Raw genomic sequence first — 72,089 nt, forward strand, 5'->3', positions numbered from 1 at the left:
CTGAGTGAGGACAGGATAAGGAAATTGGCACTGCTTGGCTAGGGTAATCCTACTGTTCTCCTCTTCCCTTCCCCTGTGTTCTGGGAACATGTCATCTTTATTTAGCACACTTGATTTTATGACCCTGTACGAAAATGAATTCTGTCAAATAAACAGCAAAAAGTCTGTCCTGAAAAGCCTACTGTCTGATGGACCTCAGGAAGCAGAAAACAAAACAAACAGAAACTCATGATGATACAGATGGAATGCTCTGTTGAAAAAGACAGAAAAAGTAGTTCATTTGTTTTCATGTGTCATATTTGTGATGTACATCCATAGTCCAGAGGTAAGTGACTTCCCAGAACTGGAGTAGGCACCTAGGATTAGATTTAGCAAATGAATTTAGGCAACTTGAGTCTCAGCTCTGCAGGGCCTAAAAGTTAATTGACTAAAGATCCTTTATGAAAAGATTGGGAGGTGTTTTGAATGAGATTTGCAGCACCTGTAAACTGCTAAAATAAAGCCTGTTAAAAAAACCAGAGAAACGGGGCTCTCTCTTGTTATGTACCTCTGAAAATGTGGTTGAATCTCAAGCATTGTGATTGACTTAGACACATAGTTTACTATCTTAATCTAAAGTAGTGGTTTGCACAATGGCCTAAATAGGTTGTTGTTGCTGCTTTTCCTGCTTCCGGCAGGTTGCTGCTTTATGCAACTGCTTACCAAATGTATGCTCTGAAGCTGACCTCATAACCAGAATGAAAAGTATTACCAGTCTTTCTCACTGAAGCAAGGCCATAACAAATACAGGACTGCAAATTTCAAGGAGAACAAAGGGGAGCAGAAAATAGCACTACTTACCAAGGTAGAAGGATGTGGAAGTTATTTGCTTGATGTAAAATAAATAAGGAACAAGTTGCAGCATTGAAAATTCTGACCAGATATAAGGAAAAAAGTCACAGTGATAGCTCTGCAACAGGCTGGCTGGAGAGCTTATAGAATCACTGCCCTTGCAGATATTCAAAATGCAACTAGACCATGCCCCGAGCATCTTAAAGCTAACATCAAAGTTAGCTTTACTTTGAGAAAGGGGTCAGATTAGGGGACTTCTGGAGGTCTCGTCCACCCTAAATTATTCTGTGACTATGAATAGGCTCTCCAATAGAAGTTTTAAGTTCTGATATACCTGTTCTCTGGATACTAAATGACTTTTAGTAGGAAACAGATGCCTGCTCAGCAATGGCAGCAATTGTGAGTGTCTAGGGAAGCTTCAGACCTCTATATGCTAGGCAGGGTTTTTTTAAGCTGCTCTCCAGAACTGAGGAAACTATATTACGGCTAAATGGCAGCTTGGGTAATGTAAAAGTTTAAGTGTCCAGTCTAGGCGCTTTTCCAGGCTGGTCTTTAATGTCTGCATCCACTAAATAAACCATGGAGTGCATGGAGAAATTGTAGCAGTTTGCAATAGCCATGCCACTGAACAGGTATCCAACTAGCCAACAGCTAGCCAACTGGGGACAGAGAAGAAAAGACATATATACATCCTCCTTCCTTATATATAAGCAACTAATTCTGGGATGCTAAAGGGTGGATATTTCAGCTGAGATTCATTCTCCTCACATAAAAGTAAATAAGTGTTTTAAAAAGAGGACTGAACTCCACACTTTTGAAACACGCCAAAGGAAGACACGGTAGGATAATTTCCAGGGTGTGGGAGATTTGCAGCTAATGTCATTTCTGCTTGGAGGATTCAAATTCTTATTTTTATTTCTTAGAAGATTTCTATGACCTCTTAGCAATGAATTTATGGTTCATTACACCAGAGAGAAAAGAAACATGACTGTAGCTTCATGGATACTCTTCATTTGTTGGAAAAACTGCTTCTGCTGGTAAATTCCCAGATGCTGTAGACATGTGACCTGTGAGGCCCTCTAATATTGGAAAAAAATGTCAGGAAACACAAATTTAAAAGAAGGTTACTGTGGAAAAGCAAATTCTCACCTCAGCTAGGTGAGCTCACTTAGTACTGTTTCCCATGGGTCTGAAAAAAATGGGGTTCACTGTTTTTTTCGTACAAGATATATTAAATATATAAGAGTAAGATGACATCCCTGTATTAAGCAAAAAGAAGTTTTGGCATGATTTAGTCCATTATTAGAAAGAAGTAGAAAATATGTTGGCAATTAACTTGCAAAGCAGCAAAGTGACATTCATGTCTCATCTGTGCATGAAATATTTTCCCAGTCCTCTGGTAACACAGGAGGGTTTTAAATAACATTAGCTAGAAATAAACATTTTGAAATCAGCTGGCCTGGATGTCTTGAAGTCATGTGTCTTAAAATAAGCAGCTTAGGACATCTCTGGCATGCATCTTTATGTAAAGCAACACACAACAAAACACAGTAAAAGCAATAGAGATATCATTTATCATTTCTAGGGTATTTTTGTTATATCATGCAGCTGAATTTCAAATATGTGTGGGAACTATAGGTCTGATCCAAAACTTATTGGTTTTAATGTGAGATCTTCCATCAGCTTCAATGTTCTGTGTATCACACTGCAGTTACTCAAGAGGCTACTAAAAAAACCTGATAGATTAAAAATCCAGCAGCTGTTTATAAATTTATGCCTGCCAAATCTATATTCTGATCTAACTGATATCTGGTACAGGCAAAATCCATTGGGAAGTATATGAAATAAGTAAGAATTGAGAGAACTCTTTTTGAAATCATCTTATCTTAGACCCACAAGCCTTTTTTTTTTTTTTTTTTCCTCATTCTCTTTTCTTTCTGATTCTAAAACATGTGTGGATTTAACTCTGGAAGAACATTTACAGCTTCTTAAAAAAGATCAGTGTTAGAGTCAGCTTTTGATGTTAGCTAATATCAGTCAATATGAATTGTTTCTCAGACTTTTCAAAGTCTGCTAGTCATCTGGAAAAGTCAGTAAAAGCACAAGTAAGAGCAAGTAAAAGCAATAACAGTATCATGACAAGCAGCAGTCTTCACACAGATATGCTAGTCTAAGCTTTCATCTAGTTATTTACAACCAGCATCTTCTTCTGTTGTCAATATTATACTTTCTCGGCCACATTCATTAGCTTGAAAGGAAGATCTGAGCAATGTATATTGAATGTATATTAAAAAAAAGAAAAAAAGTGCCAGAGGATTTGTATATACTACATCTACAGGTTAGCCAGTTCCCTAAGCTCAGCATGCTCCGCATTTCTCTGCCAGACCAGGCAAGATGAACAGGATGGGAGATGCCTGTCTCAATAAAACAAGTGATGGAGTAAAAACAGAAGGGATAGGGAGTACATTGGCTACGCCTCCACATCTCTTTTGTGTACACTGTTTGCATATAGGACATATAAAGCCTTAGAGTCAAGTAGTAGGTAGTGAGAGGTCTGGGTCTACTACAGTAAACCTGTCATTCTTGATAAATATTAGCTAAAATTAATATTGTTTTGTCTTGGGAACAGAGGCAGAATTCTGTATAGTTGCACATCTGACTACAATTCACTGTGCTTTCTTTTGTGAAGTAGGAGTATTGAATGAACTAGAGAAAATAACTGTAAAAAGATTTTATTATTATTATTTTTATTACACAACACCAGCTACATGTGCTTATCTCCCTGACATCTTGCAAATATCAGTCTGCAGCTCCAGTGCTAGACACTTTGAGATTTTTCACAAAACTATGCAGCAAGGAAAAAACTAGTGACTAAAATAGAGTTACTTAGTACAAAATACCTACAGATTGGGAATTTCTCCTTGTTTATCAAGACTGAGAAAAGCTGGTTTAATCCGGGAAGATGAATCACTTAGTATGAACCAAATCATCTGATGTTTTGATTACAAACATAATATACATCCTTATGTTGAGCTAATACATATTCAGAGCAAAATGTGTGGCCTGCAGCCATTTGTTAAGCTTCACCCAAATCATCTGGGTATGTAGGGAATTTTTTCCAAAGACATGCTTTACAATAAAACTTCAAAATTAAAATAGCTCTTTACTTACCACATTTTCATTCTTCTAACTTGAAATTCAAGGAAACCATTTTATTCCCTAATACTAAATTGCTGTTTATTCACATATTTTGTTCTGCAGATTTGGAAATTAATAATACAATTATCTTCTAGATAAACTATGAAAATGGTAACACTCATGCAAAATAAAATATGCATCAGGATAAAATGTGGTCAAAGAGAGTATTTCATTTGTAAAGTGAACTCATTTTTCCTTTAGGAAACTATACTCTCTTCATAACATTTCAGTTTCTAATAATTTAGTTTTAACGATTTTCCATTCTTCTTTGCAGTTTTCCACCCTAAACTATCATTTTTCTTAGTTCTTTCCCTGATATACAGGCATCTTTTATCTCTCCATTTCTCAAAACACTTTACTGCAACAACCTTTTGATGTGTGTCTTTCTATCAAACTCTACTATATCTACTAATGTTGTTTACTATTATACTCGGAAAATATATACACTCAGATACTGCTATAGTTAGTCTTGCAGGTTTTTTCACTTGTTTGTTTGTTTGTTTTTTAATCTGGGGTGCCTTCACTCCACTCAAGCTGCTTCCAGTGAGTTTCTTCCATTTGGATTTCTGATCCTCTTCTCTTCATTCCATTTGAATTTACTTTGGAACTGCATTTTCTACAGTTGGGCATCATGTTTTATGTTAGCTTTTAAAAGTATACCTTCAAGTCCAAACTGTGTACATGTTTTCATGAATTATACTAAGGGAATATATATATATATATTTATATATATTTAATGAGTTTATAGTGTTTTTTTTTTTTTAATAAGCTGTAGCAATAGTGTTTTTCAAAGTAGGAATTTAATATTTGAAAGAAGACATTTCTTCAAGTTGGCTCTCCCCAGGAAAATCTTCCTAATTGTGAATGGGAAAGTCAAACTTCATCTGTTTCAGCCAATTTTTGTTAGAACATCACAAATAGGTTGCTCATGGGGCCATGCAGACTAGGCAGATTCCAGCGTAGAAATGAGCAGCACCTTTCTTTCATTTGCTACATAAAATGCACAAAAAAATGACAACAGGCAATTTGGGTCCTCTGTGCTCTGATAGTATAGAAACAGGCAATTTGGGTCCTCTGTGCTCTGATAGTATAGAAACTGGCTTTCACAGATGGCCTGAGCTGGACACAGGCAGCAGATGAGGTGTGAAGACTGGCAGAGTTGTGGGTCTAGGGCAAAGGGAGAACAGAGCGGGAGAAGCCTGCCCTGCACAACCAGACCCAGAAGCAAGGACTGTGAGCCAAAAGGAGCACTGTTGATGACTGACTGAAGACCTGCTGAAATGGAATGAAAAAAAAAAAAAGTCATAAAAATAAGTTTTATCGCTCTTTCTGCAGTCAGCTCTATTTTTATGTTAATCTCTTTGTCTCTGCTCACCATCTGTGGAATTGGGAAAATAATTGACAATGATGTATAATTACACTGATTACATTTATGAATTAAAATCATGAATCATAAGTCCTTTAACAATGAACAGCAATTTCAAATATGCAGCTTGGTACTGTGAGAATTTACAAAATTATGGGGAAAATTCTTGAAGTCACACACCCTAGCCTACATGCTCGCAGTTTTTCAGTGTGCCAGGAACTCAGAAACAGAAGAGACGTGATGGAGGTCTGACTTTTTGAAGGTCCTTCTATTGCAGTCAATATTGTATAAGCTGTCGCTTTCATCCTTCAGCATCTTTTGGTCTGGCAGACCTCTGCAACAACATAAATTTCCTATCATGTGTGTTCTAGGAAAACATAATAGTAAATTGCATACAACCTGTTGAACAGCACACTGAAGAGTAGAGGCTCTGAAAATGGTTCAGGTGGCATACTGGACAATAAATAGAATGTAAGCACTCACCATAACCCTATGAGAGATTAGCTGATGTGTATCTTGGAGGAATCAGTCCAGGAATAGTGACTATGCAGGAAAAACGAAAAGACTAATGTTCAGCTGTTGCTTAAAGTTTTGCTATCTAAGGCAAAAATATTGAGGACTGAACATAGTGTGTAAACCTGATGATATAATGGATCAAAAACTGGAAAAAAATGCCTTATTATGACCTTAATTAATTTAATAAATAGATTATATTACAATATAAACATCCACCATCCAGAAAAGAGAATTCCTGGTGCAAAATGGATCTTTAGTGTAGGAAAGAAAGGGGTAACAAGATCTAAAAGTTGAGAGCTGTAGCCAGACAAATCGAGTTTAGAAATGTGGCTCAGTTTGAGGGTGATTTAATATGGAAGCAATATTAAAATACTGAAAAAAATACCATTAAATGTGGTGGACTGAGGTCTCTCTTAATGGCACCACATTAAGATGAAATACTTTCTGGAACTTTAGCCTTTCTGTAATAAATTTATTGGTGTCAATGCAGGAATGATGAATTAAATAAAATACTATAAGCTGTGATATTCAGAAAAACAGACTAGATTATATATTGGTCTTTTATACTCTGAAAAATCAATGCATAAGTGAACTCATGTGAATTTCACTTGAATATATGGTTTATATGATACCTTTCATAAAATGACGTTCCATAATAGCACTGACTTTTAACACATGAGACTTTTGTATTTTCTCTTTCTATTTGAATGTGGTTGAGAAATTTCCTGTTCTAATTAGGAAAAAAAAGAGAAGATACAAAAGCCTCATGTTTCACAACTAAAAATTAAAGAGGAAATGAAATTTTATGCAGTAAAACAAGTAGATATTTCTAACCTGAGAGATTTTGATGAGGCTTTAGTTTTTCCAGTAATTTCCTCTGCCATACTTCTCTCCTCCCCTAGTTTTGCTTTAGTTCAATCAAAATATTTTTTTCCTGCAAGTTTTGGCATTATTGAACAAAAAATCCTGGTTTTGCTTGGGTGTATTTCCAAATAATCAGTTTTGCTTTTTATAGTCATCTTATGTATGCACGTCTCATGTATACTCTTTGTAAACTAATATTTTGCCTCACATTAAAAATCAGTATCTTTACATGAAATGAAAGATGTTGCATATACTGTTTTACTTGAGTTTGTTGATCATAACAGTTCTATAGAAAATACATTTATATAGAAAATGGCATACTGCTTGTCTTTGCTAATTGTTATAAACTGAGGCACTGAGTGTAAGGTCAGCAGGTGAAGCTAGGTCTGTTTATGGGTATCTGATATATCTTCTTGCACTATATTTTGTTCCACAGTGTGTGTATTGCACCCCTGAACATATTTTTGAGTAAAGCTACATTCAGAAAAACATCTCATATTGTTTTAAGATACCAAACTGCAAGTACTTTACCTCTTCTAGTAGCTGTTAATTACAGAAGTTAATCAATCTTCTTTAAAATATATATATTCCCTGGACTTCATTTCCACTTGAGATTTTTTGTTGACTCCCAGATATTACTTTTTCTTATACCTTTTTCTGTTGCCTTCTACAGAAATCTGTCTTATTTCTAATAAAATGTACAGATTTAACTGTTGCAATATCTTCTTTGAGGGCTTTTTTTTCCTTTTTCTGCTTATTGAATCATTTGGTATAATTATTCAATTTCCTTTAAAAATGTTCACACTGGAGTGAGCAGTGTCATATTGAAGATAAAAATCTTCTTCCTACCCTTACTCACTGCTACTCTATTCATTCCTCCAGAGATTACATTAGCCTACTTTGCTACAATGTAGCACAGGATGTTGCATTTCCATAAAATCCCTGGAGTCTTTTAGAGTCTTTGCTTTCCAGGATGCAATTAGCCTGTAGTCTGTAGTTATAATTTTAATTTTTTAATCTTAAAAGTTTTTTTGCCTTCTATTCTTCAAATGAGGCCAGTTCATGCTTCCAGATCTTTCTGTACGACTACTCTCTTCTCATTAATTATAATTCTGTCAATCTTTGTGTCATCTGCAAATATAATCGATAGTGACTTGATACTTACTTCCAGAGCACTCATGAAAATGTTAAATAGTGTTGGTCTTAATAGTAATCAGTTTGGAGTCTCCCTGGGAAAACCGCTGTTTAGTCATGATTCCTCACAGACAACTGTGTTTTGAGATATGTCAATCCAGTAATTCTTAATCCAGGTAATGTCACCTAGTTTTCACAAAATCACAGAATCATTGAGGTCAAGGTTGGAAGTGCCTCTGGAGATCATCTAGTCCAACCATGCCCTGATCAAAGCAGGGTCAGCTACAGCAGGTTATCCATGTCCAGGCAGGTTTTGAATATCTCTGAGCATGGAGACTCCACAACTTCCCTGGGCAACCTGTTTCAGTGCTCTGTTATTCTCACAGTAAAAAGTGTTTTCTTATATTCAGTTTCCTGTGTTTCAATTTGTGCCCGTTGTCTCTTGTCCTGTCAGTGGGCACCACTGAGAGGAGTCTGGCTCAATTATTCTTTACACGCTCCCATCAGATATTTAAATACTTTGATAAGATCCTCCTTGAGCCTTCTCCAGGCTTAACAGTCCCAGCTCTCTCAGCCTTTTTTCATATGACAGATGCTTCTATCATCTCTGAGCATCATCTTAATCATCTTTGTGCCTCAGTTTTGTTTAAAACTACTGCTTTTAGCAGTTAAAATGTCACAGGTTTAACACTGAATTGTGAGCCAAGCAATGGTCCAATCATCTGTGACTACCAATCTTATCAAAGAAAGTAGATAGGTTTTTAGGAGTAACATTATTTATGAAGGCATTCTTATTAGTATGAATTATTTTCCTTTACTTTAATTTCATATTTGATTCTTTATCAGCATTTCTATTAATATGCCTAAAATTAGGAATTAGGATAGGAATGCCTATAGAATTAGACTAATTAGGTCTACAATTACTTAAACTTATCTGTCCTTTCTGAATATTGGCATAATTTTATTTCCTTTTGAATCTTCCAGAATTTCCTATGTAGTCAAAAATTTCTGTAAAAGAGGATCAGGAGATCAGAAATCTTCTCAGAGATGTATGTACAACCTTATCTGTCCCTGCTGATTTGAAAATATTTATCTATAGTAATATCCTAGCATAATTCAGGTTGGAAGGGACCTAAGGAGGTCTTTAGTTCTACCTCTTTCTCAAAGCAGGGTAAGCTCATGGACAGCCCACTTTGACTACAGGTCTTTATGTGGTTAGATCCTCAAAATCTTCAAAGACGTAGCCTGCACAACCTCTCTGGGCAACTTGTTTCACTAACTGTCCTCATGAGAGGAATATTTTCCTTATATTCAGTCAGAACCTCTCTTGTTTCAGCTATGCTCTTTTTCTCCCACCAAGCATTGCTATCAAGATGACTTCACCTTCTTTATGACCTCCTGGTAAACACCGGCAGGCTGCTGTTAGGTTCCCCAAAACCATCTCTTCTTTAAACTGTATCAAACCAGCTCCCTCAGCCTTTTCTCACAGGGCAAGTGCTTCTGCCCTCGACCATCTTGGTGGTGCTCCACTGAGCTCACAACAGTTTATCACCATCTTTCTTGTACTGAAGGCCCTAAATTGGATGCAGTATTCTAGATGTGGTCTTATGAGTGTCAAGTAAAGGAGAATAAATCCCTTTCCTTGATCTACTGGCTTTTCTCCTATTAGTACAGCGCAGGATGTTCTCAGCTCTTTTTGCTGTCAGGGCACACTGCTGGCTCTTGTTCTTGCTATCTACCAGGGCTCCCAGATCCTTTTCAGCAGAGCTGCTCCCCAGCTACTACTCATTTCCCAGCTTGCATCACTGCAAATGGTTCTTTCTTTGCACATTCAGGACTTTGTATTTGTCCTTGTCAAAGTTCATGAGGTTGCTCTTGGCTCATTCATCCAGACTGCCTAGGTCCCTCTGGATGGCAGCCCTGCCTTGAGTGTATTACCTGGTCTCCCCACAAGTTTGGCATCATCTGCAAACTTGATGAGGGCAGACTCTGTCACCTCCTCAGGGTCATCATTAATGATGTTAAATGGGACATGTTCTATGATAGACCTCTGTGCTACTGTACATGTTACCAGCCTCCAGGTAGATTAGGGACCATTAACCACTGTCCTGTGAGTCCAACCATCCAGCCAGTTTTTACCCATCTGAATGTCCACCCATCTAGACCATAATATCTTGAGTACAAGAATACTGTTGGAGAGAGTGGTAAAAACCTTGCTAAAGTTGAGATAAATGGTATCAACTGCTCTCCCTTCATCCATGCATCCAGGCATTTTATCACAGAAGGCAATCAGGTTGGTCAAGTGTGATTTACCCTTGGTAAATCCATGCTGATTGTTCCCAATCACCTTCTTCCCGTTCTTGTGCCCAGAAATGGTTTCCAAGAGAACTTGTTCCATGATTTTCCCAGGGACTGAATGGAGACTGATCAGCCTGTAGCTGCCTGGGTCATCTTTTTGACCTCTTTTGAAGAATGGTGTGACATTTCCCTTTCCCCAGTCATCAGGGACCTTTCCCAATCTCCATGACTTTTTGAAGATGATAGACAGCAGCCTTTTAAGCACAGAGACCAGTTCTCTCAGCAGCTTTGAATGAAGCCCATCTTGTCCCAGAGACCTGAGTGGAGTGAATTATCTCAAGTAGTTCCTGACTTGTTCCTCATCCACTGGTGGTAGGTCTTCTCCTTGACCTCTGCACTAATCAAAGAGGTCTGGGAGACATTGCTGGTGAAGGCTGAGGCAAAGAAGACATTGAGTACCTCAGCCTTATCTGTGTCTGTTGACATTAATTCACCCACCCCATTCAGAATGGTCTCCATTTTCCATGTTCAGCCTCTTAATGCAGCGGTAGAAGCTCTTCTTCTTGTCCTTGAAGTCTCTTGCAAGTCTCAATTCCATTTGAGCTTTGGAACCATCCAAATGTTACTAAATTCCTTCTTTGTAGCCTGTTGCTATTTTCTCATTCTGTATACTGTTGTTTTGCACCAGAGCTCTGCCATGGGTTCCCCGCTTAGCCAAGATGATCTCCTGATAGGCCTACTTAAGTTTCCTGAGTGTGGGAATGGACGACAGTTCTTGCACTTAAAGGATACCGTCCTGAAAGGCCTGCCAACTTTCCTGAGCTCTTTAAACTTTTGAGGCTGCTTCCCATTGGGTTTCATTTGTCATGTTCCTGGATAAATCAAAATCTGCTTTCCTGAAGTTCAGGATCTGTACTCCACCACTTCCCTTCTTCACTCCCTCCAAGATATTCAATTCCACTATTTCATGGTTACTACAGCCAAGACTACCATTGATTAGCAAATCTCCAAACAGTTCTTCCTTGTTAGAGAGTAGCAGTTTCAGCTGTGAATTACTCCTGGTTGGCCCATATAGCACCTGTATCAAGAAGTTGTCCCTTACACCTTCCAAAAATTTTGGCTTCTTGTATCCTACCTACTGTGTTGCCTTTCCACCTGATGAAGGTTGAAGTCACCTGTAAGAACCAGGGTCTGTGATCCAGAGGCTTTAGTCTTTAAAGAAGACTTCTTCAGCTTCCTCAGCCTGATTAGTGTAAAATTACTGGCTGGCTCCTCTGATCCTGACCTGTGAGCTCTCAGCCAGCCCATTGTCCATCCCAAATGGAAGCTTCGTATGTGCATGCTTCTCCTTCACACAGAGGGCCACCACCCCCACCCAATCACCCTTGTATGTCTGCGCTGAAGAGTTTGTATCTATCAATCACTGCACCCCAGATGTGTCAGCTGTTCCACCATATCTCAGTTACTCCATCATCATCATCATGCTGCGATCACACATGGGAACAACAGCACCTGAGGTCTCTTCTTCCCATCATACTTTGCTTTGCTTTCCACCTGTATGTACTCTTTCCTCACTTAACTGTGTGTCATAATCTCTCTTGCATCTAGAAGGACATTAGAAGAATTCTCTGTGTTGATGTTCAGAGCCTAATAAAGTCTGACTTTGTAATGGCTTTCATATGCAAGAAAAAGTGAATTCTGCTCTTGGTATATTTCAAGTCTGAAGTGGGCCTAGAGTATATGTAAGATAAGAACTTCACTTTTGGGCAAGAGGAATTATGGGGAAGAAAAATAAACAAAAAAACACCAGTAGTAGTAGTAGCAGCAGCAGCTGGAAGAGCTTCTAGAGGACTATTTCTAAATTGGAGACAAACATTACAGAAAACTTTATCTTAAGAGACCACTAAAACCAGTAATTGGGTCTGAGAGAATGAAAGACTACTATAAAAGATTTTTTCCCCTTTAAAAGAACAAAACAGTCTTCTAAATGTGGTAGCCCACACATGGCTGTGAGCAGCACAAATGTGGATGTGATAGCAGGATCTGATGACACTTTGTTGATAGCAAATATCACTAATAACAATGCTGCTGTATGGTTGGGCTAAAGCTGTACTCATTACCCAAATTTCTGAGTTTTAAAGCTTTTCAGACAGAAATAATAGAAATAGATTTTCCCAGCAATGCAAAATGAATTCTATTTATTTGTTTTAGTGAACAAATGTTCTTATGTCACTATTCCTATTTAACACAAAGAATGGCTGACAAAATTTCCTCTTTGGAAATAGGAAGCAAGTATTAACTTGTATAGCTAAGTATGATATTCCTAAAATTCACTACAGTTTAGGTTAAAGTCCCAGAATGTGAAGATGCCCAAGTAATCTATGGGTTTCTGTAAGTTTGTAGCCAATTTGAGAAATTTTCAGTTCTACTGTCTTAGACTGTGCTCCTGTCAAAGCTAAGAGGAAGCTTTTTTCATTTGTGTTTTGATGAATAGCAGCTATGAAAAATGCAATATGCTTCTGAAGTTGTTGTTAATTAGAGAATCTTGTGGTCTTCAATACCCAAACCAAAACTCCTGCAGTGTTTACATATGCTGTGTGTCTTTCATATCAGAGATGGTATTAAGTCATGGTATAATGAAGAGTCTACTTGTAGAGTTAGTCTTTCACTCATATTATAGGTTCAGTGATTGTACTTAGTCAGTCTGCAGTTTTATTTGGAAATGATGAATTAATAATCTAGAAAACAAAACAATTCAGTCTCTCTCAGTGCTCAGGTATTGGGCAATCCTGTGCAACACTCTCCGTTGTTGTATGTGATCCAAAGACTTGTATCTCCAGAGCAACTGGATGCTTTTTGCTCAGTCTATGAGCTTATGAACTTGAGGTGTTCTGAGATTTCAGGAAACAAAAGCATGTGGAAATAGATTAGAATTGTGTGTTTGAAGATAATAATTAGACATCACTGGTGGAAAGAGGCTTTATATGCTTTCATATGAAAACAGTTCCTATTCCTTTCTTTTGAAAATTAATAATTGTCTCTAATATAATGCTTTACAAAGTGCTAATTCCATCTGAATTAGCATATTGTTGTCATTAGTCTTAAGAACTAACCTTTGCATGTGTTGTTTTAATAAGAATATCAAAGGCACAAATTTGTGTGAGTGAACATAAGACACTTAATTACCTACATTAAGAAAACACTACTTCATCATTGTTAATTAATTTTCCTAATTAACATATGGAATAACTGTTGATGTTGCTGCAGTACAATATACATTGCTAGAAATAAATTTCTTTTTTCATTGTCTTTATTTTTCTCACAAAGGTGGTTCATTCCATAGCTATAAAAATTGACTTTCATTGTATCTGATATGGAAATTTCAGTGTATTATACAGCAATTAATAGGTACTAAAATATTATATTCAAACATTATATAAGCTAAATATTCGTTAAAACAAATATTTTACTTATGACCTTTTAAATCTTCTATTGAATGTAAAACTATTCATATACAATCTCAGTTTTGTTTGAAGTAACACATTTTTGTATTTGAAATAAAAGCAAGTTAGGGAATACTACAGAACACTTTAAAAAAAAAGAGTGCCTGTGAGCCATTTCACTGTGTATTTTAAAGCTTAAATACATAGTTCTTATTTTAGCCATCATCATGTATCAAGGAAATTTGATAATTAAGAATCTCCAAATAATATTTATAAAGGTATGAATACACCCACATACATATATATATGTAGTCATGATGCATATTAATAGTTTCAAATGAATATCCATAATTATTCATTTAAAAGAGCTTCCCTTTAATTATATTGCATATCCCCAATAATACATATTGAAGCAGTTTTGTTATTGAAGATCCCATCCATTCACACCAGAGATATCATCACATAAGATTCAAGTTTTGAATTTATTGAATTAGAAAGCAAAACAATCTGTTCATCAGCATTTCATGTGCTAATTGTTCTAATTAAATTAAGCTTGAATATTAAGTTCCTTATTTGCTCAAATTTGCTATTATGTCATTTGTGTCCACTAAATGTCATCGAATAATTCTTGGCATTTCATGTTTAGCATTAATAATCATTCAGTACTGAAATCAGGATGTAGAATCAGAATCAGTGATTGTGTATCATCTGGAAACTGAATGGTCTTAGTTTCAAGTTGTCATGGATTAAAAAATATTTAACATTATTGTTTTCACACCCTTTCTAGCAACCGTTACCAAGATCTTGATGAACATGAGCACAGGTGGAGTGAACTAATTGCATCCACAAGCTGAGTGAGTATAGCTATATTTTATCATCAGATAAGATTTATATAGCAAATAAAGTATGCTATAATGGATGCTCTGAAATGCCCTGAATTGTCTTACTGTTGTGCATATAGTGCACTCTGCAGCTGAATCACCCATCAGACAGCTGATCTATAGAGTACTCTGCAACTATATAGCACTATGTAGCTAAACAGTAAAGGACATCACTTTGAGGCACCTGCAGGAAAAAACTGTTGTGCCATTTGTGCCGCTGTAATGGAGGAGGAGGAAACTGAACATAAAGTGACTTTCTTGTTATTGTGGTGATACCTATTTTTTCAGTTTGGGGATCTTCTACATTTTTGATCTCAAAATTTATCTCTAGTTAAACATTTTCAAATGGGTTATATTTTCTTACTAAGATTTGCTCTGTAGACCTAGGAGGCTTTGAGGGTCAAGCTGTGAATCATAAAATGCACAAGACACTGCAAGATGATAGACCTCAGTTAGTTAGTAAGTACTAATTTTTTCTGATTGTAGTTCATTCTGCCTAACTTAAAGCATAGGTACTGTGCAAAAAGCAAGGATTGAATGTTTTCTTATGACAAGGTGAACTGGTATTAAAGGCACAGTTTGGAGGAAGTACAGTATGAGTTAGGAACGTGGCCCAGGAATATACTGACAGAGCAAAGACAGTGTAACAGACTGCCTCAACACAGCGAACGTCTGGAGAAAACAGGTTGATCAAGTACCAAGATAAATTGGCTGGACACATCCAAGTGATGCCTTCTAGCATAATAATGACTCAAATCACTATTCTGAAGGGACTTAGTAAATTGTGAAATGACAATATATATAGGCTAATGCTCATGTATTGGATTGTCAGTATAAAGATGACAAATATCTTTGGGGAGGATTTTCCTTTTTCTGTAACATAGACAAAAATATTCATGCTGCAAATATTCCAGTGCAATGCCAACTACTGCATCATACCTCTTTAGATATTAGAAATCCTCCTTAGTCCTTAGAAAAGAACGATTAAACATATCAGTGAAAAAATTATATCATCTACTGAATGCCAGTCACCCTGGAAGAAAGTAAACTTCCCTGATAATGCTCTTTAAATTTGGTATCTTATAAAATATAATTTTTGTGCATTGCTCTTGCATTTTATAGTGATATATATAGTAAATATGGTGTTCTCCAAACATCATGTTCAAACATCATGTTCACCACATGGAACAAAACAAATATTCCCGTGCAGGAGTTGACAAGGGTCAAAATATCCATCTCTTCTAGTTATAAAATTGTATTCAAACCTTTGTAATGAGAGAGTCTAGCATCTGCTTTCTTATCACCTCAGTCTGGTGTTCTGGTCCACAAAGTTGTTCTTACTCCTTTCTTTAAATGACGCGGGGTCATCTAAACCTTTCTCTGCCATCCCATGTCTGTGCTCGAATTGGTTTAGGTTCATTATTTTCTGTATTTACTTGTCTGCTGGATATTTTGGCTAGAATCCTTACACAAGAACCACCCTCATGTCCTGTGGAAGGAAGATAAACCAGATTTTTGCTTTCATGACAAAATATAAGTCGAGGAATAAGGGGAGGCAAAAATATACATGACAATAACAAATGGCACTAATGAAAATAGAATCAACTTGGCTGGGTAAGCAGTAACATAAGTCCCCATGATATATCTATTTTAGTAAGCAGGCATTTAGGCCTGCCAAATGCTAGCTTAGTGGCTTTTTGTAAAGAGTATGGATTAGTGTCTCAATACAATTACGAAGGTTTGTTGTACTAATGGAAACAGAGGCAAATAAAAGCATGGTAACTAGATAAAAAATTAGGAAGTGTGATCTAGCCTGCCCAGCAATTATGATTCCTTTGCTAGCGTAGTTAAAAAAATAAAACAAATACTCTTCCAGAAGATTAACGCAGTTTTGGAAAATCCTGCCTTTTGGCATATTTAAAACATTACTTGTAAAACTAGCTACTTATGACTCTGTATGCCAGTTGAAAAATTAGTGCTGAAACAGAATTGTAAATTTTGCTATTAAAGAGAATTAGGCAATCAGGCAAAAACTCTGATACAAACTAGACTGAGTAGATGAGTAGTGTGATAGCTGAGCTGAAATTTCTGTTGAGAAATTGTAAGGATGGCTGCAATAGCTTTTTTTTTTTTTTAATTTTTGATTATAAGTTGTGCAGATAGAAAAGAATCAAGAGTAGTATTAATCTAATTCAGATACCAAAGCAAAACCACTTAGGCCTGCTCACCTCTTAAGAAATAACTCTAAAAAAATTTACTAACCACTCCCCGAGGAAGCAAAATCTCAGAGAGTATTTGCAAAAAAATGTAAAGAAACAAAGTCTTGTGCACAAGCCTCCTCGACTGTAGTGATAGGAACATGGTAGAAGTATTATGACCAATTATTCAGAATCTCACACTGGAAAGTAACAAAGAAATGAATGATGCAGGCTACAAAGGCAATGTTGCTGAACACTGAATTCATGTTGTGGACCATTGTGTTGAGCTCTCAAGTTCATTCTAACATCCTGAATCTGGTTTTACAATAATGCCTCATGCAGGCAACCATTCCAGAATATGACTATTAAAATAAATAATCAAGATAAAATGGCAGTTGGAGACTATTTTTTTTGTAAACAAAAAGCATGACGTGACCTTCCAGAACAAAAGTACAACCAGGGAATGGTCTAGGATAGAACCTGTGGAGAAAAAAAAATACACATTTTTTTCTGTATCATGTACTACGTGTGTACTTATACATAGGGTTAGTTAAACAAAATGCATGTTATTTACCTTCTCTAGACTAAATGTAAAAAGATTTTAGTTTAGTACAATGCAGTATTAGTAAGTAAATAGAAAATAAAGTTCAACCTTTTATAGAAGTGAGAAGAAAGCTATACTTCTCTGTTAAAATTGTTAATGAAGAAAACTGCTTCCACTTGTATCTATTCCAGATAGCTGTTCTCCTAACTGGTGCAGTTAGGAGAAAAACGGGGTACCTAAAAAAGGAATGGGAAATGGCTAGTGACTGATAACAATACTATCTTTTGTTTGTGATACCTACTGTCAGAATTGCATGTATTTATACCTGACTTTGAATGGATAGAGAAGTTGTACCTCTGAGCAGTGCATGTAAATTTTAGTTCATCCATCTTCCCTAAGTGTTCTGTGCTTATAATATGATCCTAAAGTGCACACCAGTTATGAAACCAGAGTGTGCTGTGAGTGTACTGAGTGTCCTCAAGTACTGAATGGACTGAGTGTGTCTCAAATTATCTTTTTACAACTCATTAAATCATAGTGGGTTAGATGCTGTGTAAATAGTCACAGTTTTTTTTAAATTCTCTTTTAGTGACAGCTTAAGCATAACCAAAGATAGTCTTTATTACTATTATTATTATTACTTACTTTATGGAATATGTTCTTGGCAGAACAAACAAGATCTATATAAACTTAAACCAAGAAAAAAAAATTAAGGACATCTTCCATATAAAAATTATTTGCTTTTGGTCCAACCCATGGTTAAATTTGAGGCTTCTTGCTTGGACATATTGATCTCAACTGATGTTAAGCATACAAAGATAGGATCTTTACATTAATTCAAATCCCAATCCAGTGAATGAGATGTCAGGAAAGATTGTGGGGGGATGTTATAAAATATTCCCACCTAGATAATTCTGTGGAAATGTAGGCTGCCATTTTTGCATCAGTCAGTGGCAATATCTTGGTAGCCTCTGGAGAATGTGCATACAGAACACCATCAGAATAAAAGGTTTTTTTTTTTTTCTTTTTCTAGTTTTGAGGTAATCAGAATCATGTATGTTTTTACTACTATATAGTATATTGAGTAATCTTGGATATGCATTTTATGGTTTTGAAATATTTCAGTGAATCAGAAACTGATATCACACAGAGATGTTTTTCACTGTTAAGCATTCATGTTGTAGGAAAACGGAATAGCTAAAGGTATCTCTCATCCTTCTCAGCATCTTTTTCTTTTATTACAAATAATTTGCCTGAAAACCTTTTTTCAAGTAATGGTTGAAATACTTAATTAGTGCAGCACTGCCGTTCACTATTTTTTTTTCTGAAATAATTGGCAGACTGTGGGTGTGTAGAAAATTTTTTCTAAGTACATTATTTATTTCTGAAGAGCAGAAAACTTTGCAAATTTGTAGGCGACCTAACATATAGCAGCTACTGTGGGGGAGGAAGCTCCTAATAAAATGTATTTTATATATTCAGGCTCAGAGTCTAACTTATCCACAGTGTAAAGTGGTCTGTAATGAAAAATGACCTTTGGTGACAACACTGAAGAGGAGAAAAGGTTGACAAACCTCACAAATATCACATTTAACATAGGAATAAAATCCATATTCTTTCCTTCTTCCTTAGTATACTTAGATGCATTGCAAATAAAAATACTCTTGTTTGCATTAATGAACATTGGATTTAATAAAGTATATATATTTCTTTTCTGATGACACATACAATAAGATAAGCCCCATGTGAAGAAGTATCTTGCATCATGCCCTGGAAGTTAGCAAGCACAGGTAATTTTCTACCACGTTTTCAGAAAGGGAAGTTTTGAATCAGGCTATAGGAAAAAGTACTCAGAGACAAATAAATTAAAACCAAGATGTTCAAGAGTGATGAGTAAAGAAAGTGCAGCCCTTCTCAGAAAAGCAGCCCCTTTTTAATGTGTTCAAGAAAGACTCATACAGATCGAGATGCCCAAGAATCCTAGTATTCTACTTGTTATTAGTTATTCTAATATGTTATTCAAAGATGTTGGTCTAAGAACCTAAGTAGACATTTGGGGAAAGGCTGATGTGTAAAAATCACTTAGTATGCATAACATTGTCTCAGAGCTGACATATTATGGCAACTCAGAGCTGACATATTATGGCAATTTCATGTAATAGACTTGAGGTTTATTGGGGCTTTTTTTTTAATTTTAGGAAAAAAGCTAGAATAAATGTTTTATGTTTTGAGTATGCACCCATAGTATGAAGACTGAAGCAAGTGGCTTGGCAAAGTGAGTCTGTTTGCATTTATCTTTATTTTTAGTTTGCAATTATAAAACCAGACCGTCCTATGCAGGCCAATTATCATATCTGTAGCTAAAGGCATTTTATCAGATAGACAACATTAGCATGAAAAATAGGCCTCTTTGACTTCCACTAATAATATAAGTTAAATTAACCATGAAAATATCTATGCTTTACAGGAATTAAAAAAAAGCAAATCATACGAATTACTAAATTTATGCCTCATTGAGTGTTAGTTGCTTTCATAAATGTATCAGTTTTACTTTATTGTCCATGTGTACAGCAACCTTAGTATGTATTCGTCTCATTGCCAAATGTTAACATTATAATTTATCAGGCATTCAGAATGAACAATTTATGCCCTGTCTAAGACACTTTTAATTAAGTTATTATAATATTCAGTATAATAATAACAAGTATTTATACGGAATTGATTTCATCTTAGATGAATTTTGTAAGCATTAAGACGACCTCAGCCTTTACACTCTCCAGGTTCCACAGTTTTCTATGCAGAAACAACACAGCCAGCCAGCCACATCTAGGCAGCATCTGGAATAGTTGTCATGACCTTCACCTCTCAAAACATAGACATCTCACCTAGTGAGATAAGGGAACAGCTTCACTAACTCAGCTAATGGAGTGCACTGATGTGCGTATGAGTTGGTCAGACATTCTGCTCAACAGAGGATAAAAACGACTGTATGCATTTGCATTGATTCATCAGAACAGTTGCTATTTTCAGGGCCAGTACATATGCAGATATTACTTCAAGTAGAGGCCATACAGAATAACTGAGCTGTTATCAAAGGGAGGAGGGAGAATAAGTCATTACTTATGAGACAGCAAAGTCAAAAAATGAGAAAACGTTATGAAAAAACTGTTCTTTAGTAAGCACAAGGCTTAAAGAATCACAGAATCACAGGATGACTGAGGTTGGAAGGGACCTCTGGAGATATCTAGTCCAACCCCACTGCTCAAGCAGGGTCACCTAGCGAACATTGCACAGGATCGTGTCCAGGCGGCTTTTGAATATATCCAAGGATGTAGACTCCACAACCTCCCGGGCAACCTGTTCCAGTGCTCAACCACCATCACAGTAAAGGAGTTTTTCCTCATGTTCAGATGAAATTTCCTGTGTTTCCATTTGTGCCTGTTGCCTCTTGTCCTGTCGCTGGGCACCACTGAAAATAGTCTGGCCCCATCCTCTTTACACCCTCCCTTAAGATATTGGTATACATTGATAAGATCCCATCCCAGTCTTCTCTTCTCCAGGCTAAACAGGCCCAGCTCTCTCAGCCTTTCCTCATAGGACAGTTGCTCCAATCATCTTCGCAGCCCTCCATTGGACTCTCTCCAGTAGTACCATGTCTCTCTTCTATTGGGGAGCTCAGAATTGGACACAGTACTCCAGATGTGGCCTCATCAGAGCTGAGTAGAGGGGGAGTATCGCCTCCCTCAACCTGCTGGCAACACTCTTCCTAATGGACCCCCAGATACCATTGGCCTTCTTGGCCACGAAGGCATGTTGCTGGCTCATGCTAAACTTGTTGTCCACCAGGACTCCCAGGTCCTTCTCTGTAGAGCTGCTTTCCAGAAGGTCAGCCTCCAACCTGTGCTGGTGCAGGGGGGTTATTCCTCCCTAGGTGCAGGACCCTGCACTCGCCTTTGTTGAACTTCATGAGGTTCCTCTCCACCCAACTCTCCAGCCTGCCTGAGGTCTCTCTGAATGGCAGCACAGTCCTCTGGTGTAGCAGCCACTCCTCCCAGTTTTGTATCATCAGCAAACTTGCTGAGGGTGCACTCTGTCCCTTCATCCAGGTTGTTGGTGAATAAGCTGAACAATACTGGACCCAGTACTGACCCCTGGGACACAACGCTAGCTACAGGCCTCCAACTAGACTCTGTGCCACTGATCACAATCCTCTGAGCTCTGCAATTCAGCCAGTTTTCAATCCACTTCACTGTCCACTCATCTAACCCACACTTCCTGAGCTTGCCTATGAGGATGTTATGGGAGACAGAGTTGAAAGCCTTGCTGCAGTCAAGGTAGACAACATCTGCTGCTCTCCCTTCATCTATCCAGACAGCCATTCCATCAGAGAAGGCTATCAGATTGGTTAAGCACAATTTAAAGGTTTCATTAGAATACTAAAATGTGGAGAAGAACAGGCAGAACAACACATATTTAACATATGTGGAATCTGTGAAGCTTGAATGACTGTAGCCCACCAACAAAGATTTTTCTTTTTTTAAAAGAGATTAGCCAGCATGGTCTCTGGAATGATGAAAATAGTAACTCAGAGACTGCAAGTGAACTGCAAGTGAATAGATTCCCCCCCCCCCCCCAGAAGCTCTTCTTAGGGTACTTATAAAACTGGTGTATCCCACTGGCTGAATAAGCACGAAGTGAGTTGGCATTGCAGATTTTGAGATTTTGATATGAAATCTCAGAAGAAAACAGAAATAACACTGGATGTTCCTCATATTGTGCATTACCTAAGGTATCATGATGTTGATCAGTGGTATGCAAAAGAAAGCACTCTTATTCCAAGAAGTGACAGTTTTAAATGTGCTTAGTTAAACAAAGGCAGAGAGGAAGAGGAAAAAAAATTACTTGAATTTGCAAAATATCTCAGTAGAAGCATTCAGAAAAGAATCTAGATCTATTGGACCTAGCTGCTGCCTTGTAGTCCATTCAGAATTCTTTCAGCTCCATTATGTTATTCCAGTGGCTTTTTCCAGATAATTGTATCCCATATTTCCCAATAAAGTATGCTATAAAACTATTTGATTCTCTCTGTGAAAATACTTATTACACATTGGAATTTAACATTTAATATTTTTAAAATACAATGTAAATTTATTCTGAATATTGTAAAACATGGTGAATAAAAATAATAAAACGAAAAGAACATAATTGATACTATATTCCCATATCTCCAACTTCAATTTTGTGCTTATGTACAATTTTCTTCCCTCAAAAATCTTCCTGTCAAGATATCAGAGCTTAGCAAAAACCTGTTTAGAAAGCACCAAATTTCTGAAAGGCTCCAGAGTTAAGTAGTGCTCCATATGCTCTTATGGGCAGGAAAATGGTATTTCTCTTTCTAATTTTTCATTACAGACAGGTTATATAAATTTGTTACATAGCTAAAGACATGTTTGAAATACCATACCTGCATGAACAAATTTGTCTCACAGCACCTGTACTGTCCCTTTCTAGATCTATTTAAATTCAATTAGGAGATAGAGATTAAAATATTAAATTATAAAGTCATTAAAGGTATGGAATTTTCTTCTTGACTGAGATTTTAAGCAGTGGCCTCACTAGTGTCTAATTAGCATCAGCTCACCAAGCTTAGCTTAATTAATAACATAGCAAAGGTATTTTGAAATGGAAAGAAAATGATTGTAGGCAGAATCATGCAGACTGCTGAGTGCAGGGGAAAAGCATACTTTCAGCAAAATCTCCAGACCTCAAGACTACTGCGAAAAATCTCCTAAAAAGTTTGTGTCTCATCAGCTGTTCATAAGAATTGCACATTTTCCAATAAACTACAGCTTTAACTGGAAATAGTGTATTTGTTCATAAATTTAACAAACTTGAAAATGTTTCATCCTATTCAAGTTACTTTTTTTAAATGTAAATAATTAGTAACTTCAAATATTTTTTCTTGCAAGAGTGAACAGATTTTACAACCTTCTCATCACAATTGATCCCAAAGTATTTCCAAAACATTGAAAAAAATAGAATATATATTAAATATATTTTTCTTTGGAAAATACAAATATGGTGGCCTTTATGGCAACAAGGAAAACTGGTTTTATCAATACAGTTCAGGAAGTTTCTCATAACAATTATGGTGCTCTGCATTATTTATAAGGCCATCATGATTAAATAGTTCTGGGCAATATGGTCATTCCAGAAACATTTGATTTAGCAAGACTGCTGTAAGCCTAAATCTATCAAAAGTAGATATTATACGTGTATACTACCTTCAGGGACTATTATAGAGTTCTAGTGATGCTGTGGGAGGTTAGATCAAACTTCACTGTTCTTCAAACTGTATAGCACAGTAAATATGTAACCATTCACCACAGCAGAGTTTCGTCAATGCCTAGGACGACTCTGACTTCTCATATATCCTAAGAGAAGTATTTTTGACATTGAATGTGTTATGCATAATAAAGTATTATATCTGTAAATATATATGCTGATTCAAGCTCAGCTTTTGAAAAAAATCTCATAATTGAACTTCTGATAACAGGATATAACTAAATTCGGTTGGCTCTGATATCAGTTGTGTAGCTAGCTACACTCATTACTAGCATTTCTTTTTCCTTCTTATAATGCTGACCCTTATAACATACATATATTTTACTTATATATATGCAAAGAACAAGTTTCAATTAAATATTAAGGTTACTTACTTAAGCATTCATAACTTAGGACATTTAAACATTTTCCCTGTGATGATAGGTGCATCTGCTAAGTATACATATATATTTTTGCACTTAAACTTTGGTTGTGTAACTGAACCCTAAGTTTTATAGTTCCTGAAATCTGAGTTTTTAATTGAGTAGCCTTTATGTTCTAAAACAAACAGTTGGTTCTTGATCTCTCTTTTCTCATTTTTTTCTGTTCTTTTTAAAATTGGGAATTGCAAAAGGAAAAAGAGTGACTTTCCTGCTATACGAATCAGAGGTACAAAGCAACTAAAACAGTTGTTACAATAGTTGTAAAATACGCTCCTTGTTAATTTAAGATGCACCAGTTAGGTAGCACTGATGAGTAAGGATGGGCTTCTATATCTAGTCTAAATTTTCTGTAAAGCTAAATGTCAAAACCCACTATGAGATCTGTCCCCATCATACTCTCTTTTGTTCACAGTTTTAAAGACCTGGCCAGGATTTTATATTTTATGGACTTATCACAATTAGGAGTGAATTTGTAAATCTGCCATGGAATTGTGTTGATGTAGAATCAAGCCCTATAGCTCCCCCTAAGACATTATAACTGCATTTTTTCAAAGTTGGTTTAGAAAGAACAATGTTGTCTACTGAATGTTTTATTTCTACAATGGTTTCTATTTACATATTAAACTCTAGTATAGTAAGAGCAGTATTAAATTTAGCAGTTTATATCTTCTTATCAAAAATAAATTTTAACATTTTCCCATTCTGAGTACAGTAAAACTCTCTGCATTATGGTTGGGCATTTTAGGAGGTAAATAACTAAAGGTTTTCTGTTTAACCCCAGAGGTCAATTATGTAAATTCTCTTTTCCTGACTGAGACACCTTAGTGATTCTACTATTTCTTTTCGGAATGAATAATGACACATACAGATTAAACTCCATAACATTTTTTGTGGAGATATCCCACTAGATGTATAATATACATGAAAAAAGGGAAAGCAAATTATTAATCTACTGCTTGTGAAGCAATCTGAATATTCTGAAGTTGTTACACTCAAAACAGATGAAAAAGTTAATAGGACTACCACCCCAGTTCAAAATGCCTGGAGGCATCTGCTTACTTAATTGTAAGATTTCATTATATAAGACAAAAGAGCTGTACCTTGCTATGATACATTTTAAATGTTGGGGGGTTTTCTTCCTTTTCTTTTTAACCTTTGGTCCCAGGATAATGATTTTTCAGTTGAGGAGAAGGCTTATGTGTAAATAGGTTCTTCCTTTAGGAAAATAAGAAATGACTAATAAACAAGCTTGGCATTTTCAAAGGCAATTAGTACAGCTTGAAATTAGATATGTAAATTAGCAATGCTCCAATAAATTGATGGTTGGTGCACAGATTTCCTCTTTAGAAACACAAGAACCACAGGCCAGGCCACAAAAAGAACAAATTCATACTCCCATTTTACTTTTGTACTAGCATAGAGATTTTAGCATTCTACTCATGGTAAATGACAGAGTTTATTATGATAATTTGAAGGTGTTTCTTGTTTACGACGTACTAGCCATATTCTAGCACAATAAATGTCAAGGTCAAAGATGTTTATTAGTCTCTATACAACTTTTACTGAGCCAAGGAGTACTCCCAAATTGCTATCACACTATAATGCTGGTAATTATATACATTATTATTATTATTATTATTGACATATCTAAAAATTACAATTTTTAGACAAGTCATAACTGGTTTAAGAATAATAACATCTCTAAACAGGAGAGAAAGAAAACTCAGGGACCCTTGCTGTTGCATTCTGATAGCAAAGAGCTGGGGTGATGAGGTCACATGTCTGATTCCACATGTGTAGTAGTGGGTCAGAATATAGGAACTTTTATACAAGACTACTACTGAAAATGAGAGGTAGCGAAAAGTGTGTTTCCTCCTCCATCCCTAGAACTTAAAATAGCATCACAAAGATTACATTCTCAACAAAGTTATAAAACTGTTAACTGGGCAACTTTGACCTGTATCATTTTAGTCTGAAAGCAACACCTAAATTTTGTATTAATTGGTTCGTTTTAGCAAGGAACTACTAACGATCATTAGATACACTACATGAATTAGATACAATACATGAATAACTAGAAGGCTTCTTTGGTGGAAAGAAGGGACAGCTGTTTTGCTGGAACATGGAGAGGGACAAAAAACTTTGTGGCAAACATGCTTACAACAACTGGAGAATTTAAATAACTGTAAATAAGCATTGATATATTTTCAAGTGTTCAGCCAAGATACTTCAGCATTTTCTGGAAAAATTACTTAAGTATAGTTTAAAATAATTTCATTCATAGCAGTTACTCTGAAAGTTCTATTATGATCGTATAATCTAGTCTTATGCATAACATAGGCCAAAAATTCACATCAAGTAGTTTCTTCATCATATGTATTCCAGAAGAACATTCCATACACTCGGAAAGGCTTAAAGCTCGTAAGAGCTAGAAAACGCACCAAGTTTTCAGAGCTGTTCAACAGATAATGGCTTAGTCTTCAAACTTGTAGTATTTGTCCAGCCTTAATACATACATTATTTTTCATTAGAAATTAAAAAAAAAAAAAAAACCTGAGCATCGCATTTCAGAATTATCAGAGAAATTCAGGACTACTTTAATCTATGTTCATTTGTTTCAGCTATTGTCGCGGCCCGAAAGGAGTCGTTCAGGACGACCTCCCTCCCCTTGGGACCAACGACCAAGTTCGTGATGCCCTTGGACTGAATTAAGGTGAAACGACACCAGCCAACCAGTTTTAGGATTTATTAATACAAAGATAAGGCATGTGGTCAAATAGGATAACCAACTAGCTAGAGAAGTCCCGTGCCACACGTTTCAAACAGGTTCAACAAAGGAGAGGGAAAAAGAGAGGAGAGAGAGAGAAGATATCACCACCCGTGGATCCAGCAGTGTCCCGTTGGTCCTCTTCCTTTGGGAGTCTCAGCGGTGGGGGGGGGCTCCCATCTGGTGGTAGGTGGGTCCTCTTCACATGGCTCGAGTTGGGTACCTCCAAAGAGGGACCCTGAACAAAGAGATCCCTGGGCAATTATAGCTTTTTTCAAATAAAGTTTCCCACCCCCACGTGGTAGTTCAGACCAATAATAATTTTCTGGGTCTGGGGTCTCCTGCTCCTTATTGGATCTCATCGTTGTTCCTAGGCAGGCTGTTTCTTTTCTCCCTTATCTTTTCTGTTTCAGTTTCTGCCGACAGGTGTGTCTTCCTTCCTCGGGTCCCACCATCATCTCTCAAGGTCTTGACAAAGAGGTGGTAACTCCAGCAATTAGCACTGTTTCAGATGCAAATTGCTGGTAACTCCCTTATCTTTCCCCGCCTGCACCAGCTCTGGGGCCCTTTCTCACTGAACTAGGGAGTGCGGCCTAAGGCTTCAGCAAATTTAGCCACTCATGCCAAGCAGGTTTTATAGAAGTTGTGCTAAAAACGGACAATAATTTACAGTCCAGATCCCAAAGTCTCTGCCTGATCATGGTCTGGTTCAGTGCAGGCTCGGTGTGTCCCAGGTGGTCACAGGGAGATCATTTCGGGGGTCACAGCAGCCCAGTCCTGTTTCCACCAGGGACAGATGGCTTGTTTGGGGTTATGGCCTGCCTGCACCCCATGCACCAAGAAATGTTTAAGGCAAAAAATTCATTCATCTGTCCACCACAGCTGTCATGAGTGAGTTTCTCCTAATATTAATAAGAAAAAGTGGCTATACTGTTAAAGGCATCTAGCACAAAGGAGAAGGCTTTTGTCTCCTCTGGAAATGAGTGACACTCTTTCTAAAACACTATTATTTTCCTTTGAAGATTTTTCTTCATTCAGTGCTTCTAGTGTAATGTGAAGGCAGAGTAACATATACTGCAGTGGGGTTTTTGGTAGCATGACACCAAGGTCAGGACACTCCACGGCACCTGGAGATGTTTCAGGGCCTAAGATATGTTGGAATAGTGTTAGAGGACAGCATAGGATAGAGACCGGCAAATTTAATGCTGTCTCATGCATGTTGCCTATTGGTCGTAGGAATGAACCAAATGTCACCCCTATATCCAAGAAAGGCAAGGAAAAAGATCTGGAGAACCATGGGCTGATCAGCCTCATCTTGGTCCCTGAGAAGGTAATGGAGTAAATGATCATAGAAACCACTGCCAAACATATTAAGGACAAGAAGGTGATTGAGAATAGTCAGCATGGATTTACAAAAAAAAAATCATCCCTAATCAACCCGATAGCCTTCTATGAGCCCTCTAGAATGAGGTGACTGGCTTGGTAGGTGAGGTGAGAGCAGAAGATGCTGTTTACATTGACTTTAGTACAGCTTTTGATGCTGTCTCCCATAACATCTTCATTGACAAACTGATGAAGTATAGGCTGGAGCTGCTCTAGTTGACCCTGCTTTGAGCAGGGAGGTTGGACTAGAGACCTCCAGAAGTGCCTTCCAACCTCAACTATTCTATAACCATTCCCATAAATACACCAAAGTTTCACGGAAACCAGGTGTTTCACTCCAAAAGAGATACGGGAGTGAATTAAAATTAATAGAGAGAGGAATTTAAAGCAGCAGGACCTATCTAATAGACAGCAGAGAAGCTCAGAAATTTGCCGGTGTAGACTTCCACAATATTATCCTGGTATATATGTTATTAAACAATATTCTGATACATGGACTTTGTTTTGTTTTGTTTTGTTTTAAGACAAGAACATAAATCTGTAAAAAATATGTTCTTAGAGATTATCATAAGAAATTGTCCTGAGTTATATATAGATTATCATGACAAAATCAGGATAAAAAATAGTCATTTTTACAATGATGTTACGATTCATAGACAAAATTGGAAAGCTACTACAAACTGAAAAGATTATGCTGTGGATTACAAATTTAAATTAAAAATACAGAAATGTCAATACTGTACTGTTTCTGGTGCAGCTGTAGAAGACTAGAACAAAAGGAACAAAAGGAATTCCTGGAGGAATTCCTCTCCTTAGAAGTACATGAATACATGAACATGTAGCTTCCTCTTTAGGTGATGCCACTGATAATTTCAGAGTAGTAGCTGGTATTGAAATCTTTTCAGATTAAGTAGGTTTATCTTAATCCTAGTTTTTATGTGATCTTATTTTTTTAGATTAAGTAGCTAGTATTTAAAACTTTGCTACTTAAATTCCCTACACAGTTAGCTCACTTGCTTAGATACCTCACTGTAAATTGACAAAAAATACAAGAATTCTCTAACAAATGCTGCTGTATGCAGGGTAAGCCCCAAATAAATTCAAGATCCTGAAGTCTTCAAAGTGTAACTTCAAAATATACTTTCCTTGTCTTATCTCATCAGCAGGGTCTGACACTCTACCTGCATTCCAAGATATCTGGGGAATTTCTGCACCAAATTCTGTGCATTTCTTCCTCCAGAATATCCTATTAATTAAAAAAAAAATCACCTAAATCTGGGAGTTCTTGTTCTCCAAAATGACTGGAATTTGATCTCGTGTCTCCACATCATAGTATATGGCCATAGTTATCAAGGTTTTTCTCCCAATTTTTTTGCATATGCCACTTTGGCACATAATTCCAAGACATACAAGCCGATGTAACCAGAGAGATAGGAGGATAGAAATCCCATGCTAGAAATCCCCTAATACGGCTCCCAGAATGTTGAAACACAAGAAGCCCAGAAGACGATAGTGATCAGCAAAGCTGAGCCTACTGATCTGGCAATATTTTTAAATAATGAAAGCAAAAGATGGACAACAGCAGATGAGCTGTTTTACCTGCAAATATGTTCAGTCCTAATAACTTATTGTGACTGTGAAATGTCAGTGTTGAGCTTTGCTTCAAAAACAACTGAAATTCCTGCAATCAAACTACTTATACGTTAACCACATATGCTAAACACACAAACAAGTTACACGCTTAGCTCTGCCACCTACTGTGTAGCTGCTGAAAATGATCCTCTATTTAATTATCACATATATTTGGCAATATGACAAAGCACAGTATCAATATTTATTTAGTGAATGTGAGTTATTTCAGAGATACAGAAAAAAGATCCTTTTCATATTTCTGTCAATAAAGTTTTCCCCAGCATATGCTGTAGTGCTTTACTTTGAGTCTAGCCTTATGTACTTAATTGACTGGATTTTACTGCTTGAGACATTTTCCTCAGACATACAGCCTACTAACAGGAACTATTTTGGCATCAAGGTTCAATTTTCCATTTTTTAAATGCATCTCATTGCTTCTTTTCAGAATTACAGAATAGTTGGGGCTGGGACATCTGGAGATCACCTGGTCCAGCCCCCTGCACAAACAGGGTCGCTTAGAGCAGGTTGCTCAGGGTGACGTCCAGCTGGGTTATGAATATCTCCAAGGATGGAGACTCCACAGTCTTTCTGGGCAACCTGTTCCAGTGTTCTACCACCCTCACAGTGAAGGGTTTTTTTGTGTTCAAGTAGAATTTCTTGTGTTTCAGTTTGTGCCTGTTGCCTCTTGTCCTATCACTGGGTACCACTGGGAAGAGTCCTGTTCCTTCGTCTTCACTCCATCAGGTATTTATGTATTGGTAAGATCCTTCTTTTCTCCAAGCTGAACAGCTTCAGCTGTCAGCCTTTCCTCATATGAGAGATACTTCAGTCCCTTAATCATCTCTGTGGCCCTTCGCTGGACTTGTTCCCATAAATTTTTGTCTGTCATATACTGGGGACCGCAGCACTGGACACAGCACTCCAGGTGTGGCCTCACCTTTCCTTTCATAAGCAGCATGGAATGAACAGCAGTTCATTCCTTGCCTTCCTTGATTGATAAAAATATTCTCCATATTTCCAACAAATAATTCACAGAGAATATTTTTCATTTTAATAATAATTGGCTTAGCTTTCAGTTCTAATCTTCAGACTGTGAGCATTAAAATCAAGCATTTACCACTTATAAATTTAACATAATAAAAGATTAACATTTGTAAGTCAATTAAGCTCTTATATCAGAAATATCATTAGGCTTAGTTAATTTAGTTAAAATCCAGGGATTAATTGGGCACATCTCATTTTCTAATGTTTTTGTTATTTTATTAGCATTTAGCTTTACTCATTCAGTGTCATAGGGGAAAAGCTTTCCTTAACTTATAACATTTCTTGGTAACGTGTGGATATGAATCATGAGAGGCTTATGCTATTCAGAAAAAACATCTGAAGTGCTGGGGGTTTGATGCTGGTAAAGAATCTTGTGCTGATTATGGAGAAGGGAGGGCAATTTTTGCTCAAAATATTGCAGAATAAATACAGCTTTTTTGCTGGAAATTGCTAGGTGTAAACTTATATCCTTTATGTATACCAGATAAAAAGAGGGAAATAGCAATGAAAAAGTTCCCTTCCTATTGAAAGAAACTGGTGAGCATCATGTTAGCATAGGGCAGCTGAAAAGAGGTTTTATGCCCACTCATAGTAGATCACCAGAATATCAATAGCTTCAAGGTTAAGGAAACAATCAGAAGGCCTTATCATCTTCTAATGTGAGAATACCAAGATACTGAGATTTGCACGACTGGATTATCCTCACTATTGGCACACCTTTGCACATTTCAATCTTTGCTTTGCTGCTCTGATGCACTTTACAGCTTTGATTCCTGATTCTTTAGCTATGTTGTTTTAAATGAAAAAAGGTTGTTCCTGTGTAAACTTGAATGAAAGATTTAGGCTTAGCAGAAATAACAGCAAAAGGACACCATCACTGGGACAGAATAAAGGAGTGTAAAGTGTTCATACAGTCATGAACTTGTGATGATGCAAAATGGTCATTTTTTTAAAAAAAATGCAGCTATATGTTGATGGGTTATAGAGTATTTTTGTGTGGGTGTATGTTTTCATTGGCAGTTCTAGAACTGGTTTAATGAGTTAACTACAAATTACGTGTTTTGAAATATGATCGGAAACCTGTGAGGATGGATATGACCTGTTTATCTGCTTCTTTGTGTGATCACTTTCTCACCTGGCCACACAGAAATGTTATGGCCAGGGCTACTTGTTGTTACATATGCATTTATAGCTGAATTCCTGTCCAGGTCAAAATGAATAATGCATTCTCTCATTAACCACCTACCTGCCCAGGCCAAAGAAACAGCATCCTGCCCAAGACATAAATTCTTGTACTATTTTCATGGAATGTTTTGAGCGTAGCAATATTTTGAGCTGTCTTCTCAAACAGACTGCTTTCTTTCATTTTGTTTGGAGATTTTTTGTTAAATTTATTTTACTTAATAGCTTGGGGGAAAAAGAGCCATTAGAGCACTAATTAGGTTAAAGCTTGTCAGGATTTCAAGCATCTTTTGAGACAAAGGCCAGATATGATTTATTCTAACAATGTGGGAGCTAAAACACATATACGAGTAAATTGCTTTAAGGGATTTTGTCTGAATAAATGTTTATGATCTCAATAATTTAAATCACACTCCCTGACAACCAACAACTGAAAGAAGCCATCATGGCAATGACCCATAACTGGACACATCTCACTTATAATGTGTTGAAGAACCTTTCATCTCTGATTCAGAGATGTCCCCTTGAAGAACATAGCGTGTTGCAATTTGCACAGATAACGTATATTTGCATTTTAAGGCACAGTAATATTCGTGAGGATACCACCACATCAAATATGATATTGTAAACTTAAATAAAAGTGAGCACTGTAACATTACATAATCTCCTACCTACATTTGATGAAGTACTTTGAAGAAAAATGTCATTTTGAGATATACAGATGCAAAAGAAATATTCTGAGTGTTGAGAATTTTTCTTTACATGGTTAACCTAACACAGCTTTCACTAAATACAAAATTTAGGAGAAAACACTCCCATTAAGTTTGCTACTTGTAGACAAGATGCAGCCTTGAGAGCTTTTGAAAACCGCAGCTTTTGTCATAATATCATATGTCTAGCAATGTTATAACTAGGTCTGTTTCTCTTTCTGTCTTATTAGCACCTGATCTGGCAGTTATGTTTGTTCCCTATCCTGATAGAAGAGCCCATCAATCACTTTCAGCCTATTCCATCTCTTTCCTTCTTGCCTTATTCCCCTCTTGTCTTCCTCATTCTTCTTTTCCCCCTTATTATTTAATTCTTTTAATGTCATATATGTAACTCAGTGTGCAGATTTTCATTCTCCTATTCATGCAAACTTCCAATATTTGCAAGAAGTAGACTCTCCCAACAGCTTTGGAGAATGCAACAATTTCAAGCTTTACTTTATTCTCCAGAACCTATTGTTGGTACTCTTACAGTATTTTTTACAGTGTAAAGTCAGTCTCTACAAGACATCACCACATTTAATCATAGGGAAGAAAACTTAGAGAGTGCAGTTATTAGTGACTATTTCTCTCCTGTGCCTCTTCATTGGTATTAGTCACTGAAGTGGATTCTTCAGTTATGAAAGTATATGATATATACATATATTAGCACTAAATAAATTAATCTGAACATTATCAGTAAAGGCAAATCCTTTTGAAACCAAATTTGAATAAATTCTCTGCCTCTAAACTGTTTGTTTTATTCTCTATCCCATTGAACAAGTTGAGAAGTCATGTCACTGTTTATAAATCAGCTATTTCACTGGGAAGTTAGATTTGCTTAAGCCTACACATCCCAAGAGTTTCAAACAGATGCTTGTGATTGAGATTATGAGACCTAGCTATTGCTACCAACAGCAGTATTTAGATTGACTGAAAAGATAGGGAAATTGATATATTATATGAAAAATATGGACAAGCAAAACCATCATTTATAGGATGATCCTTATTTTCTGAAACTGTATTGCAAGTTATTGAAACAGATTCTCAGTTACTTTAGTTCCAGTAACAGCGAAGCCTAGAAAAGGATGAGGCAAAGCAGATAGGATGAGGATGAAGAGTGGGGACTGAGAGTTACAAGAAGTTTGTGTTTGAAACAGTAAGTGGTGGCAGAGGCAGAAGACAGAGTCAAAGATGAAGACAAGAGAAAGACAAAGATTAATCTACAAAGATTTACTTATTTAACCGTTAAATCAGTCCGATTTGCATTTGATTTAATTAAACTGATGCAAATTCTTTCATGGATCTACATTTTGGAACTGAAAAGTTATGTTTTTTAAGTTAAATTATGCTCTAAATCACTGTGCTAATTTATATAAGCTTAGTTAAAACACAAATAGGAGGTTTGCTTCAATTCTGTTAAATCGGCTTAAAATCGCATCACTATCAAACTTCTGCAGCTTTCAGGAAAGGTCTTGTATAGAGAGGTTCTTCATTTCTTCTCTTGCCTGTTCACTCTTGGTTCATTTAACGAAACACAAAGTTGCTTTTGTTTATGCTTTGTGTACAATAACTGACCACCGTCAAAATATCAAAGGTAGATAACCAAGAGCCCAGTTTATAGTACTAGAGAAAAATAAAATAAAATAAATAAAAAAAAACAAGACTGAGGATCATTTAAAAACCAATGATGGTGAAATGCTGTCCCCACTAAAATCAGTGGAAAACCCTTGCCAACTGACTTGCAAGAATTTACTTGGAGACAATATAAAAGAAATGCAAGGAGAAGATCTGTGTCAGAACAGCTTTACATGAATTAGGTTGGCCAAATGCCTCACAGTCTTTTATCAAAACAAGAATTTATAAATCCTTTTGTTTATACTCTGCAGAAAACAAAACTGCTTTTTTGCAATCAGCTACTTAACATCTCTTTGCAGATTAGTAGAGTATTTCGGGAGGCTAATGTAAGAGTGCTACTTAAGCATAAATACATGTGTTACAGCATAAGATGTACAAGAATTCAGTCTGATTTTGCAAGTTAGTTAACAAATTCTTTGTTAGACTGAAGCAGATGTTTCTCCCTGTGCACTGAATTTAAACTCTGTCTTCAGGAAATAAACTAGATCACCCACTTCATTAATAGAGTATTTAGCTTACAAGCTTTTGTTATATGATCATCACTATGTACAGTCCTTTCTCTCTTGAACAATTACCAAAAAGGAAAAGATATCAGGAATCTTTCGGCTACTCTGATATTCCAATAATTATGCAATACCTTTAAATCGGATCTTTATCAACCAGCTGGCAGGATTTTTTTTTTTTTTTTTTTTAAGAAGTCATGACATAACCAACCCTCACTGACAGAAGATTATTCCTTCCCCTTTAGTAGCCATTTGGCTTCCAGATTTCTGTTTTCACCTTTTGGAATTTTTCGACAGCAAAAAACATCTCAACACATCCTATGACAGTCTTATGCAGCATTGCTATCTAAAACCAGCCTGAAACTGATTCTACTATGATGAATACTTTCAAATTAACCATGGTAGACTACCAGGGAGACCATAGGGTCTGGGGTCAATTGGGAGACCCTTCTGTGCCTGTGTGTGTGTCTCTAAGGGCAAGACCACAGGGGAACTGGCTACTGGAGGGACCAAGGGAGCCCTTGACGACTGCTGGAGGGATCGTGGGGGGCAAGGGGGAAGTTTGTATTTGTGCTTAGGTGTCTCTAACGGTGAGACCACAGGGGAGTTGGCTGCCATGGGGACCAGGGGAGTCGCAGCTGACTGCCAGGGAGACTATGAGGTCTGGACTTTGACCGAGACCCCTTTGTGTATGAGTCTGGTGTGTGTGTGTGTCTCTAGGGGTGAAGCACCTGGAAGAGCAAGGATCCAGGACAGCTGGATCAGGTGGACTAGGTATCCAAGCACAGCTACTGGATGGATCCACAGTGTGTTTGTGTGTGTGTGCGTGCGTGTGCGTGTGTGTGTGTAGTCTGAGTAGCAGCAACTGGAGAGGGGCTGCAGGCCTTTAGGGCTTGTATGTCCAGGTGCCAGCAACTGCTGAGAGCAGGGACCCAGGGCCAGCTGCTGGAGGGATCCACCTTGTACATATGTATATGCATGTGCCACTGATGGACTTTCCTCCTGACTGGCAAGAGAGGGGAACAGGATGAGGCTGTTGATGCTGTTTGTGTCTGCCAGCATTGATCTGTGTGGCCAGCTGTGTATATGCATGCATATATATATATGTTGTGTACGTGTGTTTCTGTGGGGGCATGCTGGGAATACATTCTCAGCCTTGCTACTGGCTGGACCTGGGGACATGGAGCTGCAGCAGCCTTGTCCCATCAGGCAACTGGGTTCGGCCTCCTCACCTGGCAGCTCATGCCTGTGTGAGTGCTGCTGGTGGTTGGGTGGGTGCTGGGAAGGGCGCTGCTCTCTGTCTGCACTGACCTGTGTCTGGCCATTTGCATATTGTCCCTGTGTGTGTGTGTATCTGCATTTTTGGAATGTGTGCTCAGCCTCGCTACTGCTTGCACCTGCAAACGGGAACAGCAGCAAAAAGACTGGAGAGGACAATTCCTCAATTTCCTTGAAGTCCACTGGATTTGGCCTGACCATAACAATATTATTAAGTATTGATACATTAATTATAAAACAATTACCTCTTCCTTAATTTAAATAAGAATTGTGCTCTAAGAGGTGTCAAGAAATTGCCATCGTTCTGTCTGAAAATACATTAAATATTTGTGGAATAAGATTTTATATTTCTGAAAAAGTAAGCCACTGTAAACCTGCTTTTGGGAGTTAGTCACAATTATGAGTCAATACCATACTACTTATTGCACAGTAAGATCTGGTAAACAAATTGACTCATAACTTAACTGGTTGTCCTTGGTTTTGACTGTGACATTCCTAACACCATATATCTTTATACAAGATACATTTTTATCCACTAACGCCTTTGGAACAAAGGACAATGAAGCATTAGAGCTTGAAGTGGAGAGGATTTGCACCAGAATAGCTAATACTGAAGTACTGAGGCAGATAGAAGAAATGCAGACCTTTTGATGAAGCACATTTTTTTGAGGTTCTGTTACATTTCATATTATTGGTCTTTGAACGCCAGTTACAGCAAATAGTAAATAATATCCATGTCTGTCTTCAGATAGTTTTACCTTTCTTTTCTTGTCAAAAGCAGAATGTCAAGAGGGTTTAAGAGAGAGAGAAAATACCTAGATATAGGATATTGCAGAAACAGAACTAATACATATGAAATCTTGGGAATGGCAAAAACAAACAAACAAGCAAACAAACAGAAAGCCACAACTGACTGTAGAGGTGCCAAGATATTATCCCAGGCTGAGGATATCCAAGATAGAGTATTTTATAGTCCCACTCCCTATGATTTCTATTATGTTTTTAAGTCACTAGATTTATTATGACATTACTGAGGTAATGTTATTTATAGGAAATAATCCAGTGCTTTCTTAGCCTTTGTTTTGTTCTGCTAATGTCCTCTTACAAGACAGGTTTTCTATTTTCTAGTCGCCCTGCCTGTTTTTCCTCCACTTGTTCCAGCTGAATTCCTCTTCCTTGATCACAGAGAACCAGACCCGTACACAGAAATTCAAATGAGCTCTTGGTGGTCCCTTTACAAACATGCAGCCCTTCTCACTTCCTCATGAAAGTATCTTTCTTGGAGGATGCTAGCTGTATGACATTCTTTTGTCAACAAGCACACCCATATCCTTTTCCTACTCAATTATTTCCAATTAATGCATTTTTAATAGACCCTGAGACTGTAAATTTGCATTTCTTATAATTGAATTTTATCGTCTGTTTCTCCAGTTGTCCCTCCTCTGTGATATCCTGTTTCTCCTCTGTTTTGATAAAGTGTCTCAACTTCATGCCATCAGGAGATTTCATAACCACATTGCTAATTTTGTACCATGGTTACTAATTGAAATATTAACGCCAAGCTAGATGGATCCTCGTAGAAATTGCCAGTATTCTCATTCTAAGGTGATCCTTTCCATGTTATTGCTACCTGTTAAGCCATCTCCTCGTATTTCATCTATGGGTCTTCTCTAGTTTTATTAATAGTTTTACCCACTGTTCTGTAGCACATGGCTTCACTGACATACAGACAGATAAGTTCCAAAATATTTCAATTGTCTAGAAAAAAAATTTCTTTTTGGTCTCCTATGTCTCAAGTCACTTTTTCTTTAAAAATCTGTTTTTAAACTTGACATCCTATTAGGCCATATTTATAATTTGGAGTTGTCCAGATCACCTTCCCTGTCTCTGGAAATATATTTACTGCTATACATTTCTAGGCTATTAAGCAGACTTGACCAATTTATGAACAGTTTCCAGCAGGGCACAAAATTCTTTCAGTTCTGAATGGAGATTGTCCTTAATGTCCTTAATGACTAAGTTTTTTTAGTTCTTTTTAACTGAACAGAAATATTTGTTTAGCTTTAGTAACACTCGGAAAGTATCCTCAGTTTCGAATTGATCTTCTCATCCCCAGTTCTTCTCTGCTAGATGCACACCTAGTTACACGACTTCTGTTAATATGTTTTCAAGATTTAACATCTGCAGTTCTCACTTTATGCTACCTCTGGACCTCTAAGACATAACTTTCTTTACTGAAAGACTTTTTTTTCCCGTCTCTATAAACTCTGATTATTCCTAGTAATTTTCTTGCAGCAGCTCTTTATTTAGGTACATAATGTATACATTACTCACTTGTTATTTTTCCTCTGTGCTTGGAATACAGATACCAGACAGTACTTTGACTAGATGAAGTTCTAGGCCTCTCTCCATTTTCAAGTCCCTGAAAACTGCCATTTTAATGGCTTCAGGTCAGCACATCTGTTTAGAATTATTAAACTTGCAAAATTGAGATGATGGAAAACAAAGTAGACTACTGCAGAACTGGGAAAAGCTAAGTACATCTAAGCACAACGTAACATGATTTGAGGAGCAAACTGAAATCTATACTGTTTTCACCCCAAAACAGGGAATACAACAGTTTGTGACTTTAGGTAATACACAACTTCAGAATTGTCTGTAATATTCTCCTGTGTGAGTCTTCTTCTTCTGACAAAACATATTCTTGTATTCTAAACTGATTATTGCCATACTTTTTTGTTTAGTCTTATTACAGCCTATGAAGTTTTAGGTTATATTTGGAAATTTCTCCTGAAGAAAAGAGAACAAAAAAACATTTTGAGCTGCAGGAATAGGTATGGATGGATGGTTGCCCTGAGCTTACAACACTTTTCACTCTCAGTCAAAAGGTCAAAAAGCATCAAAAGCATCTCTTTCTGTTTTCCAACAACACAGCAAACACGTGCATGGAATGTACAAACCAAGTTTAAAAGAGATAGGGCAATAGTTAAGGGAAAGAAAGCTACCATATAGTGCATTTGTGCAGGGAAGTATGTTTTGCAGGCAAGTTTCTAATGCAAGTATATTGTGCATCAGCTGTGCTTTTTTATTAAAATGCCTGAATCTCTGATTCTTTTCTAAGTATAGATGAATCATAATACTTACATCTGGAAATATAAGTTGATATTGCATTTGTAAATGCTATTTATATTACAGTATTAATATACTTCTGAGATAAATCTGCAAGATAAAGTAGCCAAGTCTACGGTAACACAAATTAGGAAAAACTGTGTGGAATGGTGTTATATGTCAGTTATTCTTACAGTACTCATAGTAAGAGTGAGATGGTTTGGATCATTCCTTCCTTGAATCAAGATCTATAATTATCCATATACCAATTTAGATTAAAAAAAATACAATTTGCATTTGAAACTAATAGGAGGATTTAAAAATAAAACATAAGACTAAGAAGTCTGAGACTACAGATATCATCTTTTTCACTCTTTGCTTATAAAGTAGAAGGCCAGTAATGGAAGCTAATCATCTTCAGCTGAGGCCTCTTTTTCAAAAGTGCAAGCCCTATGTTTATTAGATAAAGAACATTTGCTGCCAAGATCATCCTAAAAACAAAACCCTGAAAACACATTTGCATGTTCAAAATAAAGCTGCTTACAATGAAGTTAAGCAAGCTGGAATTATGCAAGAAAATTGCAAAAAGCTCAGAAGATATCCAACAGAAAAGAGAAAAACTGCTAACACAGAGATGGAAAAAGTGTTAAAATTAACATTACACTAAATTTTTTGCTATTGTCAACCAGTTGCATGGCTGATTAACGTTTAATGCTTGTTCTTACAGCCTGCATTATAGTTCAGCTTGTTTCAAAAGAAATGTAATCACACTGTATATAATTAGTTACAAGCCATAGGGGTACAGCTGTTAGGAAGATTATGTATTAGGAAGCTAGTAGTAATAGGGACGAGTAATGTCAATACATTTCTTATTCTAAACTATGCTGCTAATGCACTCTTATTCTGCAAGTGTTCAGAATATTGATACTTCTCAATTGTCTTAATATGCCGTGCTGAATAGTGCTACACAGGTATAGAAGCAGTATTTTAGTATTTTATATAATGCTATAGTTAACTGTACCATCTTCCCCTCTTCATATAGCTAGATGCTATATATATACTTAATCTTGTAAATGTAAATGTAAAATCTACATGTGGGTTTGTGGGGTTTTTTATAAGTGGATGGAGAAAATCTAGAAATAAGACCTTTCTTTCTGTACTTGCACGCCTTTTTCACTTTCCCACAGCTTCTTTCAACATGACGCCAAGGAACAGCACGGGCAGGCTGCTCTGACAGCACTGGTGAGCCAGGGGGAGCGAGTCTCAGCAGGGCAGCGCCGGACCCAGGGGGGCACAGTTCTGCAGCCCTAGGACAGCCACCAGCCTCCAGCAAGAGTTGGTCCTCCACAAAATCGGCGTTCACCCTGCCAGCCTGCAGTGCAAGGCAAGCCCAAGGCAGAAGGTCCAGGCTGTGGGTTGGGTTGTGGGCAGGATCAGGGAGGTACAAGAGCAGGCACAGGCAGAGCTGCAGTGTGGGTCAGGCAGAGACACAGGGCGAGCTCCGGAGCAGCTCCCAAGCAAAGGAGAGGCTGAAGTCCGCGGAGGCTGCTCAAGGACTGGCACTTGCACCGTGTCTGAGCTGGCACTGAGCCCAGGCCACCGATCCTCCATGGGGAGGGGAATGCAGTCATGGCCCTGACACACAATCGGTTTTCTTTCAGAAGACTCTTCAAAAACAGTGATCCATATTATAACAAATTAAATCCTTTTGGAAAGCTGATGTGTTACTCTAATCTCCTGAGAATCCTTGACACATTTTAATGGATTGCTAAATACAATTGATTAGAACAAAGAGCTGCATCAGAAAAACGCCTGCATGAGGTACACAGTTATAATACTGTGGCTTATACATTATCAGTGATTTAAAAAAAAAAAACAAAAAAACAAAAAAATAAAAAAACAGTCCTTCTTGGTAACTCATAATTCAATCAATGCAATTAAAATTCTCCTGTTACAAGCCCACACAAGAACAAAACATGCCACAAGTTACATCAAAATATATATCTTTCTAAAGACTCAGTCTTGAGTGCTCATCCAGCTTAAATAGCAATTCTAGAAGTGGTGAGAAAACAGATTAGTTTTTTATTTTTGATTGTTTAGCCAGCAGGAGTCAATTCACTGAAAATTAAGTTTAGACAGGAGCTGATATGCCAGTTTTGAAAAGGGTTCTGAACCTTAGCTATGTCTTTTGGAAAGCCACGGCATTGCCCTACGGTGATTAGGGAAGTCATGAGATAAATGGGAAATCCAAGTTTGTGCTCCGAATCCAGGTTCTTGTACTTGTTCTGTTGCAAATGGAATGGCCATAATTTATTCCGAAACATTCGATATCGATAGTTAGCGTGTTTCTGTAGGATGCTAAACACTGAAATGCAAACCTCTGGTTTATATCAGAGAAAACACAGCTTTTGAGCTTGATACCAAACTTCCGTACTAAACGTCTTCAGCATGAAGTATGCTGCACTGAATTGACCTCTGGGCTATTTTTTATCCAGCTGATGTGTTTGTGTGTGTGCGTGTGTGCATGTGTGTGTGATGCAGAATAAGAAATTTTTACAATCTCAGAAAACTTACTTAAGGAAGATGGAAAAAAAAATTTCCAGCTCAGCTCCTTTTGGTGACAATGAAAACATACGTATATGATAGCATTTCAGAATAAGCATGAGAAAGACACTGAGAAAGACATATGATAGATAGAAATAAAAGTCTACAATATAATGTAAATTGGAAAAAAACCCTAGTACTTACAAAAAGTACTTGAAAAGGAAGAAAGGGGAAAAATACCTTTAGTTTTCAGAGCTTCTGTTACTGCATATAACATATTCATCCAGTTTTCTTTAACAAGCCAATCCGACTTCACTGAACCTTCAAAAACAAAATTAAAGACAATGAACCATTTTAAATGGATGCTATCATGCTCAATATACTGAATCTTAGAAAATAATTACTTGTCTTGCTGAGAAGACAGCTGCAGGCAATGCAACACTTCAGTGTTGGAAGATACTGTCTTCCACAGACTACATAACCATGTAAAAGCCAGTTTCCTTGCTCTGTAGTAGATAATATCCAGTTTGACATCATAACTTCTTGCTTTAAATTATATACTAGTGTCAATGAAAATGACATGTACAACATCATTTTACTGTTTAGAGACCATTCTCATGATCACATCTATTCAGTGTTACTAGGAAAACAAAATGAGATAAAATACATACAAATGCATAGTTAGATCCCAACTAGCCCTATCACAACACAGTTCTTTCATTTACATGAATGTGAAGCTTATTGCAGAATATGAATAATCTTATATCTGGCCTTTTATCAATATAGATAAAGTTTTCATTTACTGACTATTAGGAGAGTTGCCTATGAGTGTAGTTTCTAGATATACTAACAAAAATCTTTTTAAAATTTGTGAAATTTCATAAACTAAGTTCATTTGAACATACATCTAAAAAGGCCTCAAACATAACATTTATAAATGAAACACATATCACAGTAAAACCATATGATAGTGTTTTTTGCTGTGAGTATGCATTTATTGTCCTTGCTTAATAAAGAGAGATAGAATAAGTACTATCATATTATTAATTTGTGTGATGATCATAACAAAGTCACTACTTCTGGAAAATGATGTTTAGGGTAATAGATACACCAGCTGTATCATATTCAGCATAGATCACCAGCTATGGAATACTCCATAAGTCTATTAATATCCTCTTGCTCTTAAAATCATTTTCATGATTCTTGTTTTGCCTTTTTTAGTTATTCTGGTATTTCCTGTATAGTTTCTATATAAAATTACTATCACTTTTTATCATTTAATTATACCGTATAGCACCGACTCCCCAAATGAAAGGCATAGTTCCTTTAGCAAGATTGTCATAACTGTGTAGTACTCTGTTTTGATATGGGGCAGTTTTACAAGCAGAATTGTAGGATAGGGACTAATTTACTATGCAGTCAATTGCTGCCCTCCAACAGTGGTATTTAATTAAAGATATTAGACTATACATTTATCAATTATAAACTCATCATTAACTTTATTTAGAAGATTTATGAGGCATTACTTTGTATTCCTTTTGTATTCAGCTGAAAGAGATCAGGAATAAATACCCCCCCCCCCAAAAAAAAAAAAAAAAAGTTAGTCACTGCAGTTTTTCCTAAAATGTTATTTGCAGCTCTCTTGGGATTTGCAGGCATGTGATGGTGTTCTCTTGAGAGATACCTTGTCTCCAGTACCTAAATAAAATTAGGAAAAGATATAAGGTCATTAAAACTTTCCAAATATTATGTTGCTATGTATACATTTCAGTTAGCATTGAGAAGGCAGAGAGAGGATGGCTGTGGGTCATAAGAGACTCGAACACTGGGGACAAGAAGATAATTTCCTTATTAAGATACAGTCAGTACTATGAAATTGGTGGAAAGCCCCATTTTCTGAATTATTCGCTATGAAAGCTTCTAATTAGAATGCCAGCAATTAATCAAGAACTATATAACCATTCTATTTAAAACTTACAAGTTAAGCTTTTTCAGAGTTTTACTAATTAAGTGAAAATTATAGGTAGAGTTCAAACACTTTGAACATTCTTTTTTGCACAAATATTGCTCAGAATGCATTTTTTACATTCCAATAGACTAAAAATATGTAAATTCAGTTTTTGTCATAACTTTCCTCATATTCTGTCTAGTCTTGCTACAGAGAAAAAAATGGTTTAGAAGGGTTGAAAGTATGATGAGACTAATAGGGGATGTTCTAGCACTTAATTTTAGGCACATAATTTATTCTGGCTACTGACTCCTTGAACACACAGAAACACTTTAAAATACAGAAGTGCCACTGGTTATCCATATAGGATGCCTAATATACCCGAGAGGATCTTAAATTTGAGGGATTAGATATTGTATATGGGTCTATTCCTGTGCTGAATTTGTGAACAGACCAGTTGTCAGTCTTTGTGTTTATCAGAAGATGTAGAGGAAATAGCAAATTGACTATATCTCCCAGACATATCTATTGCATAAAGCCCAGGTTAATGCATGGCTCTCCACGGTCTGACTGTTTCATTCACCACTGCGGAATATCTGCTATACAAGGTGTGACCACAAGGTGGGCAAGAGAGGGTCAGACACCAGTGGAGAGAGACACTCAAAGTTTGTGAGGGGTTAAAAAGGACAGATTTAATAAAGGACTGACACTCCAAGCTGCGTGGTGAGCCCCCTGCGAACCACAGGGAGGAGTTGCCAGTGGGATGCTGCTGGACGCACGTGCTGGACGCAAGGGGTGGATGCCCAGGTGAGATTCCCCCTGTGTATCCCAAGGGCCCCCTTTTTTCTACTAGAATGATTTCCTTATTTCAGCTGTGCTAACCTTGAGTAGCTACTGTCCGGGAAGCAGCTAGATGTTGTTGACAAACCAGAATATGCTTGCCTGGCCCCAAAGGCAATTTGGTCAGTGTGCAGTTTCACATGCTGGGGCTGCTACCACATACTCTGCCCATCACTGACTCCTCACCAGCTATTCCGTAGGTGTTCTCACTACACTAGGTTTTTGTAGTTCTTTGGAGCCACACGTCCCTGAATTTACCTTGTGTATTTCCTTTCAAGAGCCCATGAAATATCACTGTTATATGCTCAGTCACGTTTGTAGGCCTTTTTTGTCCTTAAGATACCAAAAGCATTGAACCTCACCTTCCTGAAAATGCACAATGTTAGAGGAAATTGATGCTTTACAAAAGGACGCACAACCAGCACAAATTATATTATAAAGGATCATGAGGAACCTTCCCAATGGAGAAGGGAGCAATAGAGAGGCAATAAAATTCTTTCCTGTATGTTTGGCTCCAGAGAGCTCCAAAGAGCTCTAGAAAGTTACTCAGGGTCGTGGGAAGGTGAACTATGTCATCCGAAGGAGACATTCATGTCTGACCAGGGCACATAATGGGCAATTAATAGACATAATAAAATGATGTGATCATTATAAGTCAGAAGGGAGACCTTGGGACTCTAATAGATAGTTTCATGTAAACATCAACTCAGTTTTCAGTAGTAATCAATAAGGCAAATAATAAGAGTAATTTGGAATGGAACAGAGAAGATCTTTATTATAAAGCATAGTTTACTTCAAACTGAGTACATTCTGTAGCACTGCAAAAATTTTGGGCAAGACTAACAAAAATGATTAAAATGATTATGGCATCAAAAGTATCATAGCTCACTCTGGTTTGAGCAGTAGGTTGGATTATAGACATCCTGGTGTCCCTTCCAACTTGAATTATCCTGTGATACTATGAATTGTAGTTTTTCAAATATCAACCATAGGACAGGCCAGAGTTTTTAGCAGATATAAGCAGAAATATGACACAAGCATGGGAATCTATTAACTAACAATTAATTATTAACTGACAATTTCCTTTTTGTGAGGAAAGCATTGCTGGCATCTTTAAGACACACAATCTGATGACAAACAAGACCCAGTAAGAGATCTATGATAGAATAAGTCACAACAAAATCTAGGGAAGGAGATCATGAGGCCAAGGTCCTGGTAACCAACAGCATAAATAAATAACTTTAGAAGCTGCAAGGGAGACAGATCAATCATTAAGGAGACATTCACTGAGACCGAAGTTAGACTGAAGCTCTATTACTTGGGGAACCCTGGATGAGTCAATGTTCGTAGGAAACTGATAAGGCTACACTAAATAGGGCCTGTAGGCAAATGTTTTGTCTGTCAAGATGTTTATAATCAGGTCTACAGTCTAGATTTCATAATGTGATTGCAGGGCACAGAGACTATAATTTATCAAATGTATATGTCCCATGCTAGATGATGATCGAAGCAAATACTTTTATGTGTTTAGACTTTCCATCTTGCGCAATGAGGAACAGAGGAATGGAGACTGAAAGGAATAACAGAACCGCTAAAATTACTGTCACTGAAAAGCACAATGAAGTAATGGGTTTTCAAGAAGTTTGGATCTTTGAGTTAGTTATAGTATGGCTACAGGAAAAAAAAAAAAAAAAAAAGAGCAACAAAAACTCCAGAGATCTACTAGTATCCACATATTCATCTCATAAAAAGGCATTAGGGTTAAACCATCTCGAAGCTGTCTCTTCAATTATTTTAAAAGGCTAAAAGCAGGATGATCTTTTTCTAAGGCCTTGTTATACTGTATAGTCCCTGCAGGTGAAAAAAGATAATCAGACTGACAAAATTCGGTGAATGGACAGTTAGTGCTCTGTGCTGCACAAGCCAACAGCCTGGAGACAAGGGAGGAATGTCAAGTCCCGGATCATTATTGCTTCAGTGGGTTTTTTAACTTGCTTTTTTCAGTTGCATAACACTGATGATATTTTGGATGTCACTTGAATCTATTCTCGTATGCTCAACTTCTCTTGAATGCCTGCTTTAAGCACTGGAGAAAACTGTGATCTCAGATACAACTGTAAATCAAGAGTAACTCCAGTGCAGGCACTGGAGTGACATAGAGTAAGACCAACCTCAGTCCAGGAAGGAGCTTACTGAAGATATATATGCTGTGATTTTGTTTAAAAGTCTTTTCTGGCACAGAGATACATGTGGAATTACCTCTAAAGAGTCTTTGTGTAGCTATGCAGTATCTCTGCAGCACATGTTGGTTCTTCCTCCCTGTAATCAATGGAGCTATTCTTTCCTGTGTTACTGACTCATCCCGTCTTTCTCCCACTCCTAGATCTTCTACTACGCTGGTGTGCCTTTTAAAGAACAGAGAAGCTGAGAAAGGTCTCTAAAAATATCCCTGAGAACTTTCATGCCAGAATAAGACAGGCTTATGCATCTCAGTTCCATAGTTTTTTACACTGATAGTCTTGTTTATGGGCAAAGAGGAAGCACACTTTATATTTATAAAGCAAAGATTTTATTGTTAGTATTATTGCTATTTTTATTGCTATTGTTAGTATAATTGAAATCTAGTTATTATGAGTCCAGATCTAATTATTATAAGAAAAAAAGAATACTAATACAGTTAAAATTATTATACCCACGTCTCAGTTTCTACCCCTTTTCGTGGTGTTATGCTGACCCTTTCCCTGCTACTGTGTCCTGAGGTTGGTAGTTTCATTCTGACGGAGGTGATGGTGGTGGTAGTGGTGATGTGTTACAGTGAGTTGTCAGCAGCTGGAGTCCTTTGCAAGGAGTTGTTCACATTGATGGCTGCTTCTTCCTCGCTCTAGGAGCCACTTGGGGTCATTTTCATATGTTCACTAACATGCTTTTACACCTTTGCTTTTTCTTCATTGGTCTGCAGCTCCATGTTACATCCAAATTAATTATGTATTGTGCCTTTTACGTGTGTTAGATTCTAGTTTTTGTCCTCTTTGCTGCCACTGCAACCAGTTTTCTCCAGCTCCATGTCTGAATTTTTTAACTGGTCATGAGTGAGTTTTTTATAGCTGTGGGGTCTCCAGTGCTGAGCCTGTGCCCCATCTCTTATCATCCCGTGCCTGCACTCCTCTATGTTGCACCCTGTGTCTGCACTGCTCAAGGCCTCTGCTGTCACCCCAGGCCTGCATGTCTCTACACTATATCGTTATGTTAGAGTCCTATAACCGTGGTAGTACAACACAAAGCTAAACAAAAATAAAACAAATTAGCCATATACACTGGGTCAGTTAGTAAAATTTTTGTTACATCTGCACCAAGTAAAACAAAGCTGCATGCAAGTCAGGCAAAGTTCAGCCAAAGCAGGCCTGACACTCCTCAGTCCTGAGGCCTCACAAACTCAGCACAATGCTGATGGCCTGTTACAACCGATGGAAATACCCTATGACAAGGCTATAGTGTAATAGGTACAGTCTTTGCTTCCTGCACTAGTTTATACTCTGTGTTTTTTGGAAGGCCTACAGCAGCTGATTTAACGAGATATGTCTGTGTCTCCTAAGAAAGTAGGTTATAACTTTTTCTTTCTTATTCATTTTTAATTAAGCATTTGTATTTTTCTACTGTAAAGGGATCATGTAGTATTACTGTTCCTCGGATAGGAAGAGAAGTGTGGAATCTGCCTGTCATTGCCTGCATCTGTTCTCATACAAAAATCATGAAACATAGATAGATAGATAGGTAGAGATAGAGATACAAAAGGCAAGATTATTGACCCTAGCCCAAAATAAGCGATAGTTGTTTCTCCCATCAAAGGAAAGAAAATTAGAGGAAGAGAAGAGCTGTAACCTTTTGGAAGAACTGCCAAATGTCACTCTCTAAAATGTTTACAGCTATTGAAAATTCTTTATAAAAGAGCTAAGTTGTGACTTGTGCTTTCCTGCTTTACTCTGCTCTTGTAATTGATGCCATTTCCCCATACCCTGTTCTTTGCTGTCTGCCTGGTGCATCATGAAAAAATCTTAGCTGGGACAAAGTAAGTTAAAATTCACTGTGGAAGGTCAGGTAACTGATTTGGATTCCAAAACTGGTCACAGTATAAATTTCAGGGATAACAACAAAGTTTCATTATTTTTTGACATGAAGGGAGCTGCATAAAGTCATGTTACTAAATGCACACTTTTTCACAAAAATTATCAGAATTATTAGCATTCTTGATCATATCGTTGCTTATTTGTGTTGGTAATTTCCAATACTTTCTCTAAACAAAGACTTAGAAAGATCTAAAAAAAGGAAAATAAAATAAAAAAACTGCAATTCTAATCGCATCATTTCTTTAGCAGTCTTTCCTCCTAGGAGATGTGGATTCCTGGACCTCTTAGTGGTCTCCTAAACCCAGAATTTGGTAGTTATAACATGTAAAAATCTATGGGGGGAACATTAAATACATCACAGTGCTATCCATTCACCTCTGTATTTTTATTTATATTCCTGAACCTTCTCCTGATGATATACTCCTAAACCATGCCTTGAAATAATTACATGGCTATCCTTCTTTTTCTTCAGGGTACAGCTAGATGATGTTTACACAGCAATTAGATCTCAACAACTATTCTTTGGCTGTTGACTTTAAAAGGCTTTGAATCAGGTCTCTTGATGACTTAAGCTATCATTATTAATATGAATCATGTATTCTCAGCAAAATGTTTCTTCCACATCTTAATATAAAAAGTTTACTGCATGAAAAAAACCTCACAATAATGTAGCTAATCAGTTGCATTTGCACTGATTGTGCCCATGTTCATTTCTGTCTAAAGTCAAATTAATTTACTAGTGTTTGCAATAAAAAACATTGAAAAATGTAATGGTTTGCTATGAAGCAGACTTCCTCAAAATAGTTTTATTATTATAGAAAAACAATTTTTTTCTAGGTTTTGGAGGATGAAAAAATCTGAAGAGATGAAACTTCTTGTTGTTTACATTTGAACGTATATTTTCTAATGTCAGCCAGACTGCAGGTGACTTGCAGTTAAAAATTGGGTTAAGAGTCGTTCATATAGGTAGTCTGACATAAAGCAGAGGTTTTGAGGTATGGATTCTTTTTCAACCAGGCTGTGCCAGGAGACATTCCAGGGACTGTTGCCAGTACACAGGTTGGAAATGAACATCTTATTTTGGAGGGAAAAGAGTTCAGAACAGGCAGTAGTTGAACTTTTGAAGCAGAACCATGGTTTGTTAGCAGTGTAGATGCAGCCATTGAGTCTGTTCATGCAGATAGAAATGTTAACAAACAACTAAGAAGTTCCTAAACACAAATTAGTTAATAATGAATTCAAAAAGTTATGGTAATTTTAATATATATAGGAAATCATGAGTTACTGTATGCTCAAGATGCTTTGCAGATATCGGATACAGTCCCTAATAGGAAAAGACTCAGAATATAACGGAGGAAAGTTAATTTAAATAGAGAGAGGAAGAGAAGGAAAAAAAAGAGATAGGTATTGAAAATTATTTGCATGTTTATAGCTGTTATAACTGTTATTTAAAACCTCTCAGATTCAGTAGTGCAGAGGACAGTAAAGGATTTTTAAAGCCATTCTCCCTTAGTTGCAGCATTGGCTGCCAGAGCGCAGTGTCTCTTACCAGGTGACAATCGAATAGCTGGTCAGTTGCAGTTGTGCACTCCCCACACCTACATAATTCCCCCTGTTCAAAATGTAGTAGTCTATAAACATTTCAGGCACACTATGCTCTTTGGTAGTAATTGTTACATAACACATGCTGGATATGTAAGAATATACAGTCTTTCACTTAGAGCAATGTGAAAATATGAGATATTTACACATGTATGTTTGTGCACACTTTGCTCAAATGCTATTGCAATAAATAGACCTGCTAACCAGGTATTCTGAATACTTTGCTGATTTATTGTTTTTAATATTCTCCCAGTCAAGTACAATACCAGCAATGGAGAGCCCCTGGGATGGCTGCTAGGAGGGAGCAACTGAGTAAATAAATAGAGAGGAGTACATAAAATTCAAAACGGTCAATATTCCTTCATGTTTGGACCAACTTTTAAAAGTTCTGTTGCTAGATATATATGAAGAATTATAAATACAGTCTCCAGAGTATGTGTTCTACAGATGTTTACCAGCAGAAATAAATGAGAATATGCTTATTGAAGCGAACTTGACACACTCTACTGGGTTTGACCAAACGAGTTCAGTGCAGATCCAATTGCACTGTACATCCCAGTTCAATCAACATGCCTAAATTTGCTTTCAGATCTTTATTGTAGCTGACAGAAAAAAATAGTCTGAAAAAGACTTATGTGAAGACTACACTTCTCAGCTTGCTGGCCCAATGAAAAGAAAAATGAAAGTGCCTCCTAATTTCAAACCAAACAAAATAAAACCCAGACAAAAAGATTTGTGGGTTTTAATGTCGCTGAAGAAAATCTGCACCCCAATGTTATTTTGAAAGAACAAAATTTGAATTTCTTCAACTTTTTAGGTTTGCTTTTGTTTTTCTGCTGAAACATCACCATGTTCAGCGAGAACAGCTTGTAAACCTGAAACAGTTACATTTTTTGCAAATTACGTTTCGTATCTCATAAAATTTTTCCAACCATCGTCTCTACTAATGTATCAGTCTAGGACTTTGGGCTCAGTTCCTGACTCTTCCACATTTCATTGAGCTGTGCAGTCTTTGCCCATCTCCACAAGCTACTGGAAAGAATTCACAATACATCTGCTTTACCTCTCAGAAGCTTGTTTGGGTATATGTATATCTGAATGTATATGAGGTAATCCAGTACAGGGTGAAGAAGAGGACCGAGCTATTACAAATGTGAGCTTCCTACATTTGTTGAAGTAGATGTAAAATTTCTGACACAAAAGACAAAACATGAAAGCTCAGGTTTACTGTAGTAGTTACACTAAAGTGCTCTTGAAAGCATGTGTCCAATCTATAGAATCTCTACATTCCCTTTCTGAATCCTATAAACAACATGAAAGAAAATTTTCATGTCATTTAACGGCACCTAAATTTGATGATTATCAAACCAAAAATGGACAAGCATTCTAGAAGGAAGCATCTGGTCTCTGGAGTAAACTAGCTAGCGTGTTGAGTACACAGCCACAGCAAATTGCGAGAAGTGAAAGTGCTGGAGACTGTTATCAGAATCCATTCACTCCTTATAAGTTCCTGGAATAATTCTAATTTGCATATTGCTGGCCTTCTTTTTGTACAACACATCACCTTTTGTCTATGAAAGTCTCTGTCTTCACTCCGGCTAACTCTTATAAATGAGGATAGAACATTACATTTGCAGATATACATAACTTGATACGAATGCTTGTGGTACATCAAAGATATATGTATGCTGATGAGAAGATGTAATTGCAGAAGGCATAAAAATTTCTTTGTTTTACCTTGAACATCACAAATAGCTTTGCTAGTGAAGATGTGAGACTGGATTTTGGCAAAGCAATTACAGCTCAGTCTTTGGTTTATACTTTCCCCAAACAGGCCCAAGACGCAACAATATTAAGAATTTCTAACAACACCTCAGTCTACTTAGTGTTAGGAAACAATAACAATTTCAGATATCCTTCCATGTTGCAGTGCCAACTTCAGTTGTGATGTAGACATAGTTTAAGATAATTTTCATGTTTATATTCATGAAAGTATAAAACGTATACCTATGGAACTTATGGTCACTTGCCTAATTCAGTTTCATATTACTCAGTGATAAAATTCCTGCAATCTTCAGCTTTCCTTTCTGAACCAAATTATAGCTCTTTCTGAAGACTTGTTTAAAATAAGTAAGCTTTTAACTTTGAAAAAAATCCTAGAGTAAAAAGACAAATAAATATATTTTGTAAAATTTATGGGTTTTTTTCTCTCTCTTTCTGCCTACTTCTATTAACCTATTTTGTTTTTTGGACATAGCTTAGAAAAACAAAAGAGAAAGAGATGAATATTCAGTTTAATGTTAATGGGCAGTTATAGTACATGTTTCCAGAAATTCAAGTTTTGAAAGATATAGGAGCTGAAGATATATATAATACAGCCTAACTTCTTTGAGAATGTAAAAGGAATTTAAGCCTAGACAACATCAAAACTTAGGCTGTACAACAACAGCAACATTTAAGCTTGAGGCACCCAGCATTAGGACCTCTGTACATTTCATAGAAAATAGTACATGTGTGAGAAAGACAGCAGACTGTAAGATGGAGATACATAATGTAACCAATAAAAATGTCAAAAATGGTAGGGCCTATGCAAGGTGCAGCAAGTCCAAGATAAAAGTTGAGACAATTACTGTCAATATATTTTTATGCTTGACATTGTCACAAATTGAAGCTGCAACCTATTCCGGATCATAAGCATCCAAGGTCATATTTCACCAATGAAAGTTTAAATAAATTATAATAAATAATATTTTAAATAGTTTTTCCATCTTGATTCATCTTTAAATTATTTCTCTAACCCAGGAAGTGGTATTAATTCCCTGGAAACTTGAATTATTTCATCAGGAGACACTCAGACAGCTCCACAGCAGACAGTCCTATATCTGATGGGATAAGTAATTACATAAGAGGTATGGATATGGATTCAGACCTTTCAGGTGGAGTTGGGCCTGAACAGATGTCTCCCACATCCACAGAGAGCTGCAGGTCCATAGTTCGTAGGCTTTGCAATGAGTAATTTTATACTATGTAATATAGTAAGAAATATTAAATGATTTAAGATTACATGTTAAAAGGTCTGTTTTCAGAGATTACTTACGTTCTTAAGTTCATACTTTCAAACTTACTTGGAAGCCTCAGAAGACTGATACCTGTCTGAATTTACTTATTTACCGTGCACCACCATTTTTTGGAATTTCACCACTGTGTTCCATTCAAGATCCTGCTGAAGTATTTATGCAAAACTTAGGAAGAACTTGTAGTCTACTAAAACTTCCCAGTTCAAGTGAATGTCCTGGAGGATTCAAAGGACGATTTAGAAATCAGATAGAATCCAGTGAGGCTAATCCTGGTAGGCTTGCTGAAACGAAAAATAACTGGGAAAGAAAGGCTATGAATATGAATAATGAAGCCAATGGATAATAGCTGTGTCACAAAGTTACCAGACTGTTTTGAAGCAGACATCTGGAGTTGCATCCCTAGACACATATTTGATGCTTTTGATCCTTTGTTGATGCTGTTGTGTATATAGATTTGACCCTCTGCCACTGAAGGAACACCAGAGCATCTCTGAAATGTGAGTAGCTGAGCAAGGTGTGAAGTGAAAAGCAGATATCTCTTGATAAACTTAGCTTCACTTTATTGTGGGGAAAATTGTCACATTGTAAATAAACATTTAATGACTTGGAGATAAATTGGGTTCTCTCATTGCTTTTTTCTGGGTATAATTTTAACTATTCAATGGTGAATAATGAATAGGAAAAACTGATAGATGTTCATCAGTGAATATCAGTGACTATGCATACAATGACAGTTAAACACAGTTTTGAGAGTGTTAGTGACACTGAAATGGTGATTTTTATGTCTCAGGAATGGCAGAAAAGTGTATGAAGACTTGAGACTAAGCTTCATAAAAAGTAGCTATGTCTAGTGAGATTTATGTTTGTGCCTTGATATTAAAATCAATGAATCTTTAAAAGGGGAATTCACTGCGAATATCTACATCTGGACTAGTCTCCTGAACTGTCAAGTCAATGGAGAGAAATAGGCATGATGAATAGGTCATCTAGGATATTTAAAATGGACCAGATGAATCACAAATCAAAATACCTATTTGTCTGCACTGTCCATAAACAGAGTTTAGAGCAACTGGCTCAGATCTAGACATCTGAATTTAAAGGATATTAATAGTCTTTGCACTAATGTTCTATTGACTTGAAAATCCTACTCCAATCGTAACTTTGAAGGAACTTAAGGAGAAAATTTTTCCATTGATTTCAACAGGAACTAAGGGTGTAAATGGCTTCAACAACTGAGTAATATGCATAACTGTTCATTTTTTAATGACCGAAGAGATTTAAAAAACCTCCCAGCCTATTTCCAAAATAGCAAAGGAGTTAGGTCTTCAAAACGTTACTTTTTTCCAGTCTACTATATTTTAGAGCTCAGGTATATTTGAGCTATTGCAGATTTAGAATTTTGCTGAACTCTCCACATACATTCTCTTAGTCCAGTTTGATGTTACTTCAAAATTTTTGACTGCTGACCAAGATAAGAGGCTGTGGATTTTTCATATTTCTTGTGAATAAGAGACAGGCAGTTCTGCAAAACAGTTGATGCATGACAATTTATTGTCTTAACTTTATAGTTAAAAATTTGATCATATGTCTGAGCACCTGTCTTCTTATCAAACACTCACTACTATACTATCTGTTCATCCTCATTCAAAATGACTATAAACATCATCTCAAGCTCCAGAAGCTGCTTAAGTCACTCATTATGCAAAATGGATGGCATTGTGGCTATTAAAAAAAAAGGACAATTGACATAATTCTGATTTTGATATACTGAGAAATTTTAAAAAGCAAAGAAATGTAGAACAGGAAGTATAACTTTTGTTAGTGAAGTAAGTGAATGCATTGTGACCACATAAAATAAATGTATCTGGAGGGAGGATGAATTAAAATACAGAGAGTATGCAGGAGAATACAGGAGAATGCAAAGGTAACTGTATTAGATGTCTTGGGTTTCCTGAACAGAAAGAACAAGAAATATTTTATGCATATGCGAAAGACCTTTAAAAGGGCTTGGAACGTGAGTCATTAGAGATTTCCATTACTGTGACTTTGATTGCTCTGGAAGGATATGTATTCATGGAAGTATTATATGTTTCATCGATTCCTGAGATGCATTCAAAACTAGAAGCTATTAGTGACAGGACTTTAAGAAATGAAATAAACTGCAAGAATAAGTAGAAGTTGATCAATTTATTAATTGTTCTGATATAACTATAAACTCTTAAGAATATTCCTGACAGTAAGAATTTCTTGAAAGATTACGCAAAGGCACGTTTCAGGAACACAGAAGTATTTAAAATGAATATTGGCCTGAAAACAGTGACCTGTTTGTTGCATATTCAGCTACCTCAGTGATTAGTCTAGTAAAGCCTATCTAGATAATACATTTAGGAGAAAACAATGCAGTTATGGAAAGGTAGTCAAACCAATATCATATTTAAATAAAGTAAGCACTCAAAAAGGAGAAAGGTCTAACAGAAAAGATGAAAAGGTGCAGAATGGAACCGGAAATAACAGTTAAGCATAATTAAAAGATAAAGGATTAATGAATGTTGAAACGCAGACCTGTTATACTGTCCAGGGCAAGGTTTGTTTAGGTTCACATACCATTGATCTTTTTGTAGGATAAGCTGATACTCAGAATGAAGAAGGCAACCTGCCTCTTATACATATTTCGAGAATAATTTATGCATTGAACAAAAAAATGGTCAAATATTGTGCAAGTTTTGTCACTCCTTTTTTATACGTAGCTTAGTCCTTGCCTTACATGGAGTCATTAATAAATTGCCATGGATCTGAATAAACAGGCGTATTCTTCAGCAATAAAACTTTGAAGTTTTCTTATTCTTATATTTGTTAGTTCAACATCACCTGCATTACTTGACCTGTATAAAGAATATTAATTTTGCCACAGAAGACTGAAAAAAAAGAAGCCAACAGAAAAAATATATGAAAACTGATGCTAAGAAATTTTCTTTCAAAAGCTTGAGTTGGACCTTTACTGATTCTTCTTTGGTGAAGAAGCAGAATCAATATATAGATAAATATTTATTTAGTACCTGAGAGATGAAACCTCTGTAATAGTTTAGCCTGATCATAATCTTGATAATAGTCTCTCTGCTTGGCTACAGTATTTATATTTTACGCATTTTCAAGAAGTCATAGACCCCCAATTAATTTCAGATGCTTAAATTTGGCTAATTTTTCTTTTTCTTTTTTTTTTTTTTTTTTTTTTTTTTTTTTTTTTTTGCTCATAGACTTTGCATCTGGGATATATGGTTGCTGTCTCCCATTGCAGTAAGGTTTCAGCATTGAACATGACTTTTAGGATGACAATGAGTAAATTTGCAGCAATTTCCATAGGGATTCATAGACTGGTCAGGTGTGAATTCAAGGCTGGACACAGGAGGGTAAAGGATCTACATGAGATTAGAAAGGCAGAAGCCAGACAAAGGCAGAAAACAAAAGTAGCACAAGAAGTAGGTGCTCAGAAATTTTTAGTACTAGAGCCTATTTTTAATTCTTTTAACTTTCAGACTTTCCACAATATAACTTGCTCCAAATGGGGGTCCCAAGTTTAAAGAGAAAACTCAGTGCTACACTTGCACTAAATTCTGATGCATATTTTACATATTTTTAGTACCTTCATGATTTGAAATATTGTAGGGGAGTAAGCCTGTCATCAGTAATGCTCCTGCCTTCTCTTGTAAAAAAAAATTCTTAATTTGATTTGCTTATGATACCCTCAAAATCTCAAATACCTCACATACGGCTGAGATTGCATCACAGGGCTAGTAGTGTGACTGAGCTGACTGAAATGGTTTAACAACCCGTATCTCCAGCTAGATGAAGAAACAGAACAGCAGAAGCTGAAAGATCTAGTATTGCTGAGTTTTTCTGGGATCTAGCTGCCTGTTCAAGTCATCACAATCCTGGAGTAGAGTGGCTGGACCTAAGAAAAGCCATGGACACTCCTCCTTGCAAATTCAGCGATTCTTTGGCATTTGAAGATATGCACATCAGAGCCCAGGATTCTGAAGATTTGAGTTTCTGGCACATTGCTTCCAGAGGGCTTACCAAGACAATCCTGAGAGACATAGCAGTGGATCTGACATTGACAGCGGTCACCTGTTTAAAGACTCTTTCTGGATGAGTGCTGTCAAAGCTACAGAAAATAAAAGCAACTGCTCCACTCCCTTTTTGCTCTCCTCAAAATATTCTGCTACATTGCATTGCCTAGGAGGAGGCTGATGCTGGTGTTCTAAGATGAACATCCAGCTATGTCTTTCTTCCCTCCTTATTTTTCTGCCTCATCTATTGTCTCTTTACACACATTTGGATTGCAGGCTTTTGGGCGAAAACTCATTTTCTGATTCTGTCTTTGTAGAGCACAGTACTTAACATGTTTGTGGGGAAGGCTCCAAGGTACTAAAAATGCAAATAATAAATTATAATTTATTGGTACAGTAAAATCTGAAACGACATGCTGTAAGCAGTTTAGCTTAAAAATACACTGCAATAGCAAAAATAACTTATGTTCTTGTTTTCCATTCTTTAATGAACAGATTTAATTTTCATTTATGATTGCCAACTTAGAAAAAATGCTGTGAAGTACTACAGAATTATTGTATATTTTTTAGATGAAATGTTTGAAAAACAAATGCAAAAACTATTATCCAAGCAGTTCCTTTCAGCAAGAGAGCAGATTAGATAGTCAGTTTTTTATTCAGATGTATATGTGCAATATGCTTTATGTCAGTATTTAGGAGTGCGCATTTTGCTATCAAAGTGCACGAAGTGATCAAATGCATGAAGTTATTAAGATTAAAAGTATCCTTTATTTTATGATCTGAAGAGTTGAAGATCCAGTTTTAGGGGAGAGTTTTTTGTATTTTTCTTTCATGGTCAGTGGCATTGGTCTTTAAGTTCAAAAAGTTTTTTGGAAGTCTTTTTTTTAAAAAATAAAGAGGTGAGGGGTCTTACATGCTGTATCAATAATAGTAAATTAAATACACCTTGGGACAATCTTTACTATCAGGAGCATCCCTTTTCCAAAACTACTCTATCTTCTTACTCTCAAAAGGATTTCACCACATCTAAGCTGCCTATTAGGAATGCTGTCTGTCTAGCCCATACCAGCTTCTAAGCCACCTTGGGATTTCTTTGGGAAATTTTTAGTGAGTCAAAATCAAAGCTGAGCTGTGAGTTTTAAGTCCATATTCTAACTTGGCAACTCCCAACAATCAAGTTCCAGTGCCTGAGAATATTCCCTGACACCATTTAACTTACTAATAGAGATGTAGACTGCTCACCAGGGGTAGCTACGAGTACAGCAGTTTGACAGATACCTCAGCTGTGTGACAGATACCTCAGCTGTGTTCCCTTTGATAGCTATTCAGGTAATTAGACACAGGACATTAACAAACGTGAATGAAAAGTTTGTTACAACTGCTCTGTCCAGTATTTTGTGCAAACTGTGCAGAAAATGCAAGCTTAGCACACAATTCAGATGACTAACTATAAAAGACAATTTATCTTCCTGTAATCTTCTGGCTCTAACTATATGTCTTTCAGCTTCCATAACATAGGAGGAAACATAGTTCTGCCAGATAACAGGTATTCTATATAGCCAAGATTCATACGCAGAACAATTCTATTTCTGCACAGAATGAAGCAGAGATCCTGCAGAAAATATGAGCTGTACAGTCTCATAAAGACAGTATTGTAAAAAATATATGTAAAGAAATTAAAGAGTTAAAGAATAAAGGGGTGAAATGAAGGCTGTACATGAATCATTTCTCACATTCTAACTTTTGAGGGTCTCATTTGTGAACTTAAGAATTTTAAGAATAGAATTTTGGAGTGTAATTTAAAGTCATCATAGTTACGTGCACATGTACATATATATGCATGAATGCATATTGCCTGATGTTACAGTTTCAGATTTCTAAAGTGTACATTAATTTTTGATCGAGGGAAATTTGTGCATACTCAGATGAGCAATTGAGGTTCCTCATCATGTCCAAATGTCAAGGTATGTAGTAAATACATTCTGGTTTAATACAGTAACCTCTGATAAAGATTCTCATCATGAAATGTCAGGAACTAGAAAATGAGGTCAGACAATGATAATCAAACCAATTCATGTACTGTGACTAGTGGGGAAAAGGAAGAACTTCCATGCTGGATGGATGAAAGTGTGACCTGTTGTAAAGCTGCTTACAGGGCCATTTGCAGAACATGTTGATTTGCAGCTTTTATCATGTGCCTTATGTATATTCTGAATCCAGTGTTTGATAGAACCTGAAGTTTATTTTACATTCTGTTTGACATTTCCTTTATTTATAACAGTTTGTTAAGCTACCTTGATGAGGAATTAGGACACAGGCTTTATCCACATGATACATTTGCTCTTTAGGAAAAGGATAGTTACACAAATGTATTAGCTGAAAAAAATATAATTAATAGTTGCCCCCCACCCCCCCAAAAAAAAGAGAGAGAGAAAGTTCTGTCAATTGTTATATCCTAGGAGTTTTTTTATTCAGAAAAGTGCCATTCCATATTGATGTTAATAATAAAAAAAAAATAATGCATTATAGATGAATCAGTACCTGTGAATGGCAGCACTTCATTTTGTTTTCTTTTATGACCAATTCTTGAAAATGCATGAAAAATGTCTAATCTTAGGTTATACAGTGAGAACTTCAGAGGATGTCTTGTATGCTTGTGTCAAAAGCTCCTTGGGGGCAAAGCATTAAGTCAGGAATGATGTTTTAAAATAGCTTTAAGAGCTTCAGTTTTAACTTCAAAATCAAAAGAATTATACTTAAGGCAGGGAAAAGTTCTCATGTCTCTTTGACTTTTCCATTTAAATTAACAGTTCTGGTGACTTCTGAACAATGAAATACATTAATGCCATCAGTGGAATCATGCAAAACAACTTTGACTTTTATCATGAGTTGAAGCATTGCCTCAGAATGTAGGCTTACTTCTGATTTTTCATGCTTTAGCTGCTTGAAATCAGATTATATTTTATTTCAAAGGTGCATGAAAATATTTTATTCATAAACTAGTTTTTCACACTCAGAGTATTTAACACTAAGTAGACTTTTGGAAAATAATCTAAAACTGGCTCTAGCTCTTTCTAAGCTTTTCAGCATCTAAAAGAGGCACAGGATGACATTGTACCTGCCCATTCAATCCAGATTCTAAGATGTGAAAAAGTGAATGAGCATGTCAAGAAATTTTAGAAAATTAGGAAAATGAGGAAAAAGGTAGAGCAAAAGGTATGTGTGCATATGTCTATATGAGACAGAAAGAAAGAGATGCAGAGAGATAAGAAACATTCAGTCAACAGCATTCTATACCTTTTACTTTTAGGAAAGTTAAGCAAGCCTGAAGAAGAAAACCATCATCATAAAAGTGAGAGGAAAGACAGTCTTGAATAAGGAGATGCAATACAGTAGAAGTGAAGTTATGGCAATTTGGTTGAGCTGGTGACAGACCTATTTGCAATTACTGATGTGAGAGCAGAAGGAAATGTCAGATCAGCGTTCATATCAAATAATGTTTGAAGGACAGAAGATAATTACAGTTTTTCTTATTACAATTAATGTGATCATGTTAACAAAAGTTTAAGGATAAGTACAAAGAAAAGAAGTTCACCAGAAATACTGAAGGTGGAGATGTTCATTACTGGACCTTACACAAGGACCTTGAAGGCTTCATAAATGACCAGTAATTGTGTTGTATGTCAAGACCAAATATGCTTCTGGAATATAAACTACAGAGGGTGATAGAGCTGCTGAAAATTTCTGGAAGATTCTTGAGAGGAAAATAAACATAGTACTATACAGCAGGGGTTCACTAACGAACCTGGAAGGGGAGGGAGATATGGCTTTGTTTGAGAAATGAGCAGAATCATATAAAGCATTGGAAATATTGGTGTTGGGAGACTTTAACTACCCACAAAGATACTGAGAAAGACAGAATGGCAGGATACTTAAGGTAGGATTTTGTGTCTCCTAATTCTGGATAGCTATAGAAGTGCTTATCATCTAAACTACCTGTGTGTGTGTGGGGGGGGGGGGGGGGGACAGGAAGTTTCAGAGGGTTATTCTTCTCATTCCGCGGTAACCCCATAGCTTATACCAGATCACTCATACTCTAGGAGTGCCTTTTTGTTTCTTTATTGACTGTAAAGAAAATCAAGATGACTGGGGAAGATGTAGTACATACAATGGTACATAAAATGGTGTAATATTACATGAGATGAATCCCAGTGAATGTTTTTAAGGCATAGTGATATTTTCTGATACACAAATGTAGAAAACATCTAGCAAAGAGTCTCCTACATTTCAATCTAAAACTAGGAAGGCAGAGAATGTGAAGAAGGAAGGTAGTTTGGGCCAAAGTGATCATAGAATGAGTATTCATGATTCTTATGTTAGGGAACAAAAATAACATCAAAATACAGTGCATGAAGGAATGAAATCTTTTACCTTACATTACATTATTTTAGTAGAAATATAGAAATAGAAATATTTTATATTATATCACATTAGAATAGACTGAAATAATAAACTTGAAGAATAAAAAAGGAATCCTAAGAAGTAAGTCAAAAGAGGTAAAGAAGTCTCGAAAACTATTTTTAATGAGCAATATTGAAGATACATATACAAAATGTACTACTGGAGAAAAGATTGGACATGTTTTGAAAGATCATCTTGGCTAAATCAGGATAGCTCTCAAGCACAAGCCAGAAGCACAGAAAAAGTGAAACCTAGGACAGGGTGCTAAGAATAATTTCACATGGGCAAAATCAGAAAAGCCAATGCACAAATGAAATGCATCAACAAAAGAAGATACACAAGCAATTATTCTTTAAATACATTAGTTTCAAGAGGAAGACTATGAAATTGGTAAGTGATCCCGACAAAAATGAAGTATGTAACAACTTACTAAATTGATGAACAGAGATCAGGTGGCAATTACAACAGTGAAAAAGATACAATCCTGGTCTAGAATAAGCAAGAAACAAGTTAAAAAGTACTCAGGTAAATTGCACATTTTGAATTTATTGGTTAGTTTCCAGTTTTGAGTTTATTGGTTAGTTAGTTATTGGTTAGGTAAAGGTACTTAGACCGCGGTTAATGAAACCTCAAAGCCAAAACCTTTATCTCTTGAAAACTCAGGGAAAGTTGGTGACGTATTAGAAGACTGAAAAGAGCAGTTATAGTCTCTACCTTTATAAAGTCAGAAAAAAAGGCATCGTTAATTATAGATCTACCTGGTTAATATCAGTTCTGGGAAAAATCCTGGAACAAATAATCAAACCAACTATGTGTAAATAATCTGTTTTCCATGTATAGGATGAAACACATCCATGTGTAGGATGAAAAATAATTGCAGCAATGAAATTCAAGCAAGAAATGAGACATCTGGTGGTAAGAAGAGTACAGCACTGCACTAGACTGGGAAAGCTGTGGAGTCTCCATCATCACCAATCTTTAAAAACAAACTAGGAAGAACATCTGCCAGAAATGACTTAAAGCAATTGGAGCAAGATAGCAAATGAGATACCTCCTGAGTTCCCTTCCAGCCCTGCGATTCTGTGAATTGACTAAAAAGACCAGATAGAGAAATGTTCCTATTAACAATACAGAACCATTCTGAATCAAGTTCCCATACAATAGAAATAGCTTCTATTTATAAAATGAATGAAATGAGTTAACCTATTTATATAATTTATGTGACTTTTGTAATTGAGTAGAAGCTGGCAAAAATAACATAAATTCCCTTTCCCTTGATTCAAAGAACATTTAGCTTAACGCTTAGTACAAATATCTTCAGTGCGTTGTTTATAGTATTCTTAAACTGCTCATGTTACTGTAAAACTTAAAACTGCATGAGTTTCTGCAAAAATCATAATTCCAACATTCAGCTTACCTTAGCTGTAAAATAATTTTTTGCATGCTGGATATTTTTTATCTTGATTAATTGACTTCAAATTCCACTACCTCTCTTACACCCTCTCAAACATCCTTTCATCATGATTGTGTCAAGTATCATACATTGCTCTCCATATACTAGACAACTTTGATATCTTTAGTACCATTTCAGAGAATTACTTTGTTTTAATGATACCAAAATAATGCTTTAATAACTCCTTGCTTTTAACACAGATTTTTCACACCATTCATGTCTTCTCAAAAGTTCAGTAAAATATTCATGTTGCTTGGGGAGAAGGGAGAAATAGTTAAGGAACAAGTCACAGATTCATTGAGTTTAATGCCAGAAGGGATCATTAGATTATGTAGCCTGAATTTCTTAGGGCTTTTTCTTTTCCCCAGTTATTCTGTAGGAAGCCCAATTAGTTAAGCTAAGTAAAGGGGTTTTTAGTTTTTTTTTTTTTTTTTTTTTTTTTGGGGGGGGGCTGAAGTTGTATTCAAAAGGTGCTAACTTTATCTGATGAAGGTCCTAGTCTCCTCTCTCTGAAACCTACAAAAACTGTCGGGCATTAGACTTGCAATGCTGTGGTAGAAGATCATGCATATTCTCAGTCCAGAATAAGTCACAGAAACAGGAAACTGTCCAGAAATTACTGAGAACGTGAAACTGTCACTGATACACAGACCAAGGCTGGGATAGCTCAAGAAGACCATCTTTTATGAAATTACTAAAACTAAGAAGTAATTTAGAAAAAAATCTCTTTGTTTGCAGAGAAATTACATAAGGGACCTTACACTTTGAATCTTTGATGAAAAAGAAAAACACAAGAGGCAAAATATTGATACAGTGTAAACCAGGCATAACATTCTCAAGCACTATAAAGACTATATCCACTTTTCCTGCCTTTCAAACAGAAGTTATTTAAAATTAACTTAGTTTTGAATTTTGAGCCCTTAAGAAGCTGATGATATTGTTCATCTACAGATTTGTCTCCTAATAACTGCCTGATATCTCCTTCTCTATTTCCTTCTGTCTGTTCTTTGTATTATTAATTTTATTCTAGTGAATTTTTTATAATATTCCTTCTGTGTTCAGTTCTCCATTCTGTGTTGTGCTGTAACACAGATCAAAGGATCAAAAGGTGTATTCTGCTTGATGTCGCATCACCTTGTATGATCTTCTGACTTCCTTGTGATCAATATCTTCTTGATTTATTGGATCAGATTTAACTTGATCACCTAACCTGCAATTAATTTTTGTACTCAGGTTATTTTATATACTTCTTAAAATACTGTATAGTATATTCTTTTAAAGTCAAGATTCATCTCTTTGGAGACAAAGAGATATCTTTGGAGTAGGGATTGTTTCCTCCTCTGCAAAACACCTGGAGCTATGACTGGCTCCTGAGTCATGGCAATGACCCTTAATAAAATGTCCATGTATGTATGTACATATATAGAAAGAGAGAGAGAAAAAGAGAGAATTATTATAAAGAAGCTTGCTGTACCTATCAACCTTTATAGCTGCATCTTCCTTTTTTCAGCTAGCAAAGAGCTGGAAAGGTCTTTGAAAATGTTTTTTTCCTTCTACTACAAGCACCTAACAGGACACAAGTTGCAAAAACAATGATTGACACATGTGTGCCAAAAAAAGTAGGTCAAGTTAATAAATAAAATGGCAAAATTAGTTATACTGTTAGCACTTTAGCACTTTACCCAACAAAGACAAATGAGTGAAATTAAATGTTCATTTACACCAGTTCATTTACAAACTTCAAAATCATATCAACAGTTAAATTTGCTGCCAAAATGTCTCATATATTGGATTTTGTTTGTAGAATCTTTCCTACTGTAACACTGACGAGGATCCCATTTCCTAAAATCTATTCCTTTTCACTTGCTTTTATGAAGATTTTTGTTGCAGTCTGGGACTTGTAATATTTTGGAAATCTTTACTGAAATTTCCACAACAATCCTTCATTCCATGACACAAGTTGTAGTGTAGTCTCATCAGCTGGTGCTGAGGGAGACACACACACACACACACAGTTCAGGCTGACAATTAGTTCTGATATCATTTTTTAGTAAATATATTCCTCAAGGCATGGAGGAGCTCTCCTCTGGTACTATGGAGACATTCATCTCTTCAAGATGCACTGGGGAAAATAATTAGCCTCCATGAGGAAGAGAATACCTTCCAGTTCTGACATTTTAGCATCAAGATATCTGAAATAGATCTGTGTGGAATGAAGTCCACAGGGAGAAATTAGAGCATAAATTAATTTTGTCTTAAGCTTTCAGACAGAACCACCACTGTTGTCTGAAAAGACAGGTAACTATTCATAGTCAATACCACGTGTGTATATGTGTGTGTGTGTGTGTGTATATACAGAATATATAGTATTTATACTAGTATATGTAAGATCTCCATGCACATGTTATGCATAAATTACAGTAAGTCAGTCAGTCTTCAAACTTGTATACCAGATGTTCCCTGTGATTTTCTATACAGGTTATTGCAAGTACTGCCATATTGAAGCCTAAGGAGAAGGCTTGTCTATACTTTTTCCTTTGTCAGTTTTTAATAGATCTAATTGCCTAATTATCTGCTCCAGTGGAATAGTGGGATGTTGTAACGTTTCTTCTCTCCCCCAGGGAACGTGCACAGCCTCTAGGAAGCTGCCATCTGCTTCCATTTAGAGTGCTGGTGAAATATTCATTTAAGCACTGAGGGTTGCCAACTTCATCTGTCACTAATCTCCATTCACAAAGGATTGACCATTTCATTATTCTGAATCCTTTTGGATGTTGTAAAGAATATTATGGGAGAGAGACCAGTTTATCATCAAAAATGAGGAGATATATTTGTTAATGAAAATGACCACAGAGAGACTTGCAGTCTCACTGAAGGTAGAAAGCAGCTACAGTCAGATAGTCCAAAACTGCTGTTTCCAAAATCACATTGACAGTACTGATTTGATCAGTTTATGAAACACATATTTGCTGAAGTCATGCAATGATCATGAACAGCAGGCATTAAAAAAAACACTATCCCCTAGAAAGTAACCATTGCTGGTCTATTTACAGTGTGCAGTTCAAGTCTATTCAGCAGCTTACCTAAATAAATGCACTTACTGATTACTAAACATAAAGGATCTTGAATGCTTTAACAGCCCATACGATATGGTGGTTATCACATGGACTGTGCTCCTCCCCAAAGATTTTGCTTCCATTGCCTCAATCTGGGCAACTTACTGACATGGAAATTTACCTGGCGTACATATATTTTCTAAAAGTAGAATTAAAGAGAAACATTTTCTCCCAAGACCTATCCGTCCATGTAATCACTTAGTCAGAATATGTGCAGATACTAGTTGAAATTGTCCCAGTTTTCTCTACAGCTGGGCAGATTAGTCAAACATAATGGACCTTCCAATGTCTCAGCCATCACACAGAGCACCATCTAGTGTTTTATAACAGAGATTTCTAACTAAACTAGCTAACTAATCTAGTAACATTGACACAAAAATCAAGCAATCTTTGACTGAGTAAGCAGTTCTACTGAAGAACAGCTTGCCCGAATGAAGATTGTTTTTATGAACTAGAGATCTTCGAGGTCAGTCTCTGACTTTCTAGCCAAGATTTGAGGCTGTATAACTGCTTTTCCAAAATAAATTCTAAATGCCACTTCCACCTTTTCTTTTCAGTTCCTTGAAGCACAGCCATAAACCCAATCTCCCTTCAGTCTTGCTGGGATCTTTCCCCATCCAATGTCAAGACAGACCCCCAAACCTTGTCTTGTTCAAGGCACCACATATCTGGACCATGTTCTACCTGACTGAACTATCTACCAGCTGTCTCTATAGAGGAACTGAGATGATTTTCATAAGCATCACGTTACTGTGTTTACCTGGGGATATGTTTATGAGGGGAGCTTTAAGATGTTACAGGAAAGAATGTTTTAATTATATATACATGCCTGGATAACAAGGTAGTTGGTATAGTGGACTTAATATTTCTAAAAAGTCAACCATCCTGCTGTGTCATGAACTCTTTCATGTAGCTTCCTTAAAAATGAAAATAAAAACTCCTACAAGAAACTAATTTCAATACTATGAGGGCATTGTTATATACTAGCTTACAATATGAATTGCATGCCAAGAGATCAGTTTTATTTTAGTTATTTCCAGAACTTATGCAGAAGTGATCTATTGTATAACCATGTCACTGTAGCACCAAACTCCTCTAAAATGAAGCAATTTTAGATTTTTTATTTTTCTCCAGAACACACATTAATGACATTGTGGAAACCCTACAGCCTGTGTCTTTATTATACCACAGCATGTCTCTCTTTACTAAGACTAAAACTGTAAAATAATTACTAATCATAACCACTTTGAAATTAGTGTCCTACTGCTATTATACAGTGTTCACATAAAAAAAAGAAGATAGCTAGTGTGCTGCAAAATCTGTTTTTAAAGTGATATTCAGAAAGAAATAAAAAAAATTCTCACCAAAAGGGGGAGGCTTCCATCAAAAAGCATTAGTTGGTGTTCTGATTGCCTGCCGTTGTCATGTAGTCTTTCTGCAAATCCTGGTCAATATGGTTTGCCTGGTCAAAGACTGATGGGATAGAAAGAGGGGGAGGGGATGGAAAAAACAGTTAATTAAGATTATTTATAGATTAAAATAAACACCCATTAACCCTCTGAACCCACACTGCAACATTCGGTGATCTCTTCCTGTTTCCCTCCTCCACCCCCAAAACATCTGAACTGTATATTAAAAAAAATTAACTGAAGTTTCCATTAAAACCAATATGTACACATTTTTCTAGGCTCCCTTTTTAAAGTATTTGTGCTCCATAGTTGCAGAGGCACACTAATAGGAAAAAAAAACAAACAAACAAACAAGAAAACCAAACTACAATAAATCTTTGCCTTGGCCTGAAATGAATTTGTGATTACTTATGTATTTCTTGTCCGTGACTTCACTTTCATGCCCTAATTTACCCAATTCCTTTAAATATTTCTCACTTCTTGCTCCAGTTTAGCCCAGTAGATTACATTGTCACCTTTTACAGTTGTTCTGGTGACTTCCCTACAAGGAAGTCAAAGTGTTCCTTGTATCTGGGACTGAATATATCCACCTGAAAAGAGTTCCCCAAATTTGACATATCACAGTGTCCTGTGTGCCCTAGCAATTGTTTATGTTGTTCACTTTCTGTTCTCAGATTTGCCCTGTAGTTTACAGCCATGGATTCAGCACAGCAAGGACTCTGTTGTGTGACCCCCTCCACGAACAGCACAGCTCCATCTACTCCAGCTTTGTAAAGATTAGCCTGTCTTGTGAGATGAGCTGTTGTAATTGACACTTTTCAATATTTACAGGATCATGCCTATTATTTACCACCAAGTTTTGTTCAGTTGTCATTGTTTCCTTGTAGCAAATTTCTGTGGTTAAAACCCAGGACATGTTCACAAATTACAGCTCTTATTTTATTCTCAGAGTGTTTTGATGGGAAAATATGCTTTCTTGTACTTGATCATTATTGTAACTTTTTGTTACATCCTACTTGTTCTTTCCATAGTGGCTACTTTTCATCAAAGGACCATAGACCAGTTTCAAAAGGACATGTCCGCATCAAAAACTGTATTAATACATCAATAAAATATTAGTGCTATCACTACTAAAAACAAAAGAACTTCTGTCACGTAGTCCTGAATATTTAGAGCCTTAGAGGCATCTTCCAGTTAGATCTAACAGTCCTCAACAGTCCTCTACATTGCAAACCACTTCCCCAGTCTAAGCAACTTGATACTCAATGCCTACCTAAGAAAGCTAGGCTCCAGAAGCTAGACACAGCACCACCTAAGAGCCCAGTTCAATAGTCACTCAATAAGTATGGCTAACATGTCTAAACACAGTCAGGTCCTCATAAAATGAAGCTTGATATCTTCATTTTGAATTTTGCCCTTTATATGTAAGAGTTAAAGGATAAAATTCAGAAATAGCTCTGAGGTGAGAGTCTAGCCACTCCTCTTCCTCGACCAAGAGTCAGTAAAATCATGCTCCCTCACTTTCTGAATCCATGAATAATTATTTCTTTCTAAACAATGGTAGAGCTTAAGGAGGAAGGGATGAGAACTTCTTTCCTCTTTCGCAGTTTCCAGTCCAGTCTATCCTGTAGCCTGATGTGTAAAGAAGCTCTTCTGGGAGATGAAAAATGTGGTTGGCATCCAAGTGTCCTATTTGCAGAGGAAGTGTGCTATCTGCTGAGACTTCTGAGTTCCTCAAAGGGATTAGTGTCATCTTATGGTAATGTAGCTAAGGGTGATAACTGCTACAGCAGGGTTGGGAATTGAGTCAATTTTAATGAGTTCATAGCCGAATGAACAAGCCTATGTGTAATTATCTTTAGTTGCAAACTTGGCAACGTCACTCATTTCATGAATCACTCTAGTGCTGCTATTTTTGATGCATCCTTCACTTTAAATCTTTTTCTTCACAAAGACTTTCCACACTGTCCCTCAGTCTGAAGTTCTGTTAACACCAATTTGTTTTTGAGAGCTTTAAAGACCTGGTCAGTTAACTGATATTTAAAAAAGCATTCTTGAAGAGCTTTCTTCAGCAACTGCACTTGTTTTTCTCATATCTCCTTTTTACCAGATAGGTCCTTTTTGGTTATTTTGTATTTATCTCTCTGATTTATATGTTTCACAATGGGCATTTAGCCAATATTCACGAGAAGTTTTTGCTGGTCAGCATTCAATATCATCACACTTGGTGGCAGGGCACAAACATATGAGTGTTTGTGCTTCTTTAGATACCGTGTGTCCAAGACACATGTTTGTATCGCATCATGAATTTTGTGACAAATTTGCTTATTTTTCATTTGACTGTGGGGTTTTATGCCACACCGAGTTTGTATTTTCTTCAAACATCTGCCAAAGGCCAACTTCTGAATGTGAGAAGTTACCTCACTCTCAGTGCCACCAGGTTCACCCAAAACCTTTACAGAGGTAACCCAAACAAACAAACAAACATGAGTTTCATGTTTCATTGTTGTATATGGAAGGGGAAAAATATTCTGTTCCAGAAAGTGGTTGACACATAGCTGTGATTTTTCTCAAAATAATGATAGTTCTCAGCCAGTTATTGAGCCAGAAAATCAATCGCCCAACAGTTGAAACCCTTTTGTCAGAATATAGTATCACAATGCATGTGCTTAACAGCTTCATGCTGGTATCAGGGCCATGACTACACTCAGCCCCTCCTGGGTTTGGCTGCCTGGGCTCAGGCCAACCTAGAGGCAGTGCAGCCAGTGGCCTCAAGCAAAGCTTTCCCAGACACTCTGCCAAGAAGCTGCAGTGGAGGCTCCCTCACCCATAGCTCTGCTAAGAAGCTTCAGCAGGGCCTCTCCCCAGTTTTTGCTCATGAGAGGCTTTTAAATGGAAGCTTTCACGCTTAATCCGTGCCTGAGCTACACTGCATCTGCATTGCAGCTGTGACCATGCCTAATCATGAATCCCATCAATCCATACCTGCAGGCTGACCGCCTGGCTTGACTTCAGACTGGCCGTGTCCCTATGGATCTCTCTGGCAATGAGGACTCTCAGCTGAACCTCATCACCACCACAGAACCTGCTCTGCTCTCACAGGTGGTGGGACAGGACCTGCTGCCATGGGAAGCCCCTGGCTCCCAGTCCCCAGCCCTGGAGCTGCTAGCCCTCACTGTGCCCTGAAACCCAGATATCACTCTTATTCTTGTAAAGGGAACAGTACACACAGCACTTGGTATGACGGACACTGGTGTTCCCCCTGTGGAGGGGTTCTGGACCCTTCACTATCAGGTCAATGAGAAGCCTGTGGCCTTTTGGCAGTAATGGCAAAAATCATTCTTAATGAGCTACAGTACCACATAAATACAAATAATAAATTTAAATCACTCTTCTTGATTTTGATGTGACTATTTGAAAACACAATTTGTCTAAATATGGTACTCTCAGTTTTCTGAATGCCTCTTGTCTTTTCATGTGGTTTCATTTTTCACTTATGCGTCCACTTCCACTTCTGAAAGTAAATTTCCAAGTAAAAGTGTCATTATAGAAGTCCATATTAAATCACATAAAGGTAACATTTGGTTGCATTTTAATTCATGAAGTTCAAACATGGTAAGCAGCAATCAAGTCAGATAAATCATTAAAGTGTTCAGCTCTTCCATGAAGGTATTGTGTGTAACAGTAGTCCAAATTCATGACATGCAGGATTTTCATGGATCCTAATGCTTCTGTGCATTGTTCTCAGAATAAAGGCATGAGGGGAATATAACATTGTAGATTAGATTTATTTGACTCATTTTCCATCTTAAAGCAGAGTATTGGCTTATAAAGCTGTTCCATAATGGATTCCAGTTTCCTCAAAAGTTATAAGGAAAGACGTGATAATTTGTATGTTGCTGAGTTTTAATGCTGGGAATCACGTGGTTGTCATTTTATCTGTCCTATCTTTGGAAGGGTTGCAGTAATTTAGACAAGACCTCAAAAATCAATAGTTGATAGTGAACATGTATATTTTAGTTCAAATATCTGTTGCTATTTGACATTGAATCAAATGATTGTCCAATAACTTGTGCTGGCCTACGGCAAGCCTCTCAGAAAGGACTCTAGTTTTTACACTGCTTCTC

General features: G+C 36.7%; 1 long non-coding RNA gene across 1 annotated transcript; it reads left to right on the forward strand.

Moving 5' to 3' along the window:
* Positions 1 to 14,338: 14,338 nt before the first annotated feature.
* On the forward strand, positions 14,339 to 41,996 carry LOC135327359 (uncharacterized). The gene is made up of 4 exons (XR_010387475.1): positions 14,339 to 14,504; positions 26,662 to 26,753; positions 30,491 to 30,566; positions 40,509 to 41,996. It is a non-coding gene; the product is annotated as an uncharacterized LOC135327359 (long non-coding RNA).
* The last annotated feature ends 30,093 nt before the right edge of the window (positions 41,997 to 72,089 follow it).

This window comes from Dromaius novaehollandiae, chromosome 2 (assembly GCF_036370855.1).
Source record: "Dromaius novaehollandiae isolate bDroNov1 chromosome 2, bDroNov1.hap1, whole genome shotgun sequence".
Taxonomy (NCBI): domain Eukaryota; kingdom Metazoa; phylum Chordata; class Aves; order Casuariiformes; family Dromaiidae; genus Dromaius; species Dromaius novaehollandiae.